Genomic DNA, 72,089 nt, shown 5'->3' on the forward strand with positions numbered 1-72,089 from the left:
CCAAGTTTACCAGATCTACATTGGTCATACCAATACCAGTGTCAATGATGGTCAAGGTTCTATCCTCTTTGTTCAGGATGATTTTTATGTACAGATTTTTACAGCCGTCCAATTTGCTAAGATGTGTCACATTTTCATACCTGATTTTGCGAAGTTCCTAAATAAAAAAATTGATATCTTTAATTCAGATGCTAGTTTTTCCATCACATTATATTTATTTATATCTTCCAATGAATTAATTTTAAACTATAAACTTAACATATTATAATTAATACTGCAATTTGCCACTAAATAACTTACCATGGTCAGGTCGAAAAATGAGAGATGCACCAGCTGATGATTCCCAAGTTATCATCCTCGTTATATTCTGATGTTACAGTCACTTTGTCTGCAACTAAGCAGAGTAGAAACCTATGCCAAACTGTCCAATCATAGAGATATCAGCACCAGCCTGCAGTGCTTCCATAAATGCTTTGGTACCAAATTTGACAGTCCTCCCTAAGTTGTTTACAGTTGTCTTTGGTCATACTAATACCGGTGTCAGTGATGGTCAATGTTCTATCCTCCTTGTTTGGAATGAGACTTCCACACCTGATTTTGTCAAGTGCCTAAATAAAAAATTGATATCTTTAATTCAGATGCTAGTTTTTACATCACATTATATTTACTTATGTCCTAGAAATGAACTAATTTTAAACTAGAAACTTAGTAGTTAAGATGTACTATATTACTGTACCAGCAGTCATGCTAACAAAATTATTGAGGCCCTTGATAAAACTGAAACAATCAATGACCAATCAACATGAACTAATTTTAAGCCATCAACTTCATAGTTAAGATGTATTATATTACTGTAGCAGCAGTCATGCTAACAAAATTATTGAGGCCCTTGGTAAAACTGAAACAATCAATGACCAATAAACATGAACTAATTTTAAGCCATCAACTTCGTAGTTAAGATGTATTATATTACTGTAGCAGCAGCCATGCTAACAAAATTATTGAGGCCCTCGGTAAAACTGAAACAATCTATGATCAATAAACATTTTTGCAATGAAATCAAATGATCATCACAAGGCCCCCACCATTATTTCTTGACTTCGTATAGTACCTCATTTAGTTTGCAATCTTATTATGTTACAACACATCAAATATACTTTGTTCTTTTCTTGGCATCTAAAATAAAAATTCAAAATTTTAGCCATTTTGCCTCGTGCAATTTTCTGACCGTGTTTCAGTTATCCAGATATTAAATACTGATCAACACTCATCCACTAATTTATAAACTTTGTTGTACTTCTGTACATTTATCAGTGTACAGAAATAATTTTCTCAATGTAATTGTTTTCACATTTATCTAAAAGCATTAGTTTGCTGATCATTAAAAATAAGCGAGCAGCAAAAATGAACATGACATGAATGAATTATTTTCATCTACTTCACTTATTGTGTTAAACAGAAAATAAAGCCAACACTTTAAACTATGACGAATTTGGAATTATTGTAAAAAATATTGCAAATTCACGTTAAAGACTTCAAACAGCCTCTGTTAGTGTTGAAACTCTCACCGACAACCACGTGATTTGCGCATGCGAGCAGCAAAAACTAAATCAGAACTTTTTAGTTGAACTTTGAGAACTCGTGATGGATGTTTGAGTGAAACATGTAATCCTTATTTTTGTGTTATATATATATATTTTATTCTGTTATTGTAAATTAAATATCTTATTATCTTAGAAGCCTCTCTTTCTGTGAGTAGTGTGCAGATGTACTTACGAAAAATACTCCCGGATATGCCTTTGGAGAAGAAAGAAGATCGATTAAAAGGTAAGTCTTTTACCTTTTATTTTCTAAGAATTATACATTTTTTGGCATCCCTGCCAGGATGAAAGTGAATTGTTGATACTTGTTGAATTATTGAATATATATTAAACAATGACGAAATTCATCGATACACTGAAAAGGAAATGCGGCCACATAAGAGCTGCCGTTACAAAATTAATTGGCCGAATCGAAACTGAATTATCAAAAACAGAAGTGAATGCAGAGGAACTAGAAATTTCCTTAGAATTCTTAAATGAAAAATTGAATGAGTTAAAACAAATAGATGCCGCTATAGAAAAATTAATAGACATAAAGGATCTAGACCAGGAATTAAATGGTGTTGACGAATATCGTGAAAGAATAACTACATTTAAATACAAAGCTAACAAAAAATTGAAAGAAATTAATATAGAACAACAAAAATTTAGTGTGTTAAGAAGCACTGAACAGTTAAGTGAAAGTATAGAAAACGTTAAAATCGAAAATCATAATGTGAAGCTTCCTAAACTTACGATTCCAAAGTTTTATGACGAGAGCTGCGAATGGCTGACATTTTGGAACACTTTTTCATCAGCCATACACTAAAATAAAATGCTTGACGCTATAAGCAAATTTAATTATTTGAAATCCTTTTTGGGAGGTACTGCTTATAACACCATTGATGGTTTCGATTTAACTGAAGAAAATTACGAAACTTCAGTTAAACTCCTCACAGAAAGATTTGGAAATAAAGATGTACTGATAAACTCCCATATAGATAAATTACTGAAAATAAGACCTCTAAATGATTCTAATGACATTTAAAATTTCCGTAAGTTATTCAATTACATACAAAAACATATTCGATGTCTTAAATCATTAAATATGACCTCAGAAACATATGGAGCTTTATTAACACCTATTTTGCTTAAAACATTGCCTGCAGATTTGGTCGCTTCTGGAAGACCAAAGTTAAATGTTCCATATGTGGTAAAGCTCATTTGTCAATAATGTGTAACTCTCACATGAATAATTCTACAGACATTATCAGGGATGAAAATAAAAAAAAAGACTGTGTTCTGACAAATAAATCTTGCATGCAGTTAGTAAATTTGCAAACTTTAGTAGTAAAACTTCATGGGGATGGAATCGAAAAATATGTGAGAATTTTAATAGATAGTGGTTCCAGGCAATCCTACATTTCGCAGTATGCAGTTAGTATAATGAATTATAAAACCAGTGGTAAAGAACAACTAATCCATGGTTTGTTCGGAGTTATTGAAAAGAAAGAAACTCATAGTAAATATTTAATTAGATTGAGTAGTCTTAAAGGTGATTATCACTGTAATTTTCATGTTTTGGATCAGGATAAAATATGTACTGACATTCCTCAAATTCGTAGAGATACATATCTTACTGAACTGCGAAAACATGGAATTTATTTAACTGACATGCAGAATAAATCTGTGGATTTGATGTATGAAAAATCACCTTTAGAAATTCATGTTCTTTTAGGTGCAGATGTGGCAGCTTCTAACAGGGCTGCCACATCTGCAGAAAAGCTTCTAACAAGAGAAAGCTTCTAACAGGAGAGAAAGCTTCTAACAGGGAAGGTTAGACAACTAAAATGTGGGTTATCATGTGTACACACTAGATTAGGATGGACAATGATGGGGAAAACTGAAAAGCATGAGTTCTCTGACAGAACGAAAACTGTATTGCCACTTCATGTTAATGATGCTAAAATTTCGGATTTATGGTGTCTTGACTCATTAGGAATAACAGATCCTGCTACAACCCACACAAGAAAGAAAATTAATGAAATCGCTAAAACATATTTTCGTCAGTCATTAAAGAGAGATAGTGACGGTAGATATCAGGTCTCTCTTCCTTGGATAAAATGGGGTTTTACCTGACAACAGATTATTACCAGAGAAAAGGTTAAAATCCTGCGTCAAAACTCTTCAGTCAAAAAACTGTCTGAAAGAGTATGAAAATATTTTTTACGAATGGGCTGAAGAAGGTTTTATAGAATCTGTTGAAGATAAGAAAACCGAAAATTGTCATTACCTACCACATAGGGCTGTAATTAAGGAAAGTTTAACCACAAAGATTAGACCTGTGTTCGATGCCTCAGCGAAGGAAAGGAATGGTATGTCCTTAAATGATTGTTTAGAAAAGGGCCCAAATTATTTCAAATTAATACCAAGTATTTTAAACAGATTTCGCCTAGGTAAATACAGGGTTATCTCAGATATACGTAAGGCCTTTTTGCAAATAGGTGTCTGTCCTCGAGATAGAGACTTTCTTAGATTTCTCTGGTGGGAAGAATGAGATTCTGAAAAATTGAAAATATATCGACATAAGCGCGTTGTGTTTGGCGTTAATGCCAGTCCTTTTTTCTCAGCGCCACATTGAATTATCATTTCCAGAATGTTCCTGAACATCAACAAGAGGTAGCTAAGAAATTAAGTGAATCAATGTACGTCGACAATTGTGTGGCCAGCATTGATACTATTGAAGAACTAAACACTTTCATTAATGTGTCGAAGGAAATTATGTCGACTGCTAAATTTGATTTAAGGGGATGGTGTTACAATGAACCTAGCGGTGAAACTTTAAAAGGAAATCCTTGCAATGAAGACTCCGATAAAACCGTATCAGTTCTGGGGTTGAAATAGAATTTATCAAATGACACTTTGTCCTGTGACTTTAAAGATAGTTCTGCGAAACAGCCTGTCAGCAAAAGGAATATATTGTCAATTGTACACAGGATTTTTGACCCAATTGAGTTTACAGCTCCTGTTACTCTGTTTCCTAAGCTAATGCTTCAAGAATGCTGGAAACAGAAGATTTCATGGGGTAACAATTTACCTAAAAGCATTTCTGACAAATTCGAAAGTTGGAAAAATAAATTGCACAATTTGGAAAAAATAGCTGTACCCAGAAGAATTTTTGCTGACTTTGAAAGAATTTCTGGTTTATCTTTACACATGTTTTGTGACGCGAGTAGTAAATCTGCTTATGCCACATGCATATTTATGCGAAGCTGTAATGAAAATTCCATTACATGTCAGCTCATCTCAGCTCGATCCAGAGTGGCACCTATCAAGCCGATTTCCATACCTCGACTAGAGCTCTTAGCTTGTACGATTGGTGCTAGACTGGCACTTCATGTTAAGGAAGATTTGAGACTAGAAAGCTTGCCTATTTATTATTGGAGTGATTCTATGGATGCATTATTTTGGATAAAAAAAGAATGAAAACTGGGCCGTTTTCATTCACAATAGAGTGAAAGAAATCCGTACTCTAAGTAATCCAAACGACTGGAATTATATTCCTGGAACTCTAAATCCAGTGGACCTCCCTTCCCAAGGATGCAGTCCGGAAACCTTAGTCAAATCAAAATGGTGGGAGGGTCACGATTGGTTGAGAAATGATCCACAAGAATGGCCTACCTCTGAAATTGTACCGAATTTTGACATTATAAATGCTGAAAGAAAGAAGACAATAATTTCTGCAGTTAATTCGAATGCTATGACTGAAGTTAATTTTGATAAGATTTCTTCGTACAACACCATTCTAAAGATAATATCTTGGATCTTCCATTTTGTTAAAAATGTCAGACTAAGTCCTAATGAAAGAACTTTTGTAACAATTATAGCAGGAGAAATTAAAGGAGCCGAATTAACTCTTTTGAGATTAGTGCAGAGTGAATCATTTTCTGGATCAGATGACAAAAGATTACATGTGCTTCAACCAATGATTGATTCTAACGGAATCCTTAGGGTTAAAACCAGAATTCTGAGAAGAGATAATACAGAAAATTTTCAATTTCCTATTATTCTTCCTTCAGATCATCCTATTGTAGTAAAATTAATTAGAGCTAAACATGAAATGAACAATCTTGCAGGAGTACAGTTTTTAATATCCACTTTACGAGAACAATACTGGATTTTGAAAGCACAAAAGACTGTCAAGAAAGTCATAAGAAGCTGTGTTGTATGTCAGAGGTTCGATACTAGTTCTTCGAAAACACCCAGTGCTCCTCTCCCTGAAGACCGAGTAAGAGAAGCAGTAGTCTTTGAGATTGTAGGTGTTGACTTGGCTGGACCTTTGATATTGAAGGGAAATCAAAAATCATGGATAGTGATTTTTACCTGTGCTGTTTTTCGCGCAGTACATTTGGAATTGATTTTCTTGCTATCAACTGAAAGTTTTCTGCAAGCGCTGAGACGTTTCATTGCTAGACATGGAAGACCCCACACCATCTATTCCAACAATGGAATGAATTTCAAAGAAAGTGATACATTATTCAAAAGCTTAAATTGGGAAAAAATCTTAGAACAAGCTAGTATCCACAGGATCACATGGAAATTTCTTCCGCCATCAGCTCCCTGGTGGGGAGGATGGTGGGAGTGATTAATAGGAGTCCTGAAAAGAATCCTTTGCAAAGTTTTAGGACGATCATCTCTGAATTATGAAGAAATGATAACAATTTTGTGTGATGGTGAAGCAATAATGAATAATCGTCCATTGACGTATGTCTCAGAAGATCAGTATTGGCTCGTAATGAGCACTGTGGAACTGCAGCACCCCTTATTTCCACTTATTATAATTTTTAATATTCAATATAGTGGGCCCTTTAGTCTTTACTTCTTTCTTTATACTTTTACAATACATAATCCTTAAGCTTAATGTCAGTAGCCATCTCCCAGTTTGTGAAAAAGTACAAAAGTCTTTGTTTGGAACTGCGCGCTTCACAGTTCCAGTGACATGGTATTTGGCAGTTCTGCGCATGCGCACTCAGAAAGCAGCACGCCGAACCAGAGAGAGAGAAAGCACTGTCACTCTTGCAGCACCAAAATTCTTGCTTGTTGTTGAGAACGTGATTTCTTTTTACTCCGCATGTGTCGTATTCCTCCATAAAGTGGAACTTCATCATACAGACCATAGACAGAGTTCATGAAAATTTGCAGCCTTTAAAAAATTGCCTTACTGGATTTCAATCAACATCAAATGCAGATCAAACTATTGCAAAAGCGACAGGAATTTTAAAATATCTAAATGATGATAAGTTCTAGTTTTGATTAGAGATTTTTTATCAGATTATGCCTCATGTTGAAATAATATACAACTAAATGCAATGCGGAGAAATTAGTGTGTTTAAATATGTGACGTTATACTATGTATTGATATAATGCACAGACATTCTTCCACTAAACACTTAGCAGCTGCTAAATTGTTTAACAAGAAATGCTTAGTTTTAGGAATGACCATTCTACAGAAGAAATAGTACTGACCACTGCAGCATATCCAATGATTGACAAAGAAAAGCTTGAAACTGAACTAAAAGTATTCTGTTGCAGGTCTGATATCCATGGATATTGTAAATTAATTGAGCTACTGAAATTTATTTTCGAAAATAATTCTAGATGATGTTCTTAGTAAAATTACGAAACTGATAAAAATTCTCTTGAGAGTTCCCATGACTACATCAGAGCCAGAACGCTGCTTTTCAACATTGAAAAGAATGAAAACTTTTCTAAGAACCACTAGGAATTCGGAAAGACTAAACGCGCTTGCATTGCTTTCAATAAAGAAAAATTTCCTCCGTTGTCATCCAGAGATCAAGGAGAAAATTATTGATCTTTTCGCGCAAATTAAAACAAGAAGAATGGATTTTATTTTTAAATAAATAAATATAGATTGAACTGCAATAGTTAGGTTAAAGTAATTAAGAAATGTTTAATTATTTTCTCGTAAGCTTTCAGGATGTTTCAAAATAAATTTTCTTTTTATACATGTTTGTTTCCTTTTACACAATTTTAAAACAAAGGTTAAACTTTTTAAAAACAGCACCCTCACTAATTTTAGCTACGAGCCGCCACTGCGGAAGATGTTGAAGATTTATCTCCGATCACACCTTCCATGTTTCTTCAGGAGATTCGACAAATTGGAGTTCCTGATCTGGATAATATAGATGGGAAATATTTTAACAAAAGGCTTATTCATCGACAAAAACTTTTACAAGATCTACGTAAAAGATTTTGAATCGAATATCTCAGACAGTTAAAAATTATGAACATATAAAAGCTTCACAACCTCTGAAAATAGGAGATCTTGTTTTAGTGTTCGATGATAATAAGAAGCGAACAGACTGGTTATTGGCGAAAGTAACCGAGATGGACATGTGCGTTTAGTTAAGGTCAAGACTAAGCTTGGAGAAGTTTTGCGACCAACCAAGCGTTGTATCCTTTGGAGATAACATCATCACATGAAAAGTCTAGATTTAGAAATGTGGCAAGCAGCTCTTCTGATGAACCAGAGACTTACTGCGAACCCGATATTCGTAATGACTTGCCTCAAGATCTGAAGCGCGAAAAGATTCCATCGATGACTACAAGAAGTGGTCGAATGATAAAGCCTGTTCAAAGGTTACAGTTTTAAATTTGATTTTTCAGCAAATTTAAAGGTGGAAGTATGTTGAAACTCTCACCGACAATCACGTGATTTGCGCATGCGCGCAGCAAAAACTAAATCAGAACTTTTTAGTTGAACTTGATGATGAACATTTGAGTGAACTCGTGATGGACATTTGAGTGAAACATGTAATCCTTATCTTTGTGTTATACATATTTTTTAGTTTAGTGCTGTTATTGTAAATTAAATATCTTATTATCTTAGAAGCCTCTCTCTTTCTGTGAGTAGTGTAGAGATGTACTTAGGAAAAATACTCCCGGATATACCTTTGGAGAAGAAAGAAGATCGATTAAAAGGTAAGTCTTTTTACCTTTTATTTTCTAAGAGTTAGTAACATTAAGAGTAATATCGAACATCCTACCAAACAACTGTATTCCTCAGTATCATGAGATTTTGTCCCTGTGAGTGTCACAGTGCTCAGAAGAATGGAACTCGACACCGTGCTTGTAACAGCAACGTAAATACTGAAGGACGTATTTTCTTTTAACATCCTGCAGTGCTGCACAAGAAGTGCAGTATATCAGTTCCATTGCACTGAGATTTTATTGAACCCACTGCAAGACTGCATGCTAAAGCAGTTTGTCCAGTATTTATTCTTATGGATAGCTATGAATGTCCGCATAAACCAAAATTACTGAATGAGTACCTCAAACATAAAAACACTGCTTACAGGAAGTGGTCATTCAATTCACCTAATTTGAATCCATGTTAAAAATCTTTACAATGTGTTAGATGCACTGCTTTTATTAACAGTTTCCTCTAACTATGCTCAAAAGGCTTAAAAGTTGAACCATTAGAAAAAAATGGCAGTTATTGCCTTATGACAGCTCCATATAGAATACCATTTCAAAACTTAAATGAAGGTCATAAGTGACATCCTTCATTACGATTAGTTTTACTTCTTTACATTCTTTATAGTTTTTTTTACCTACATAACATGATATACAAATAGAAATAAATAGTCACAAATATACCTAATTATTCACTGTTTATTACCATTTAGCAATAATGAAAAAATTGCATAAAATAAAATGCATAAATTAAATGAAGCTTACATGAGAATGAGGTTCTTTTAAAACCTAGTCCCAGGGCCCTGACATTTTGCTTGGGACCTTGTCACCGGACCCTGGGACTTGGACATCGACCTCGTCCAGGGTCGGCGCTGTAATAAAATTTTTAAATTAGAAATAAAATCTTTTAACATGAAGTTCAAGCAAAAAGTTGCATTCAGGAACATTAAAAAATTTAACACTAGCACACTAAAAACATATATATAAGCATAAAGAACAATGTAACAATGTATGAATTGATTTAATGCCACAAAAATTTGGCAATATGCAATACATAAGACTCGGGAAGGTTTTTTTAAATGCAGGACAGCTCTCCAATTATCCAGAGTGCCAATCCTTTCCATGGCATGGAAAATTAAAATTAGATGGCAATTCATTGACAAGCTGCAATTTTTCCACTATTTAATGACACTTTATTTTAACATGCAAATTATTATTGCCTTATAATGTAACAGCTTAGCCTAACGTAATCATATATTATCCCTTCAAACATAACACTGTTGCCAAGCAGCATAATTTAACACCAAGTACAGATAAGAATGACGTTATAATATCTGTGCTTTCATTTGATGTAAGCATAATTTTCGATGAGCCCCCTTTTGTTTTACAAAATTAGCTCTAGAAATCCATTAGTGACTGCATTCTATTTCTTAAACAGACGGTTGACAAAATGTTATTAGATTGGGACAGTTGCTTGCAGGAATACTAAACAAAGCTTTCAGTAAAATCAGAAGGCCCGACAAAATAGTAGAAATTGATGAAAGCCTTTTTACAAAATAGGTCAAATACTATCGCAGCAGTGATTATTTGGAGAATTATGCAATGGAACTTACATATGTTTTATTATAAGAGTTGCCAGGGCTATTCTCAGGTGTCATGGGGCCCTAGGCAAAACATGGAAAAGCTCCCCTTCCTGAGACTGTGAAAATTGACTGAAAGGCATGCTTTCCAGAAGAGCAAAATTGATTGGCATGCGTAACGTATGCAGTTCGTCGGAAAATTAGTCTGGACATTTCCTGACCTTTCATGGATGCCGCGGGAAGACATAAATGGGGATTTTATCTGTATATATGTCATACATAATATTATATGAATATGCCAGAAGAATCTACTCTATTGTGTACTGATGACGCAAGTAACTGAGTATTACCTAATATAGCACTATAGGCTAGTATGCAATTAATTCAAACCTTAATGTAAAAACACTTTGTATCAGGGCTTAATTTCTAAAATTAGGTGTGCCGGAGCCCTATGCAAGGCCATCAGGAAAGAGGAACAAAAGTAAATAAATAAATATAAAGGCCCTTAAAAATCATTAATAATTAAAAAATTAAAGTTAATTATTACCAGATTAATTAGTTATTAAATAAGTATTAATAATTTTTAATTAATATTAACAATAATTATTCCTATTGTTATTTAATTAATAATTATTGTTCAATTAATTAATGATTAATTATTATTATTCATTAAAATAATAAAAGAGCAAAGTAATTAAATGATTAGAATTAAATAAAATGTACAGAGCTAAATTAAAATTAATAAGCGATTTTTAATATTCTTTTGCTAAAAATAAAATTTTCGAGATCAGATTTCTACTGAAATTGTTCTTTATCTGCATACAAAAAGGGCCGGACCCTTATTATTTAGGGTTCCAGTGCACTCCGTCTAGAATTATGATTTATCCCCAAAACTAAGAAGTACAGGAGGCAGGCTCTGGCACAATTCAAGTGCTGCCTTGTATATGTGCATGTAAATGTATAATAATTATTTTATTCGTATACCTACATCATGTTACAGGACTCAGGAAACTGAGTATCACCTAATTTATTATGTACATGTAAGCATTGGAGCCCGATATGCAATTCAAACCTTAATGGGAAAACACCCTGTGTAATTTTATTCTTGCAAAATCTTTTATTAAGTCTGTATAATCAAGATTGTCGATGATTTTGTGCTCGATTGATATTAACGCTCTTGCGTCATGCTTGTTTGCTGGTCACTTCATAGTCAGCTTGAGCTTTGAAAAGCTGCGTTCAGCAGACGTGACAGTTACTGGAAATGTCAAAGTGACAAGCAATGCAACAGAGACGTTTGGGAAAGAATCTAGCAAAATGTTCTCGTATATGAACTGCAGACTTTTAAAAGCACCAGTACTTTGTTGCACTAAACCTGCTAAGTTGCCCAATTCAGCACATATATCATGAGCATCAACATTCGACCCAGTAATTTCATCTGTTAAGATATCGCTGAAAACATCACAACACTTCATCAGGTCAGTTTCGCTCATTCGCTGAATTATGGTGGGCATGTTTAGCATATTTAGCCGATATTTTGGGAAAGTTAAATGAATAAAATTTAGGATAGCAAGGACAATGTGTTAATTTATTTACCAATAAATGTACTGATAAAAAACTCGAGCTAATAATTTAAGAAATATATAATAATATTTTAAACATTTTACCATATTTTAGAAAATTTTCTAATCGAAAATAATTTGAAATAAAAGAATTAATGTCTGACATTAAAAGTAATTGTTTTTCATTGATAAATAATCTCAACATGTATTTTCCCAAGGATTATGAAAAAGAAAATTTTGCTCAAATGTACCTGAAATTTTATCTCGTTTGGAAAAAGAACAATTGAGAGAAATTTTCTGTGGTCAAACTCTAACTGAAGATTTCAAAAATAGCACATTTGTTAACTTTTGGCTGAACTGAAAAAAAGAATTTAAAGGCATTTTCAAATAAAGCTATTAAATTTATACCGCCTATTTATTATGCACAACCTATTTGTGTGAACAAAGATTTTCTTCCATGTTAAATTTGAAAAATAGATACAGAATAAAATCATAAGTGGATCCTAATTTACGGTTAAAAACTAAGTAAAATAAGACCAGGCATAAAGAGATTCAAATATTTTAAGCACAGCCAAATTTCAGACTAAATTTTAAAATTAAAGCTATTAGAGGAAATTTTGATAATTAAAATCGTAACCAATTTTTAATCTAATATTTCTTATGTGTGCATATGAAATACATACAGCCAATAGGTTGTGAAAATGGCAAAATATATTTTTTAATATTTCTATTGAGAAACTGAAAAATTTTCATTGTAAAATGTAGTGGTGGTACATAAGTTTTTCAGTTTTTGCTTAGATGGTACACGTTAGTGAAAAGGTTGAGAACCACTGAATAAACACAAACAGATGATTGATTTTAAATAATCAACTTTCAATCACAACAATTACTCATCATAACTACTCCTTAAATCAACACCAAAGATATATGAGTCGGAGAATAAATCAGACCAAGCGCGGCAGCGATTGAGCATTAAGTGTTTCTCACGCATCTTGAAAATATCCGTTAAAGCTAGAAATTTGGGCATGCAGTTGGCGAGTAACAAAAACAAGTTCCTTCAGTATCTCCACACTTCAAACAAACGACACTTAACTAACTTTTGGAAAATTACAGCTAGGTACTGATGTCTACTAAAACCACTGAAACTAAATAACTACGTATGATAAATCAATAAAACTTACAGGCGGTTTGCGCCGAGGCGGAAGACGCCGACGCCAACTGGAACTCACAGACTCCTGCAAAAGAAACAAACATATTTAGAAGCTTTTAATACGAGGGCTATCCAGAAAGTAGATTACGTTTTGGAATAAAAAAATAAACAAAGTATAGGAAACAAATTTTATTATATACAGATGAAAGCCACACTCAAATACTACTTTTCTACATAGTCACCATACAAATTAAGGCATTTATCGTAGCGATGTACGAGCTTGGAAATTCCTTCGTCGAAAAATTCGGCCGCCTGCGCCTTCAACCACTTCGTTACCTCTTCTTGCAGCTGTGCGTCGTCATCAAAACGCTGCATAGCCAGCCACTTCTTCATTGCTGGGAATAGGTGGAAGTCACTCAGTGCCAGGTCGGGACTGTACGGCGGATGAGGAAACAACTCCCACTTAAAAGATTCAAGAACTTTACGAGTGACATTTGCCGTGTGGGGCCGGGCGTTGTCGTGAATCAACAAGATCTTAGAGCTCAACATTCCTCTGCGCTTGTTTTGAATTGCTCTTCTGAGTTTTTGGAGAGTTTGGCAATACCTTTGAGAGTTTATTGTAGTGCCTCTTTCCTGGAAGTCCACCAAAATTACACCTTTTCTGTCCCAAAAAACAGTCGCCATCATCTTCCTTGCCGACATTGTTTGCATGCATTTCTTGGGTTTTTGGGGAGAACTTGTGTGCCCCCACTGCATAGATTGCAATTTCGTTTCACAGTTCACATGTTTCACCCATGTTTTGTCACCAGTAACGATGCGATCGAGTAAAGAGTCACCATCCTTATGGTAAGCGTCCAAAAAGTTCAACGCTGCAGCCATTCGCTGATTTTTGTGGTCCTCTGTCAAGATTTTTGGAATCCATCTTGCACAAAACTTGTGGTAACCAAGCTTTTCGCTGATGATTTCGTGCAACAAACTTCGCGAAATTTGTGGAAAACTCAAAGAAAGTTCCGTTATTGTGAAATTTCGATTTTCACGGACTTTAGCATCAACTTTTTCGAGAAGTTCGGCGGTCACTATGCTGGGTCTCCCACTTCGATCTTCGTCGTGAACATTGGTTCGGCCATTTTGAAATCTTATGACCCACTGACGCACTCCACCTTCAGTGATAATGTTGTCCCCATACACTTCACGAAGCTGCCGATAGATTTCTATCGGTTTACAGTTTTTTGCAGTCAGAAACCTTATTACTGAGCGCACCTCGCAGCTCGCGGGATTTTCAATTAACGCAGACATTTCAAACCGTCACAGTATCTGAACAGAGCACAGCACGAACCTCTCACTAGCACGGCTAGATGCAGACTGAGCTGCGCAACGCTCTGACCCCAAGATGGCCGCGCTAGCCCCGCCCCTAGCGGACACAGACGGAAACGTAATCTACTTCCTGGATGGCCCTCGTAGTTTAGTGCACATATTCTAAATATTTCTTACATTCGAATCAGGTAGGGAAAATCTTGAGATAACTGTACACCAGTTTTTAGGAGGTATGGACATTAAGTAGAATTAATCTAAATTATAAAAAACTATGAGTTGTTGGATGTGAATTTCTAAGCTTCTTCAAACAAATCTGTGTATGTTGGATTTTGAAAGGGGAATGAAAACTGGAGTCTGATGAATGGGACATTACTTTGATACTGTTTTCGATACTCATTCTGTATTACTACACCACTCAAATTAAGCATGAAGCATTCAAATAGGAAACACACCTGAAATTCTGCATGCTTTAAATTGAAATATATTGTGTTAAAGAGGTACCAGATATATATCCATGAGATCAGTGCAGAAAAAAGACCTATAGATTTTTTTATAAGCAGTAAATAATCAAGAAAAATATCCTTCGTGTCTTTCATGTTTAATTTTTCTACTCTTTAAATATTACAGCTGTAGAGGATGAGAAAGGCAGTTCCGCGAACAACTCATTATGTCAGTCATCACTTAAAGTCTGAGATGGGGCTAAACTCTGTTAGAACATGGAATCATTTTCCAAGCTGCTGACAGCTAGCTTCACAACAGCGTAAGATATTTTCTTGACCTGAGATATTTTCTTGACTTGATGTAAGTCCTATGGACTGACATTTTTATGCATCTTTAGAAGAAATTATGAGGCTATTATTTTATGTTTCTTTACTGCTACATTTTGCTATAGTATGAAGAACTTACCCATAAACGTCTCAAAATTATCTTCTATAAAAAGAAATGATTCATTGCAATAACCATAAAAGGTGTTACTTTATTTTTACATTATTTAAACATTTACACATATAATGCTCCCCGAAAGGGCATTAACTTCAACTGGTAAATTAAAACTAAAAACAGATGTCTAATAAAAGCTCCTACACTAAGCTGACGACTGATAAAAAAAAAAGTTAATAACCAAGTTAAATAAAATTTTAAGAAAAACTTCAGTTGAATTATGAATTTGAATGACAGATACTTAATCATTCTCTTTATAATATGTATGAAGATTCACAAAACTTACTTTAGGTGCGCAAGGTGGCGCAGGAGGAGATGGTGCAGGAAGAGGTGATGATGATGGAGGAGGAGGTGGAGGTGGGACAGTTGATGCCACATTCTGTAAAAGCAAAACAAACATACTTAGAAACGTTCAATACTTAGTACACATATTCCAAGTATTTCTTAAAATTTACAATCGGATGTCAAACATCTTGAAAAAGCAATATGAGAGTTTTTATGAAATACTGAAATCAAGTGAAAACTAATATAAATTATCAAACAGTTCTGTTTTGCCAGATGTGAATTTTCGAGCTTTCACAGACCTTCTTTTTTTTTTTTTTTTTTTTTTTTTTTTTTTTTAACAACTGCAGCTACATCTTGCTGGTGCTGTTTTCCATTCCACACAGGAGGTCAAAATGAAGTTGATATGTTTTTGGACTCGCAGTCATCAAGTTTCTGGGCCAAACGTTTTGAAAAACTACCAAAACAATGGCATAAAATAATGGTGGTGGTTACTACCTGCACTAAAGACACCGCTTTCATGTTTTTTTAATGCAATTAAGAACGTTTTTTTGATGGAAAACTTTCTTTAAGATCAGGCACATTTCAACAATACAATTCCATGACAATACTATAAGAAATGAAATTCTGAAATACTGTACGAAACATAGATTATATGACATTTGAAACATTTACTAGATAATTGAGAAAATATAATTGCTATTGCAACACTGAAATAAGAGCAAGAAAACAATACTTAAAAGAACAGCAGCAATTATTTAACAAAGTACCAGACATTTCCAAATATAAGCCGACCTGCATACAATCCAGACTTTGCTGCAAAAATTCAGTCAAAATTGAAGACACATATGTGCAAATTTTAAATCTTTCAGATGCATTCCTTATTAAAAATAATATGATGTGAACACGACTCTCTAGTATGGAGTATTTATACACACTTTAATGCATTTCAATTTATACTTAATTCCTCAAATTTGAGATATATTTTCATTCATTTAATTCAGTTCTCACTCCGTGACAAGAGAAAAATATGTAAAAACTCAAAATTCCTTCATTAAAAATTGAAAAATATGAAAAAACATAAATTTCATTTGTCTTACCCGAAATGGCATCCCTGTCCCACAAGCTCTCGTCATCGACCTCGTGACTGGGCGGTGCTGAAACAAAAATTTTTAATTAGAAATATAATCTTTGGAAATTCAAGCAAAAAGTTTCATTCATAAACAATAAAAAATTTGGCAGCATACAATAAATAAAACTGGGCATAGTTTGTCAGCTCTTTGGTTACCCAGGTAACCAACCCTTTCCATGGCATTGAGAATTAAAATTAGACGGCAATTCATTCACAAGCTGGCAATAGTTTTCACTATTTACTAATATTTTATTAACTTTTTCTATTATTAGCAAGCAGATTATTATATCTTAACTAAGTAAGCTTTTGTTTGTGGGAAAGAAGCATAAAAACATAAAGGGGGGGGGAAACTTGATCAAAGCCACAGATTTCATAACCCTCCAATGTCACAGTATTTGCTTATAAAGGATAATTTTAAGGTTTAATGTTTTGGCAACAATGATATTTTTTCTTAGATTGTAAAAGATTGAGTTAAAAAATGTGTCTGGCATCTAGAGAGATTATTATGATTCTGATAAACGGTGTAAGGCTTGTTGTGATTAATCTCATAAAGTGTTTGTTCTCTTTATGTATTAGTATAATGTGTTTTTTTATGAGAAGTACATAATTCTTAGAAAATATAATCTACATGCCAACTTCACACCAACATGACAACAATAGAAAACGTAACTATTTTATGACAGTTATACGTAGCGTATTCGGAAACTAAGTACCGTTTCATTCTAGCGCCGTCGCCGCGCCGTGGTAGGCGTCCCGCGCATGCGCACTAGTCTTTCTTGTTCACTGACTTTCAATTGTCGCCATTTTGGTTGCTCTATGTTGTGTTTTCAGTTTGCTGTGCACATTCAAAATGTTTAAGACAATTAGTTCTCCCGCTGACTGTGAGATTCGTGCCGTGATTAAATTTTTGAACGCGAGGAATGTTAAACCGGCCGAAATTTATCGTCAAGTGACACAGGTTTACGGTGAATACGCGATAAGTGATGAAATGGTGAGAAAGTGGGTAAGAATGTTTAATGCAGGTCGAACAAATGTCCACGCCGAGGCTCAGAGTGGTCGGCCTTCTGTTGTCACCGATGATTTGGTAAGGAAAGTTGATGAAGCAATTCATGAGAACAGACGCTTCACAATGACAACTCTTTCAGAGGCATTTCCACAAATTTCACGTACTGTTTTGTTCGAAATTGTGTCTGACCGCTCGAATTATCGCAAACTGTGTTTCCGATGGGTTCCAAAAATGCTCACTGATGTTCACAAAACAAAGCGACTTGGTAGTGCCCTGACATTTCTCACGCGGTACAGTGATGAGGGAGAAAACTTTTTAAACTAAATTGTGACAGGTGATGAAACTGGGGTGTGTCATTTCACACCAGAATCGAAACAACAATCGATGGAGTGGAGACACACTCATTCACCGAAAAGTGTGGAGTCGTGGTTATCGAAACTGGCGGGAAGTTTCTTTGACGATGGTATACAAAAACTGGTCACCCGCTATGACAAGTGTTTGATCATTGGCGGAAACTATGTTGAAAAATAGTTTAAGACATGTATTTTCATGTAAAAATAAAATTGGATTCGAAAAAATTGTTTTACTATTTTTTTTTTCAAAACGGTACTTAGTTTCCGAATACGCCTCGTAGCATACATATAGAATTATAAATATCAGGTTTTTAAGAAAAGTTTCCCGCCATTGCAAATATCATCTGTACCATCAGTTTGCATTGGCATATTTAATCATATTTTGTCGTACAATTTTTCGCATTTGAATGAAAGAGACTTGCTTTAGTATACTGTGTTGTGAAATACGTAAAAAAATATCGTTATCATTAAATACAAGGAGCCTAAAATGCTACCGGATTAGAACCATCATTTACGTTCAATTCTGTTGAAAAAATAACTTACTTGAGGCACTGGGGTCAAAGACTCCACCCTCTTCCTCTTCTTCCTGTTGCCCTATAAAAGTAACAAATATATTTAGACACAACTATAAGAATACTTAATGCACATATTACAAATATTTCTTACATTTATAATTACATATCAAAATCTTGAGATTACAGCATGTCATTTATGTTTATGCTGCTATATTAAGATTCTATTTGAAAGTAAATGAAATTTCAAAATTTTATTAAATTTACTCTCTCAATTTTCGAAAAGCATTTTGATGTCATAATGGTAACTGCCTACAAATCATAAAATCACACATTTGTACTGCCATTTCAAAACTGAGTTTCTTTTACTAAGAGAATGGCATGCAAAATACATACCTGAATCACAAAACTAAATAAAACAAATGAATTCATAATTTTAAATAAATAATGTTAAACTATTAGAATCTATAAAAGCAACATTTTGAAAATGCCCACCACATAGAATTCTGCAGTTTTTAATTGCAGTTAAAAACATGATTGCATAATCTTCGAAATAAGTATGTTCAAGGTATGATGGAAATTCTAAAGATTTAGTTTTGTATAGTCAACATTATTTTTCAAAATATGCTCTGTCCAATATATAGAAACATTTACAATGCAAAAAATATCAGCAGAATAAATATTGTGGAAAAATAATTACTTCTTAAGGATCTGCATATATTTGCAGAACCTTACTACATATTAACATACTGTAGAAATGCACTTATTTTGGATAAAATGAGATGCTGCAGGGATTCTATAGAAAAAATTTATCATTTAGCATTTTAGACTCAAATGCACAGATTTGTAGAAATCCCTATTAATGATGCTTCAGGTTTATAAACAACATTTACAGTTACAACTCTACTTTTGTGGTCACCCAGAGAGATATTTATATAAAAAATGGAATAGTATTGAAGATTAATGCAGTTTTAGTATTAAAAATTCCAATTCACATTGGTGTGTTTAATATATTTTGTCAAACAATTTTAGGCATTAAGAGTGTGTTGTGAAACATGTAAAAAAATGTCATTATCATTAAATGCAAGGAGTCTAAAATGCTACCAGATTTGAACCACCATTTACTTCCAATTCTGCTGCAAAAAATAACTTACTTGGGGCATTGGGACAGGAGATTCTGCCCTCTTCCTCTTCTTCCTATTGCCCTATAAAAGTAACAAATATATTTAGAAACAACTAACAGAATAGTTACTGCACATATTACAAACATTTCTAACATTTGCAATCACATATCAAATCCTAGAGATATTTAATCATTCTTTTTTAAATATATATAAAGATACACAAAACTTACTTCAGGCAGGCAAGGAGGTGAAGGAGGTGGTGCAAAAGTTGAGGATGCCACACTCTATTAAAGTAAAAAATATATACAACATAATTCAATCATTTTTAAAGCAAAAAATGTACAATTTACAAACATATAAGAGTAAAGAAATTGAGATCACTGAGCCGGGTAACAGAGTGGATATATAAATAAATATATTTATATACGTTTGGTGCGGCCAATTGCAACCATAATAAGAGGTGCACATCTACATGTTATAGCAGTCCTATATACAAAATTTCAACGTTCTGAGGCTACTCGTTTTTGAGTTATGCAAAATACATACGTTCGTACAGACGCCACAAAAAATTCTCTTCAGAATTCATTTTAAAGCAGTTTTATAATTTTTCTTTTTGAGGAAAAGAGTGTTTTATTCTGTCCTTACATACAGATATCACGGAAATACATTGTTAAATTGCATTTGAAAGAGGTCAAAATGGGATATTTTTGTTGAAATATGCTGCCTAAAACTTTTCGCGATTACAATACTTCCTTTTTCTTCGTACAGAGAAGTAAAAACCTTGAGATAACTGTATGACAGCCACAGGCAACTGGGTGCCTGCGAATCATTTAACATGTGCCACCACTTTGCGATCACAATTTAACATCATCACCGCTGTGCGATCATAATAAAAATGTTTTAGTTTCAATAAAATTCTACATGAAAGTTTTCTCATTTTTAATGAAATAGAAATTGCACAGATACCGGAACAAAGTGAAATGTGACCGATCTCTTTTTCTATGTGCATGTATCCAATTCCTTCTAAACATTTTAAGTTGCAATGTCTAAAATCCTAAAGAAATATTACCCTTGCCAATTCTGTAACAGCAAAAAGGCAGAAAAATTTTGAAAAAAAAATCAGAGGGAAAAAGTATAAAATAAATTTTATAGAGAAAACTGGACTACATGGGAAAAACTCTCACCTTAAAAAAAAATAAATGTAGGCCTTCTTAATTAATTACATGTCTATTTGGGTTTTGCTAATAATTGTTTCATAAATTGTTCTAAAGCAGAAAGCATTTATTGTCTTGTTCTTTTTTCAGATTCAAAATATTGCATAATAAGTTGCCAAAATCAAAAGTATTGTCACTTTATATGATAGCAAAAAATACAAATGTTTCATTTTAATGTTATTTCTTGAATACGATTTCAATAAATTAGCATTATTTCAATGAAATTCATCAATGTTATATTTAAAAAAAATATCGTCGAAAAATTACCAAATTTCCGAATTAAAAGTTTTCTACAGAAAATAATCTTAAATTCGACAAAATATTCATACGTCGGCAAATTTGGAACCGTTCAATTAAGAATTCACATTCCCAAACATAAAAAGTTGTTTAAGAGCTCTTCATTAGAAAAAATGAAATAATTTCGAAAAGTATGCGTTTCACTTCTTGCTTAGAAACTTGAGTATCCCACCGTTTATATTAGAAATAGGAACAAATTACCCATTCAAAAGGTAAAACTATGTATCTCAGTGAAAGGCCAAAAATATTTGTTCAAAGTACTATTTCACATTCAAAATGGCAGTCCTGAAAACCGACAAATTTCAGATGATTAAAATTAAAGACCTCTTCCCAAATTTGTTTGAAATTAAGAACTTTTAAGGACTCTTAAGGACCGTACAAACCCCGGAGAAACATTCATGTGCACATATGCAAAATAATATATTTCCTTCCTAACTTTATTAAGAACACTTTTTTAATGGAAAACTCATTACAACCAGACACAATTCAGCAATTCCATGACAATACTAGAAGAAATGAAATTATGAAATATTGTACGAAATACAGATTATATGATATATGAAATAGTTACTAGGCAAAAATAAATGACAACAGAAAATAGAATTGCTATTGCAACAGTGAAATGAGAGCAAGAAAACAATACATAAAGCAACAGCAGCAACCATTTAACAGACTACCAAATACACTGGTTATCATAAATAAGGAAAAATTTAAAAAATCACGATTACTGAAAAAGTTACATGTAGAATTTAATGAAACTTACTCACAATATACAACACATAGTAAGGTATCAAATAACATAAAAAGAAATTATCAGACAAATATGGTAGTATAGAAATTAGTATATGTATAAAATGAACAAATCGAAGATATCAGTTTGCTATACCTTCAATATGGAATATGATCGCCTCTAGAAGCAATACAGTGATGTGTGAGGCTTTCAATTACGTGGTCTATCATTTCCATAGGAAGCGAGAGCCATTGCTCTTGCAAAACAGTTGCAAGCGCGACAAGGGTCTGAGGGGGCGGATTGATAGCAGCTACATCTCTCCCTAAAGCATCACAAATGTGCTCGATAGGATTCAAGCTCGGGGATTGAGCTCGCCACTCCATGCGCATAATTGTTTCCTGTTGAAGATAATCATCTATGATGTGAGCCCTGTATGGTCTTGCATTGTCGTCCTGCAACAGGAAAGCATCACCTATTGCCTCAGAATATGGGGGCACATAATCATCAAGGATGTCATCTGTATAAATCTGAGCATTCACGGTTCCCCTTGTAAAGACATGGAAGTCTGTGTGTCCACCCAAAAAGATGCCATCCCAAACATAGACACTGTCTCTTCCGCATGCATCTCTTTCACTGATGTTTGACAGATAATGGGTTCTAGGTTCTCTCCATATCAAATAACACCTACTATCCCTTTCTAGACTAAACCTAGACTCATCCGTAAAGACAACCGCCCTCCATTGATCAAGTTTCCAGTGGACATGTTGTAGTGACCACTGAAAACGGTCCCTCCTATGGCAAGACGTGAGCGGCACGCAAATGGTTGTTCGCCTCGCATACAGACTTTCGTGAAGCCTTCTACGCACAGTTGACGTTGACGCCAACCTTCCGGTGTCTGCAGCAAGGGAGGATCTAAGAAGAGTCGGAGTAGCGGTTCTATTCCTGCTTGCACATAATGTCAAATATCGGTCATCGGCGCTCGTCGTAGCAGTTGGCCGTCCTTGGCTGAACCTCCTAGATGCCGAATCTGTGGTTTGAAATTGCCTCCAATGTCTTGCCGAATCTGTGGTTTGAAATTGCCTCCAAAGTCTACGAACCACAGAAGGACTCACATTTAACCATCTGGCCACTTTTGTTTGACTTTGTCCTGCCTCTAGTCTCCCAATGGCTCTCCATCGCAGTTCTCCAGGCAGACGATGCCTGGAGGTCATTGTTATGAATTGGCTATCTCAGATTTCTGATGTCACTGTCACAGTGAAATACGTGGGCTTGCTCTCAAACATGGACTTTTATGCTCCTCGCAGATGAGGTATTCCGAAAGCAGCGCCACTAATTTGCATATTGCAATTTTACTCAGCTACTCTTACTTGGCAACACATTCAAATTTTACATGGTTTGGCTTATTTTTGCAAATTTTATACGGTTTGGCTTATTTTTGAGGGAGTTATCGCTATTTTTGTGATTTTTCCTTAATTTATGATAACCAGTGTATAAGCCAAGATTTTTTGTAAAAACACAATCAAAACTGAAGACACATATGTGCAAATTGCATCATAAATCAAGTTACATGACAAAAACAGCAAAATTCCTTCCCTGGCCTTTACCTGCACAACTGTTTGTTTACCACAGATATACATACTTCCAGTTACAAAAATATTTTGACCCAAATATTCATGTTTTGGCCTTTTTAAATATAAAACATTATAACTTACAAAATATAACATTCTATACATTTCTCTGCCTTTTCTATTTAAGGAAAATCCTCATAAGAAATTCTGATGTGGACACCAAATGACTTTCTCGTATAGCATATTACAATATACACATTTTTTGCTACATTTCATTTAAACTGAATTCCTTCAATTTGAGATACATTTCTCATTTAATTCAATTCTCACTTCGCGGCAATGCAAAAGTACATAAAAACTCGAAATATTTCCATTAAAAATTGAAAAATATGAAGCAAATTAAATTACATAAAATTAAATTTAAATAAATTTGTCTTAAAATTAATGATGCCCTCATCCCAGGGACCTGACTTTGTGCCCTGGTCACTGGGACCTCATCACTGCCCTGATGACTCGCTGTAACAAAGCTTTTAAATAAGAAATAAAATCTTTTATATAAGTTATCTGAAATGGAACTATCATGTTACCAGACTAAAACAATTATTTAATTCTAGTTCTGTTGTAAACAATATATATGAAGATGTACAAAACTTACTTGGGACGGGAATGATGGCAGTGGTGTAGCGAGCGGGGGGCAAGGGGGTGTATGCTGCCTCGGGCGCTCCTCACACAGGGATGCCAAATGATCCCCAAACAAAAACCTCATAACATCACTTTGTTCGGATGCCAAAAAGGCATTTCGCTTGCTTCTCCACCGAATGATGGACCCGGATATGAGGAGGTGGATGGTGAGGAAAAAATCCTGCTTTTCTTTTTGTTGCCCTATAAAAGTAACAAATGTATTTAGAAACAACCATTAGAATAGTTAGTGCACATATTACAAATATTTCTCACATTTACAATCACATACCAAAACCTTGAGATTACAGCATGTCATTTATATTTATGCTGCTATGTTGAGATTCTATTCGAAAGTAAATGAAATTTAAAAATTTTATTAAATTTAATTTCTCTCAAAGCTTAGAAAAGCATTTTGATGTCATAATGGTAACTGCCCACAAATCATAAAATCACACATTTGTATTGCCATTTCAAAAACTGAGTTTCTTTTACTAAAAGAATGGTATGCAAAACACGTCTGAATCACAAAACTAAACAGAAATGAATTCAAAATTTTAAATAAATATCGGTAAACTATTAGAATCTATAAAAGCAACATTTTGAAATCTCCCACCACATAGAATTCTGCAGTTTTTAATTGCAGTTAAAAACATGATTGCATAAACTTCGAGATAAGCATGTTCAAGGTATGATGGAAATTCTTAAGATTTAGTTTTGTATAGTCAACAATATTTTTCAAAATATGCTGTGTCCAATATATAGAAACATTTACAATGTAAAAAATATAAGCAGAATAAATATTGTGGAAAAATAATTACTTCTTAAGGATCTGCCTTACTACATATTAACATACTGTAGAAATGCACTTATTTTGGATAAAATGAGATGCTGTATGGATTCTAAAGAAAAAAATTTAGCATCTAGCAGTTTAGACTCAAACGCACAGATTTGTAGAAATCCCTATTAATGATGCTTCAGGTTTATAAACAACATTTACAGTTAAACTCTACTTTTGTGGTCACCCAGAGAGATATTTATATAAAAAATGGAATAGTATTGAAGATTAATGCAGTTTTAGTGTCAAAAATTCAAATTCACATTGGTGTGTTTAATATATTTTGTCAAACAATTTTTGGCATTAAGAGTGTGTTGTGAAATATGTAAAAAAATATCGTTCTCATTAAATACAAGGTGTCTAAAATGCTACCAGATTAGAACCATCATTTACTTCCAATTCTGCTGCAAAAAATAACTTACTTGAGGCATTGGGACAGGAGACTCTGCCCTCTTCCGCTTCTTCCTATTTTCCTATAAAAGTAACAAATATACTTAGAAACAACTAACAGAATAAATAGTGCACATATTAAAAACTTTTATTACATTTACAATCACATATCAAAATCTAGAGATTGCTGCATGCAAGCTTTATGAGTATATTGACCTGACGTAAAACTAACATAAAGTATGAAAAAATTAGTAGTTGCTGGAAGTGAATTTTTCGAGTTCAAAAGTTTCGTGTGCATTCACGTTGAGCCATGCATGTCAAATTTTGTTATACTATCCTATATTATGCAGAACTTAAGACCCCAAAATAATGAATTAAATAGAATTGACTAAAGATTTATTACTTTTGAAATTTATCTGCTAAAATTTCAGATTCCACACAAAAATGATACTCTATGTGTCATTTACATCAATGTTGTTATATTGAGATTCTATTCAAAAGTAAATTAAATTAATTTCAAAATTTTTAGCAAATATATTTTCTCTCAATTTCTAAACAAAGTATTTTGATACTTTTTTAATTCAATTTTGTGCTTAATCTTTCTCGTCTTTAGTTATTAAAGCTGTAGAGGATGAGAAAGTCAGTTCCACGGATGACTCATTATGTCCATAAAAGGAATGATTCCTTGAAAAACCATAAAAAGAGTTACTGTACTTTACATTATTTAAACATTAACCTAACAAAATAATACTCCCAATAAACAAGACTTAATTTCAGATGGGAAATTAAAACTAAGCACAGATGTCTACTAAAAGCTCGTACGCTAAGCTCAGTGCAGCAGTAATAAGTGTCAATAAGGTATTACAATAAAAGACCTACAAAGATATTTTTATTAACACTAAGTAATCTGGAAAGATACCCTTCACGTCTTTCATGAAGACTTCCTTTCTGTCTTTTGAGAAAGACAGTTCCACGAACGACTCATTGTGTCAGTCAGTGTTAAGTCGCAGATGTGGCATAGACTCCATTAGAATTTACTTATTTACACATCTTCAGGGAAAAGTTCTCAGGCAACTACATTATGTTCCCTTACCACTACATTGTTCTATTGTGCTACATTATGAAGAACTTATCCACACAAAAGACCTCAGAATTATGAATTAAATAGAATTGAATTGATACATTTATTGCTTCTGAAATTTATCCCCTTAAATGCTTAGCTTCCATACAAAATAAAAAACTATATGTTATTTATATGTCTGTTCGTATACTGAGATCCTATTAAAAAATAAACAAAATATCTTTCAAAATTTTTATTATTAAATTCATTTTCTTTTAATTTTAAAAAAACATTTTGATGTCAGGATGGTGACTGTCTACAGATCATAAAAACCACACATGTGTACTCTCATTTCTCAAAAAAGATTTTCTTTTTCTGAAAGAATTGAATGAAAAACAGGCATCTAAATCACAAAACTAAATAAAACAAATGAATTCATAATTTTAAATAAATATCGGTAAACTATTAGAATCTATAAAAGTAACATTTTGAAAACTCCCACCCGTAGAACTCTCCAGTTTTAAATTCATTTTTTTTTTCATAAATGTTAGTTAAACTATCAGATATTTCAAGCGGAAGGTTTTGAAATCTCTTACACTGAACATACAATAAAGAAAATCTAACTGCAATCCAAACATCACTGCAAAATCTTAAAAATAACTGCATAATGGACATTCTGAAGAACTATTTTTCTGCAGTCAACATTATTTTGCAAAATGTGTTAAGTATCTTATGTGAAATATAGCTAAATATATAGAAATTTTTACAATCTAAGAAACAGGTATGCACATGTGCAAAGTAAATGCGGAAAAATACTTTAAAGTAGGGATGCAAAACGTTTTTTAGCAGAAGTTGCCACTAACAGAAACAACTTGGTTGCCGAGGGCCAAAGCGTATGCAAAACATTTTTAGGAAGGGGGGTGGTTCAATGCAATAAGTCATTTAATTTGCAATTCAGACATGTAATCAGATTAAAATTGATTTGGAGACCATTATGTGTGTATGTAAGCTAAAAGGGATGGGGTTTCCCTTGCATGTACTACTGGTCCCAAAACACCCAGTTCAGCTTTTGTGCATGAGAATTTAATACTTGTATACAAATATTTTAAGAAAAATGTGTACAAGTTAGCATATATATTACATAGTTAAATACATTAGTGTGATGGTTGAGACTGAATTTTATGAAAAATTTTTGATATATTTGGTTAAAGTTAGTTGTTGATATTCATAACACACATTGCAAGTGTTGATCTGCCACTTTATTTCTTAATTTTGACTTTTTTTAGATTCATAAGAGAAAATGTTTGTTCACAAATATATGTGCTACCAAACATGGAAGCAAACCTGCTTGCATTATTTTTAAGTGCAAAAATTCGGCAGGTGGAGTTCTATAAAAGTCCAGAATATCTAAATCATGGAATCTGGATATGCATAAGTCAGAAGTTTGTAAATCGATAAGTTCTCATTGAACATCTTCTGGACCTTCTTCAACTACAAAATCGATAAGTTCTCATTGAACATCTTCTGGACCTTCTTCGACTACAATGGATCCCTGACCAGTTTAAATTTAACCTCATGCAACTCAAAGTCTGTAAATCGCTTTTCAAAAGAAATAAGCAGCCTCTCTATTTGATCTGAATAAGCCAGTTGTTTATCTAGAAAATTTTCTGAGTTTCTTCAAGTAAAAAAAAATTGACAAAATTTTTACAGCCAAGCGTTGCTTTGAGAACAGATGGAGTTTTAGTTTGAAAGCAGATACTGCATTGGCCAGGTGATTGATGAATTGGTTTTTTTTTCCCATCATTTTTTTTTTTTTTTTTTTTTTTTTTTTTTTTTAGGTCATTCAGAATAGCTCTCACATCAACTAAAAATGCTAAGTCACACTTAAAAGATGGTTCCTTTAGCATCCTAATTTGCTTGCCATTTTCATCAAGGAATGGTAAAGTCAAAAGTCGTTAATTCGGACACCCATAATCCGGAATGATCTATAGTCCGGACCTCAATGCTACAAACTTTCTGCGCATGCGTCGCGTTGACCCTTATGGCTGCGAATATGCGTGTGTGCATGCGCATAATACATTTACGCATGCGCGTTTAATGTATAATGAATGGTATAAGCTAAGCTAAAATTATCTAATGCAGTTAATGCTGCAGATTGCGTTGTTCTTTAATCTTCGAATTCGATCCGGCTTATTATTTGCAGACTGTTAGAGCAATTTTATAAAAGTAAGCTTGAACTTTCGATTATATCAAATAGAATTTCCGATATATATTTACTAATATGTAAATGATCTACAAAGCGAAAGTATGTTTCGAAGTCCATTAAACAAAAAGTGGAATTGCTGCACAAAATGGATAAAGGCATAGTCTTTGTTTCTCTAACCATTCCGAAATCTGTTTATCAATTTCACGCTGCTCTGGGCGGGGGACACCGCGGCGCGCAATGATTTGGAAGTTGATCTGTCAGCAGTATCCTTATCTTCAGGGCAGATGTTTTTATTTTATTTGGCTTATAATTCCTTACTAAATGTAGTATTTAATCTCGATGTACTCCGTCTTTGATATGATTTAAATCCAATTCCTCGTCATTGTAATTCGCTTCCTATAGTGAAGACAGTGACACAGAGGTTATTGAAAATGAAAAAATTTTGATTGACAAATTAGTCGGTATTCTCGACACAGCAATTATAGGACTTGAACAGCAGAACTTTGTAACTGAACAAGAAATTATGTCTGTTTACAGAATTAAAGAGAAAGTATTATCACATAAAACGAAGCAACTTAAACAACTTACATTGAAAGAAATGTTTAATAAAGTAAACAAATAAATATTAAGCTTTTTTTTTTGTAAATTTTGATACCTTTTAGATCATAATTGTTCTTTATTTCATAAATTACAGTTTCATATTTTTAATTTTATAATTTCTGCATGCCATCTTACCAGATTTAAACTGATGATCTATAATCCGGAAAAATTGATAATCCGGAATGGCCGAAGTCCCGATGAGTCCGGATTAACGACTTTTGACTGTATTATTTCATCAATCAAATCAGCAAGCCTTTTCAAAGCTTCTCTACGGCTCAACCATCGTACTTCAGAGCAATAAATGAGATCACTATGTGATGCATCAGTGTGTTCTAGGATTTCCTTAAATTGACTGTGGTTTAAAAAGCATGTGAGGGAATAAAATTGATTACATCGCTCACTACTTTCATTAGGCGGTCAAATCCTAGTTCTTTTGCATATAGCTGTTCTTGGTGTATGATACAATGATACCCAAGCAAATGTTTTCCTCTATCATTCTCTCACAGTAGACTCCCCTAAGTTTATTCACTAAGATTTCAGATTCCAAACAAAAATAGTACCCTATGTGTCATTTATGTGCATATTGTTATATTGTGCTTCTATTCAAAAGTAAACAAAATTTATTTCAAAATTTTTATTATTTTTTCTCAAATTTTAAAAAAGCATTTTCATGTCATAATGGTAACTAGCCATCGATCATAAAACCACACATCTGTATTGTCATTTCCCAAAACTGAGCTTCTTTTTCTAAAAGAATGGCATGGAAAAAATGTTTCTAAATGACAAAAGAAAATAAAACAAGAATAAAATTCAATATTTTACCTATATTTATTTAAACTCATAATTTTTAATAAATATCGGTAAAATATTAAAGTCCACAATAACACAAGAAATGAAATTATGAAATATAGAGTATTCGATGTATGAAATATTTACTAAACGAAAATACAGGACAACAGAAAATAGAATTGTTATTATTGCAACACTGGAAAAAGTGCAAGAAAACAATACTTAAAGGAACAGCAGCAATCATTTAACAGAGTACCAAAATTTCCAAATATTAAGCCAACCTGCACATAAGATTCTGTTGTAAAAATTCAATCAAAAAATCTAGCAAAACTTCTTCCCTGGTCTTTGCTTGCACAACTGCTTGTCTGTTTATCACAGATATATATACTTCCACTTAAAAAAATGTTGTAAATAACCCAAATATTCCTGTTGTGTCATTTTTAAATGTAAAAGACTATATATTTAAAAATGTAAAATTTTTTTCACATATTTCTATTTAGGAAAATTATGCATTCCTTATAAAAAAGAAATAAGAGGAAATTTCTAGGCTATTATTTTATATTTTTTACTGCTACATTTTGCTAAACTATGCAACACTATAAAGAACTCATCCACACACACCTCAAAATTACCTTCTATTAAAAAGAAATGATTCCTTGCAATAACCATAAAGAATGTTACATTATTTAAACATTAACATAACAAAATAATGCTTCCAATAAAACGAGACTTATCTTCAGCTTGGAAATTATGACTAAGCACTGATGTCTACTAAAAGCTCTTACACTAAGCTGACTACTGATAAAAAAGCTAAGTCAAATCTTGAGGAAAACATTAGTTAAATTATGAATTAAAAACATCAATCAGATTCTGAATTGATGAATATTTAATTGTTCTTCTTATAATATATATATCTGACAATGCAGAAAACTTACTTCGGACGATAGAGCAGGAGGTAGAAGATTCAGAGGCCATGCTATAACCTGCAAAAGTAACAAATATATTTAGAAATTTTCAACAGTTATTGCACATATTAAAAATGTTTTTTACATTTACAATCGGATGTCAAAAATCTTGAGAAAGCAGTATGCCAATTTTTATGAGATACTGACATTAAGTTAAAAACTAATATAAATTATGAAAAGTTCTGCATTGCTGGATGTGAATTTTTGAGTTTTTTTAAACAGCTTTGTGTGCATTTGTCCTGAGTTATGTCCATCGGACTTTGAAAGGAGAATGAAAACAGGAGTCTGATGAATGGGGCGTACTTTTGATACAGTTTTTTTGTTCTATATTTCCTGACCTCACAATAGCTTCATTAAGCATTCAAACAGCATTACACATTTGGAATTCTGTGTGCTTAAAATCGAAAAACATTGTGCAGAATCAAATTAAAAGGCATCAGATATGTATCTATGAGATCAGTGCAGCAATAACAAATGTCAAATAAGATATTACAACAGAATACCTACAAACATCTTTTTATTAACACTAAATAATAAAAAAATACCCTTCATATCTTTCATGAAGTCTTTTGAGAAAGGCAGTTCCACATACGACTCATTGTGTCAGTCATTACAAACTAATAATTAAAGTATTCAGGTGTGGCATAGACTCCATTAGGATTGACTTATTTACACATCTTTAGGGCTAAGTTCTTAGACTACATAAACCACTGCATTATGTTATACTATGCTACATTATGAAGAACTTATCCACATGAAAGACCTCAGAATTTTAATTAAATGGAACTGACAATGATACATTTCATTCTGAAATATATTCCCTAAAAGTTCAGATACACAAATAACTGATTTCTTCAAAAAGATGTAGTTTTACAGTTATGCTTTTGTAAATACATAATACATTACAGTATTAGAACAGTACATATGTACTAATTTTTCTGTGTATCCTTGACGCCTCTCGTAAGTATACAAAGCACTTTTCTGTTTTCATTAACAAAATGCATTTTAGGTTAGTTTTGAGTGATATACTAAAATATTAAGTGTTAGTTAAACATTTACTGCTGTTTATTTTACATTTTATTGTACATAAAACGATTTTTCAAAGTTGGAATGACTGTTTTCTCTTTTGCTATTCCCGTTTTCAGCTTTTTTCGGATTATCCATGGCGGCCACGCCACCCAATTTTGCAGATAATCGGGAGTGTACTGTATATTGTACAGCATTATTACCATACCACTGAAAAGCACTATTTTCGATAAAACAAGACGTTCTATGGAGTCTATAAAACAAAGGTACCATGTAGTATTTTAGCCTCAAACTACCTGCAGCTAGGTAGAAATCCCCATTAAGGATGCTTCAGGTTTCTAAACAACATTTACAGTTACGACACTAGTTTTCTGTTCACCGAGAGAGAGATTTTTACAAAAATGAAATAGTGTTGAAGATTAATGTACTTGCCAGTACTCAAAATTTCAATTGTGCATACAACCAGCATATACAACTGTGCGTACAACCAACATCTGACCACAAGTGCATGAGAATTGACATTAAAGCAAAATATATGCTGCTAAAGCCTTAAAATCATGAGAAATGTAAGCTAAATTTTCTTTAAAATTTGAAAAGAGAAACTGCTTAGGTAAGATTATGGTATTTAAGAACTACTAATATTCCCGTTTTATAAAAATAGAATTTTTTTTAGTTTAAGTCTTCATAGTAAAATGAATAATAAATCTACTAAGGATTTCCTAAATACAATACTTGTAAAAAGTACCAAGTTTTTCTTTGCTAAAAATACAGCTGCAGCAATTAAAATATACTTCGAATGTTTAAAATAAGTCAAAACTCATGCATTTTTTAGATATATATGCTTTAGAAAAATATTAATTGAAAAATTACCTCATTCTCCTCTTTTGGCTCTCTTTCCTGATGATAAGGTCCCTTTCCTTTAAATAAAAAAAAAATCAATCTTTCCTGTATGTATGACGCACGTTTAACAAAAATGCATATTCAACAAAAAATTAACATTAACATGGAATCTAACAAAGAAATAGATTCTTGGGAAAGGCACTTCATTTAAAAAATTAATTAATTAATTAAAACCAAAATTATAAACAATTCAAAACAGAAATTTATTTTAAATTGTCAATACTTTATCTGTACCATCAGCTTTTCTGTATGATTAACAAAATATGATCAACAAAAACACATATTAAAATGCATTCAAGATGCCAGATAGAAAACAATACACTAAATATTGAGTTAAAAAAGAAGAAAATGACACTATATTAAACATTAAATTACCACATATGCCAAAAAAAATTACTATTAATTACCTGCATCCAGCAGGGCATCTGCTTCCCTCATCAGGAAATCATCGAAATCTTTTTTAAATCCAAGTACCTTTTTCAACACCTGAAAAGGATAAAATTCCAATTAGAATGCTGTATAAATTACTCTTACATTCAACAAAAAACTTCAGTAACTTTGAAAGCATTTTATTGCACTTCATATAATCTCTAACACAGATGCACAGCATTACTCAATGCAAATAGAGCTTATAGGTAAGAAAAATTGGAAACTCATACAGTACATATGCTGGCCAACAGAAAAAAAGGTTTCAAAATATATTTTATTTCAAACCAATTCAGTAAAGTGTTGTTTACTGAACTGCTTTGAAATGAAATTCATTACTCTGGATAATGAAAAAGCAGGCAGTGAAAGCTGTTTAAAATGCAAACACAATGTTTACAATTAAGACACTTTTTTAATGTGATATGAAAGTCTCTTAAAAGGAATGTTTCTTTTAAACCTATATACATGTACCATTTATTGTATAGACAGCAGATTTTTCCATCCACTTGAGATCAGAGTCCCGAGTCAAAAGGATTTCACATTAAAGCATCCTATGATGAGCCACAGCAAGATGGAAAGCCAGACATCAACAGATATTAGCATCCAACATTCAAGTGAGCTAAGAAACAGCCACCTAATTTGGTACCAAGAGATTTTGGTCAATGTCTTTCACAAGTTACTACTTCAAAGAATGACCTTATTTGCTAATAATGGTCCCACTGAAGAGGTGACAAAATGTCACGCAACTGCAAAAAAAGCTTGCTATTACAAGTGGCTGTTAAAAGAAGCTTACACAAATAATTTACAAATGTATTTTCAGGTGCCTTGAAGTAAAGTTTGAAGAAACTGAACTTAATCACATAAGGTGGTACTATGAGCGATGAATTGAGCTGAGTGCTCTGGGTAGAGCTGGAGCACAAACTGAGAGGTGAAATTTCTAACATTTCAAAATTTTGAAATTCATATAGCACATATATATACAAAAAAACTAAACTCTGAAACTGGATGAAATGCCCAACCAAGCTTTTTACTCCAAGTAATCCAGATTTGGTTAGAGACAGCTAAATCATGATTTCTGATCTGGACAAAATGCGACACTCAATACAATTTAGTGCAACACAATCTAAAAAAAGCTCGTTTTGCTGAAAATAACGGGTTTGTTTCAGCGTATATGGATGTACTGACTTCTACATCATTCAGAATGGATCTCCTGATGGCTCAAATGCAGAGAGAAGAAATTCTTAAAATCTTGGTAATGCCTTGTACTACTGCCACTGGCGATTCCATCTTTTTTATACATCAAAATGGCCAAGTTCATTAACTTGAACGCATGAGGAAATAACAGAGCTTATGGAATGGTGCTCAGAACTGAATCCACTGTTGATTGACTTTTAACTTTATCTATTGTACACTCAGTAGGGAAACCTGGGGAAAATCTCCCATAACCTCATCTATCATGTAACAAATTTAGTTTCCCACAGACTCAAGATATCTACAATCTTTATTAAAAATTCTGACAAAATTCCTTAGTGTGTATCTCTTTTTTCTCTGAAAGACACGTATAATAATGAATTTTTTATAATAGTTGGGTTTCCTGTAAATTTATACTTTCTCACATTTTTATTAAGTTCCCACATTCATAAATATATTTAATAGTGTACCACATATTTATCAGCAGCTGTCTGTTTATTTAAATTACCTATCCCCTTATCAATTGAGCAGAGTACATACTCAATTTACAAAGTGTTTTCTTTATATTGATACCAGTTTTATTAAATAAAGAAACATTGAACAAGAAAGATAAGAATTGAAAAGGTTCAGATTTTAACAACTGCTCAAAAGGGATCATTTTAAATTTATTACAGTTTATCAGTTGAGATTTTCACCAGACAGTGCCCAGGTGAAATAACAAAACATTTCATGGGAAATTAGATGAATATTCATTTAGACTAACATGAGAAATTTTATGCAGTTTTCAAAAGTGGAAAAAAAAATAAGTTATATAATTCTATAAAAATATTTAACATTTTAATCCGATTCATTTATACGAAAATTCATTATTTAAATGTATTTTTATTTAAATCATTTACATCAAAAATTAAAGAAACAATATTCTTAATAATCGCATCAGCTGCTTTATAGTTTAGTTCATTAATTCATAACAATATAATAATGTGGCCTGACCTGAGCTTTTAGAGTGGAAGTCAAGTGTTGAATCTTAAATACAATACAATGTCTCATTTTGATAATCTTTTAAAACAAAGCATATTAACAAAAAGAAAAGTTTTCCAAGGCAGCTGTCTCAAACTGGTGGCCTGCTGGCTAGCAGTTTCACATGGCTTGGGAATATATTCTCAGCAATGTAATAAACATTATTATGACAAGACTTTAAAGATGAAGTTCAAGGTTTCAATGATTCATAGTCCACTTTTACATTATTTTGCTTACCCTTCAAAACAAATATGGGAATCACTCAAAAATACTCATAAATGGAAGTGAGACTTTTTCAAAGATTTCAAGCTACAGATCTGACAAAATTTTATTCATTCTTATCAAAAATATAAAATACCCTCAGTTGTGAATTATTGAAAATAAGAATAATAATTTTATTTGAGTGTACATTTACGTGTGAACATTTTTTCTGAGCTGTTGAAATTTAATAAGAAAAGAATGAGACTGACTGATGGTCATATATCAGGTGTTGCAGCTCAAATCAGTAGCCAAAAATAAAGAAATTCACTTATTGATGTATAGATATATGTTTTTCAGTATAGGCTGAAGCAAAGCTTAATAAATAAAAGAAAGAGGAATAAGTTGTCATTATTTCTACTCAAGTTTTGGCCACTTGGAAATATTTTCTAAGCTGTTTATTTTTACCGTAAGTAAGTTAACCATTAATTCAACATCATTAGAATTGTTGAAAATCAAGCATTTAATTGGTATTATGTGCAGTTTAAGTGGCATCATTGTTTTGTTGTATTATTATGTTTTATGCATCTGGCATCACTATTATTTTCTTCATTCTAAAAGCTGTCATGTAAACAATAAGATGTATGTAAGTTCTCTTTACCTTTTTTGTTAATAAAGTCCAAAAATTAGCCATTACTCTGTTTGTTAATTTTATAACAAGAATTATTTTGAATAAGCCGGTTTTATGCATCAGGCCCACATTCAACTTATATTTGAGACAACTCCTCTCAGATGATAATGCTCACAGAAAATAAAATGGATAATATCATAGAAAAGTTTATCATAATTATACACACCTTCATCAGGTACTCCATTTCTGCCTGAAGCTCTGAAAAAAAAAATTAAGCTATTATCTGAAAGTTAAAGACAGATATGTACTGATTTCAAGTAAAAAATAGGCTTGTTTTCTTACTGAAAAATATCTGTATACAAATATAGTGGCCATGGTTTTAAATATCAATGGCAAAAGTGACATAATTGGCTACATATAAAATTCGAAATTGCAGAAACAATTCTTAAAAAAGTTACAAGTTACTTGTTTACACACAAGTTAAACACTGTTTTAAAATGCTAACGGTTTTTGTTTAAAGGAATGACATCTGCTGCTTTAGAGAATTAGTTATCAATATGATTTATATAAATGAAATTTATACAGTAATCCGAACGTCGATAATCCAGAATGATCTATAATCCGGACCTCAAAGCTACAAACTTTCTGCGCATGCGTAATACCTTTATGCATGTGAAAGATACGCTTATGTGTGCAAGTTTAATGCATAACGGGCGGTATAAGCTAGGCTAAAATTATCAAATTATCTATTTCAGTTAATGTTGCAGATTCTGTTGTTCCTTAATCTTCTAATTGGATCCGGCTTATTATTTTTTGCAGCCAAATAATAGCAGTCAAAATGTTGAATCTTAAATGCAATAAGTCATCTCATTTTGATTATCTTTGAAAAGGAAGTACAGTCAAAAGTCTTTAATCCGGATGCCCTTAATCCGGAATGATCTATAATTCGGACCTCAAAGCTATAAAGTTTCTGTGCATGCGTATCTGCATAATGCGTTAAAGCATGCGCATAATGCCTTTACGCTTGCACATAATACATTTGCGCATGCGCGTTTAATGTATAATGGACGGTATAAGCTAAGCTAAAATTATCTAATTATTTATTTCAGTTAATGTTGCAGATAGCGTTGTTCCTTAATCTTCTAATTGGATCCGGCCTATTATTTTTTGCAGACTGTTAGAGCAATTTTATAAAAAGTAAGATTGAACTTTTGATTTTGTCAAAAAGAGTTTCCGATTCTGGAGCCATAAAAGGATCTACAAAGCGAAAGCACGTTTCGATGTCCATCAAACAAAAAGTGGAATTGCTGCAAAAAATGGATAAAGGCATATCCTTTGTTTCTACAACCATTTCGAAATCTGTTTATCAATTTCACACTGCTCTGGGGGGGGGGCAATGAACTGGAACTTTATCTGTCAGCACTTTTCTTATCTTCAGGGCAGAAGCTTTTATTTTATTCAGGTTATAATTCCTTACTAAATGTAGTATTTCATCTCGATGTAGTATAAGCTAAGCTAAAATTATCTAATTATTTATTTCAGTTAATGTTGCAGATAGCGTTGTTCCTTAATCTTCTAATTGGATCCGGCCTATTATTTTTTGCAGACTGTTAGAGCAATTTTATAAAAAGTAAGATTGAACTTTTGATTTTGTCAAAAAGAGTTTCCGATTCTGGAGCCATAAAAGGATCTACAAAGCGAAAGCACGTTTCGATGTCCATCAAACAAAAAGTGGAATTGCTGCAAAAAATGGATAAAGGCATATCCTTTGTTTCTACAACCATTTCGAAATCTGTTTATCAATTTCACACTGCTCTGGGGGGGGGCAATGAACTGGAACTTTATCTGTCAGCACTTTTCTTATCTTCAGGGCAGAAGCTTTTATTTTATTCAGGTTATATTTCCTTACTAAATGTAGTATTTCATCTCGATGTATTCTGCCTTTCATATGATTTAAATCAAATTCCTTGTCATTACAAATATCACGAATACACATCAAATAGTTTCCTGGTTGCAATTTTCTGATTTCGACTATGCGTAATGTATGCTTTACGCATGCGCGCATTGAAAGAAATGCTTAATAAAGTAAATAATAAGCTTTTTTTTGCAAATTTTTATACTCTTTAGATCATAATTGCTCTTTATTTCATAAATTACGGTTTCATATTTTTAATTTTATAATTTCTGCATGCCATCTTAAGATAATAGATTTAGATTTAAACTGTTAATAGATCATAGATTTAAACTGATGACCTACACTGGTGTGCAAAAATTAAGGACGAGACGGTTTTTTTCAATATAACTTTGTACAAAAGCTTTCCAAATCAACACATTTAATACCGTAAGATCCCCAATACGTAAGGACATGAGTAATGTAAGCAACACTTACTAAAAGAGAAATCAGAGGGATTAAAAAGGAGCTTTATTGAAAAAGTAGCATGGAGCGCAATGTGACTGAAGGCCGAAACATCCCTGTGATGGGTGTCCAGCAAGAAACATCCGGTCTTTAATAGGGGATATGATCTCCCCTGACTGCTAGGCAGGTTTCACAGAGTCTGCCCATGCTGAGAATGAGGGTGTCAATGAGTTGTTGAGACATTGCTGCCCATTCGTCTTGCAGCGCCAATCGAAGCTCTGGAATCATTACTGGTGGTAAGGTACGAGCTGCCAAGCGTCTGCCTAGAAAATCCCATACATGCTCGATGGGATTGAGATCTGGAGATCGTGCCGGCCAATCCATACGTTCAATATCCTCACTCTCTAAGTGCTGTTCGGCAGCTACTGTGCGATGACATGGTGCATTGTCGTCCATGAAAATGAACTGCGGATCCATAGCTCCTCTAAAAAGACGCACATATGGAAGAAGAATCTCATTACAATAACGGGTCCCGTTGACTGAACCTGCGTCGAAGATGTGAAGGTCTGTATGACTACCAAGCATGATGCCTCCCCAAACGAGAACACCGCCACCTACATACCTGTCCCTTTCAATGATGTTCGAGGGATGATTGCCACTTCCCCGCTCTCTCCAGATGAGTATGCAATGAGAATCGCTGCTCAGACTGAATCTGCTCTCATCTGTAAAGAGTACTCTTCCCCATTCATTGTCTCTCCAATTCCGGTGTTCCCGGCACCACAGAGAACGCCTTCTCCGATGGACAGGCGTTAGAGGTACACACCGTACAGGGCGTCGTGCAAACAGACCACCACCGTGCAGTCTTCTGGCCACGGTAAAATGCGTTATTGGTCGTCCAGTCGCCTGTGTCGTGTGTCTAGCAATTTCTCCCGCCTGTTTCTTCTGGCCTGTAAGGCAATATACCGGTCATGTACGGGTGTGGTTCCTCGTGGACGACCACTACTAAACCCCCGGATAGCTGTTCCTGTAGTTTGAAATTGTCTCCAAAGTCGTTAAATGATGCTGTGAGCAATTCTGAATCTGCATCCACACTTGTCACACTGCGGCCTTCCTTCAACTTCCCAATGATTCGACGTCGGGTAAAAGCATCCAGATGTCATCTAACAGATTGATTATTCGCCATTTCTCGCTGAGGCAGTAACTCGGTGTGATTTTAACTGCTATAGGGCATGCAATCTCTTTGCCAGAAATACTGATCTTACACCGACAACATGCTTTATACTACTCAGACACTCCCCCATTACGTCTACCTACATATCTGTGCATGTGCTACCGTACATCACCTTACTTAATATCCTGATTGTTCTTTCTGTCCGCTCTGCCTCTTCGTTCAGCTGATATGCTAATTTTTCGACTTCGTCCTTAATTTTTGCACACCAGTGTATAATTCGGAAAAAACCCTAATCTGGAACAGCCGAAGTCCCATTACACGATTTACCATTACATGATTAACAAAACCCAATTGGGAAATAATATACTAACCATCGAGTTAAAAAAGAATAAAATGACAATAAATATATATAAAAGATTCAGTTCCAGCATAAGCCAAAAAAAAAAATCTCTTAATTACCTCCATTTACTACTCTTTCGAGAAGTAACTGGCATGTCTTGCAGAGTTTGAGGATCTGAAAAAGAGAAAATTAGAATTGAAGTGCTGTATATTTTTTTTTTTTTTAAGATTTAAATAAAAACTTCAGTAACTTTGAAAGCATTGCATATATTTCATATATATTATTATACTATATATGTGCAATATATTGCACTTCATATAATCTCTTATACACATATTCTTTGCTTTCAAATAGTTGACACCAGTTTGCTTGTACAAAAACTTCACTTGTATTTGTGTTTGCTTACTAGAAGAAATGTATATATATATTAAAAAAAAGAGAGAGAGAGAGTGAGTTTTGATTACACCAGGGCTTCTGCACAGTATCACATGATGCCAAAAAAAAAAGTTATATAATTCTATTATAGAATTTATTTAACATTTTAATTAATATAGAATTTATTTAACATTTTAATCCAATTCATTTAAATGAAAATTCATTAATTAAATATATTTTTATTTAAATCATTTACATTAAAAAATTAAAGAAACAATATTCTTAATAATTGCATCAACTGCTTTATACTTTAGTCATTAAATCATAACAATAGAATAAATAATGTGGCCTGTCCTGAATTTTTAGTGGGACAGTAAGTGTTGAATCTTAAACACAATAAAACGTCTCATTTTGATAATCTCTTTTAAAACAAAGTATATTAACAGAAAGAAAGGTTTTCCAAGGCAGTTGTCTCAAACTGGTGGTCTTCCGGCTGCACATGCTCCCTTGAACCAATTTCACATGGCTCAGGAATATATTCTCAGCAATTTAATAAGCATTATTATGACAAGACTTTGAATAGAAAGTTCAAAATTTTAATGATTCATAGTCCACTTTTACTTTATTTTCCTTATTAAAAATACACACGAGAACTGCCCAAAAAATTTCAGAAACAGAATTAATTCATTTAATATAATTCATGTAAATATATATATTTTATTTGTATACATTTTTTCAAACATTTCAAGCTACAGATATGACTAAATTTTATTCATACTTATCAAAAAAAATATCCTCAGTTGTGAATTTTTGCAATAAGGAAAATTACTTTGTTTGAGTGTAGATTTATAAATGAACATTTTTTCCGCACAGCTGAAAATCAATACAAAAAGAATTAGATTGACTGATGGTTATTAGGCATTGCAGCTCAAATCTGTAGCCAGAAATACTTTGAAATAAATTGAAAACTGTTTATTTTTAACTTAAGTAAGTAAGTTAGTCATTAATTCAACATGCTAGAATTATTTGCAACAAGACGCTTTTAAATCTTGCATTTGGCCAAATTCAATTTATGTTTGAGGCTACTCCTCTTCAATAACAACATTTACAGAAAATCAAATGGATAATGTCTTCAAAAAGTTGCATTATATTTATACAAACCTTCTGAAAGACATGCCTTCTAGTCTCTGCATCCTCTGTAAAAAAAAAGAAAAAAAAGAATCAAGGTATCTGAAATTTAAAGAAACATATGTACTGATTATGAAAAAAATAATGCTTAAATTATCTCTATACAAATATAGCGGAAATGGTTTTAAATATCAATGACAAGCGCAATTGGTGACATACAAAATTCAAAACTGCAGAAACAACAGTAAACACTGAAAATGCGAAGGGTTTTTGTTTAAAGGTGCTGCTGCTTTAGAGAAATAGTTACAAATAGAATTTGTTAATTTATATAAAAGAGGAAATGAAAGTTTTTTGGAGACTAACTGAAGAATAAATTATTAATATTACTGTGACTTAAAAACCAATTACAAACATGTTACATTTTTTGGGGGGGCCAGAGTCAGAGAAACAAAGATGGCCTCGTATTGTGAAAAGGCAGACAATAGTCATTCTCTATGTTAGACACCATACAGTATGTAAAATTCCAACAAACAGAAACATAATTTAGATATAAAATTCTAACTTCTAAATCAGCAGTTCCCAATCTATGTACTTCCCAGTGACTCTTCAAGACTAACAATTTTTGCATGTACAAATACTGCAGGAACGCATAAGTTTAAACTTTTCGATTAAAATTTCTGAAATCTGCTTGAAGCTTCTCAAAACTCGCATAAATACAGTTTTGCTGTGTGTTTTACTGCTTCCTAGGGTCAAACTAATACTGTGTGTTCTTGTGAATGGTATAAATTTAGTGTATTCACCACTATTTGTTAAAAAAATTATTTACTTTTCTTTTTTGTAGCTGACGGAGTACAGCACAAAGTCCGAAATCCGGACGTCCATTATCCGGAATGATCTAAAATCTGGTCTTCAAAGCCACAAACAATTTTCTTTCTTTCTTTCTTTTTTTTTTTTTGGTACGCTTTACACATGCGCATTTGATTTTTCCTTCCATAATAAAACATGTGGAGATTTTTCACTTAAAAATTTCAATTCTTAATATCACTTAGGCACTAAATAAAAATCTCGTTATGGAAAAACAATCATGTAAGCATAAATTTGTGAGATTAATAACTTGGCTCCATAGCTGAGTATCTGCTTGGCATACATCTCAAACCGAAACATTCACCTATTTTATATCCCTGACGCTGGCCTGGCGAGTCATTATTTATTATATTTTGCTTTCATCACCACATGTTTATCAATACATGACAGCTTCAATAATAACTCATGCTGTGATGTCTAAACTTAGTAATTGAATATTAAGAGTATGGCAACCCTTTATGCTAACATTAGGCTTGGCGATGATTATAAATTTTTAAATGTTCTAAGAAATTTTGATGAGGAAAAATTCAACAAAAATTTCTTTTCATATGCTAAAAATAGATTTTGTTAATGAAACTCACAGGCCAAAAGATTACTATGTTGGCATCGGACAGCAAAATTTAAGGAAGACGAAATTTTTGGAATTCGGGGAAGCACCGAGTGGCAAAATTAAGGGATGAGAAGTATTTGTGATTTAGAAAAAGCACTGGGATCCAAAGTTTAGGCATGCTGGAAATTTAGAACTTGGGAAGATGCTTTGTAGCAGAATTTAGGACCCCAAGAGACTGCACCGGGTGGTATCGAGCGCCGGCCCTAGGTAAAGCCTTAAGTATATGTGGGAGTTTATTTATTCAGGACTTGGATTAGTTTGAAGCATGTACAAGAAATAAACATAGGTATAGTAAATAACTAATAAAATTCAGGTTTAATTCAGTACGGAGTAGGAGGAAGACAAATTTAGCGAAACAACTTGGCTTTCATTGCCAATCTTGTAATACACAGCCAATAATGTATAACAGATGCTATTAAGCTAAACTAAAATTATCTTTACTGATTCCAAAGCATTTCAGTTAATGTAATAGACTGTGTTGCTCTCTAATCTTCTAATTTGTTGCAGCTTATTATTTTTTGCAGACTGTTATTTAAATTTTAGAAAAATAAGCTTGAACTTTCGATTATGTCGAAAAGAGTTTCCAATTCTGGGGCTGCCTATGGATCTACAAAGCGAAACCATCTTTCGATGCCCATTAAACAAAACAAAAAGTGGAATTGCTGCAAAAAATGGATAAAGACATATCTGTCTCAAAATTATGTATGGCATTAGAAAGTCGACTGTATATGACATAAGAAAAAAGAAAAAGGAACTTTTTGAATTTTTTGTGGAAGCAACTTAAATAACTGACACTGAAAGAAACGTTTAATAAAGTAAAAAAATAAATATTAAGCTTTTTTTTGTAAATTTTGATACCCTTTAGATCATAATTGTTCTTTATTTCATAAATTACGATTTCATATTTTTAATTGTATAATTTCTGCATGCCATCTTACCAGATTCAAATTGATGATCAAATATCTGGAAAAATCCTAAATCCGGAATCGTCGAAGTCTCGACAAGTCCAGAATTCGGACTTTGTAGTGTATAAAATCAGATGGCGTACAAGATAATAAGAATGTCTGGGAAGAACAACTCTTATATGAGAACATCTTTATTAATATTAGTTTGGATAATTCCTTTTTAACACACTGTACACAATATAGAGTGGAAGCATTTGATGGAAATCAAGGCTTCTGTAAAGCAGTATCTAGTTTCGAAAGCGGAATTGAAGGCAAATTTCAAGTGAAAAGTTTGAACATCAAATAGCCTCACAAATGTTTAATTGTTCATGCCAATAATAGTTTAATTGCTCATGCCATGGGATGAAGAAAGCCTGATACAATGTTCTGTTTTGTAACCATAAAGGACCTTCAATGGACTTCTTGGAAAAAACAAACCTAAAAGTAGGGAGAGCCATTTTGAAAGGCCATCGTTCTCCAAGGAATAAAGCTTAGAGGAAAGCATGGACGTCAACCGTCTGGATATTTTGAATGTCCCATATAAAATAACAACTCAGCAAGACTGTAGTGGAGATACTGAACATCATACATAAAAGGCCATCGCTTTCATAATTTATAGTCAGCAAAACTTACAGACATGATTCTCTGGGCATTCTCAAAACATAAAGACATGATTGGTAAATGGAATGGAAAACAGAAGATTTGGTAGGTAAGGAAGCTGTAGAATTTTTCTATTCAATTCTTCAACATAGTCATCATGTCCTGATTTCTCCTTCTAAAGCATGTCCAACAGCAATCTTATCTCTGGTGGAGTGCAGAGAACCTCTCTTACCATCTGTTTTGTATGTTCAGTGTTCATTGCTTAGATTAGTCATTCTAAACACTATGTACATATATACAATTTGGTGTTTAATAATTCTTTACTCACTGCTTAATAATTCTTTGCAAATTGGTGTTTAATAATCAACAGAAACCAAGCTGTTAATTTGAAATCCCCCAAACAGTTGATAGTTCATGCTGCGTCAGATGGCAAGATATCCAGAGATATTGTCCAAAATTAGTTTTACCAACTTTACATATAGTTAGCTATTTACCTAAAAATATGATTCTCTCTTTTAAGATGTTTTAAAACAGCTTTTGGATACAAATACTTGTGGTATTACACACTTAATAAAACTAGATGCCCAGTGCCTCACAAACTGGCTGCTCCAAAAGCAGATTTTGCTTATTTAGTATGAAAAGGAATTTGTAGTCCTTCTAAAAGCTGATGGAGTAGCCCTCTGCACATGGTAAAAAAATCAGATGGGTCTTTACGACCTCGCTGCAACTACTGTAAATGAAATTCAATCACCATTCCAGATAATTGCCCAATGAGGCATCAATATGATTTTACATCTACTTTAAACAATAACGCTATTTTTTTCTACATTATACCTCAAAAAAGTGTATCACCAAGTACCAATGAATAAAGAGGACATACCAAAAATGGCAATAGTTACTCCTTGTGGATTATTTCAGTTTAACTACATAACATTTGCCTTACATAAGGCTACACAAACTACACAAAAGATTACTAGATCAAATTTTGTCACATTTAAATTACTGTTTACTATATAGAGAAACAATATTTTGATTCCTTCATCATCTCTCAAAGAATATATCCGTTATATCAAAGAAGTTTTTATAAGGGGAAAAAAAAAAGTATAATTTGACTGTCAACCTTCCTAAATGCAGGATGCATAAAATTCTTAGGTTACATAATTGATGAAAGTACCTGTAGAATCATTCCTTTTGAAGTTATCCAAGATTTTCTGAAGACAAAAACTATTTTTGAACTCTGACATTTTTTGAAAATTCTTTGGTCAAAAGACACTGAAACACTTTTGAGTCTTGTAAACAGCTTATGGCACAAGTTACAAATTCTGTCCACCCAGACAAAAAAAAAAAATATATATATATATATATACATGGGAGCCACTAGGATACTTTTCCAGAAAATTGAGTCATAATGAAAAGAAATATAATATATTGGACAGAGAGGTTTTTACAATATTTGACACTATTAAATCCTTCAGATATCTGTTTGAAGGAAAGCGCTTTACAGTGTTTACAGAACATAAGGCACTCACAAAAGTCTAACAATTTTCCCCCTTGCCAAATTAATAACACTTATTTCATAGGTCAATTCACTACTGATATGCATCACATGTGAATGGTGCAAAAAAATTGTCCAGTCTCTTTCTCACATCAAATGGTTACTGATGTCATTCCTGTCAACTATGAACCTATTTTGCAAGCATTGGTTCAATGCAAGCATCAATTTTGCAAGCATCCAACCAGTATTGAATGAATTTAAATTCAAATGTAAACTTTCTGCTAACTGACTGCAAAGAAGCCACAGAGTTTTAAAACATGAACAGAATCATGCTTTTTGTTCACCTAAAGCTTTATCAATAAAACAGTTTGCTTAATTCTTCTTGGAACTAAGTTCTTATTCTATGTCTCTAGCACAAATACTTCTTTAGAAGAAGGATGATGTAATGTAAAATTCTATGAGTTCAAATCTAAGAAGGTTCAATGCATCTGAAGCAGCTTGATTTTACTGAAACTTTTATTACCATTACAAGATTAACTAAAGCCAATTGGAAAATAATGCACTAACCATCGAGTTAAAAAGAAGAAAATAACAATAAATATACATGAAAGATTCCAGCATATGCTAAAAAGATTTTTACTCTAAATTACCTGCTTCGATGAGGGCCTCTAATTGCTCCTCCCATTCGTCAATCATGTTCAATTTCAAGTGCAGTTCTTTGTACTGAAAAGAATAAAATCAAAATTAAAGTGTTGTATAAATTATGTTTACATTTAAATGAAAACTTCAGTAAATTTTATATAAGCCCTAAATACATACAAGGTGTGGCTATTAATTTTCAGGACTGCTCTAATAAAACCAGAACAAATGATGTGAAAAACGTAACCTTTTAATATGTTTCGAAGTAATCCCCATCTGCCGTAACACACTTTTGTGCTTGGCTGTATAAATTGTGGAAACAACTTTTAAAGTCCACTTTCGGAAGCCTCTTCAATGTCGACATCAGGTTCTTCTTGATGTCTTCAACATCCACAAACCGTGTTCTTTTGATCACAGCTTTGAATTTGGGAAACAAAAAGAAGTCTGTGGGGACCAAGTCAAAAGAATATGATCGAACAATTCCCAAACTCCAAACTGTGACGAAAGAAACATGCTTTGTGGAAATTGAAGACATCAAGAACAACGTGACGACGACATTGAAGAGGCTTCCGAAAGAGGACCTTAAAAGTTGTTTCCACAACTTATACAGCCGAGCACAGAAGTGTGTTACGGCAAATGGAAATTATTTCAAAACATATTAAAAGGTTACATTTTTTCACATCATCTGTTCTGGTGTTATTAAAGCAGTCCTGGAAATTAATAGCCACACCTTGTATATTCTTTGTTTTCTAAGCTTACACTACTCTACTGTTACAAGAGACCTGCACTTGTATTTGCGTTTGCTTACCGAAAGAAATACTAAAAAGGACCTATACTCTATATATGTAGGTATGCTCTATATTAAAAAAGGTATATTATATATAAAAGAGGGTATACACTATAAAAAGGGGGTACATTCTATATAAAGGAATACCCTTTTTTATATAGACTATAGCTATATATATACCAGGTTGTTCAATAAGTTCGCGGAACGGAAATGAAGAAACCAATTTTTATTTGTAAAAATGACTTTTTCAACGTAGTTTCCCTCAACTTCAATACACTTATTCTATCGGTCTTCTAATTTATGGATCCCTTGACTGTATTGGTTTTTCGGCAGCTCTGCAAAATATCCCTCCACGACAGCTATTATCTCTTCGTTTGAAGGAAATTGTTTTCTACGGAGATATTGTTTGAGGTGTGGAAAGAGCCAGAAGTCGGAGGGAGCTAAATCTGGTGAATAGGCTGGATGTTGCAACAATTCGTACTTCAATTCAGTTATTTTAGCAATGGTTTTTTGAGCTGTGTGTGCAGGTACGTTATCTTGGTGGAAAATGATTTTCTTCTTTTGTAATCCTGGTCTTCTTTCACGAATTTTTTCGTCTAATTGATTCAAAAGGTTACAATAATAATCCAAATTAATTGTTTTGCCAGTTTGAAGGTAATCTATGAACAAAATTCCTTTCACATCCCAAAAAACTGATGCTAAGACCTTCTTGGCTGATTTTTGCACACAAACTCGCTTCGGCGCCGAAGAGCCGGATTCACACCACTCCTTAGCCTCCTGTTTTGATTCAGGATTACGATGGTAGATCCAGGTCTCATCCATTGTGATAAATTGATGGATAAAGTTGCTTTTATTCTTCTTAAAACACTCCAAATGTCGCAAAAGTCGCATCCAAATGTGTTTTTGCTCCATCATTAGAGAATGCGGCACCCATTTTGCACAGAGTTTTTTGAAATCCAAATTAACACTCAAAATATTGCTCACTGTGCCCAATGAAATGCCTAAAGCCTCTGTTAAATCTCTTTCAGTCAATCGACGGTCTTCCAATACCATATCTTGTATTTTTCCGATGATTTCCGGTGTTGATGCAGTTTTTGGATGTCTCTCTAACGAATCGCCTTCAAGGCTGGTACGACCACTTTTGAATAAATTAATCTATCTTTATTATTTTATGAGTTATTAAACATCAAAATGGGTCAACCGGGACTTTATAAACACCTTGTATATTACTCTGTAGGGGCTGTATATATATATATATATATATATATATATATATACTCTTACACAGGGGCTTCATGTACAGTTTTACACAATGCAAGTAGAGCCTATGGGCCACAAAAACTGGAAACTTATATACTGGAGGTGCTGGTCAACAGAAGAAAATTTTTCAAAATATATTTTATTTCAAACTAGTTCACTAAAACGTTGTTTACTGAACTGCTTTGAAATAAAATTCATTACTTGCATACTGGAAAGAGAGGCCTAGAAAGCATATTAAAATGCAAATTAACAATGAAGATACTTTTTTAATGACCTGAATGTCTAAAAGGAGTGTGTGTTTTAAATCTGTATCTGTGTCTTTTAAATCTTGTATCTTTATTGTAGTAACAGCAGATTTTTGCATCCACTTCAGATCAGAATCCTGAGTCAAAATGATTTTGTGTTAAAACAACATGTGATGAGCCACAGCAAGATGGAAAGTCAGTCGCCAACAGATCCTAGCATCCAACATTTCAGTGAGCTAAGAGGTAATTACCTAACCTGGTTCCAAGAGGTAGGAAGCATTTATAGGCATATTGGTCAATGTCTTTCACAAGTTTCCACTTCAAAGAATGACCCTCATTTTCTAAAAATAATGGTGCCTCTGAACAGAAGACAAAATGCCACCCAGCTGCAAAGCAAGCTTCCACTGGCTATTACAAGAAGCTTACACAAAGAATTTACAAAGGTCTTTCCATGTGTGGGCTAGTCGTATGCATTTCTGTCTTCAGAGCAGTTTAAAGCTTGAAGAAACTGCTCTTAAAAAGTATGATATTTGACTAACGCACAGCCAAGCTTTCTTCAACAAGAAATCCAGATTTGGCCCACAGACGTCTAATCAATGACTTCTGATCTGGACAGAATGCAACACTCGAGAAATTCTTGAAATATTGGTAATTTCTTGTACTGCTGCCACTGGCAATTCCTCCCTTTTTTACACATCAAAATGGCCAAGTTCATTCAAGTTCATACATGAGGAGGAAATAACAGACCATATGGAATGGTGCTCAGAACTGAATCCACTGGAACATGACGGGGATACATTGTTGATAGACTTTTAACTTTAGCTATTGCACATTCAGTAGGGAAACCTGGGGAAAATCTCCCATAACCTCATCTATCAAGTAACAAATTTAGTTTCCCACAGACTCAAGATATCTACAGTCTTTATTAAAATTCTGACAAAATTCTTTAATGCATCTCTGTTTTTTTCTCTGAAAGACATGTGTAAAAATGAATTTTTTATAATAAATGCGTTTCCAATAAATTTAGCCTTTCTTACATTTTTATTAAGTTGTCACATTCATAAATATATTTAATAGTATACCGCATATTTAATCAGCAGCTATCTGTTTATTTAAATTGCCTATCCCCTTATCAATTGAGCGGAGTACATACTCAATATAGAGAGCATTTTCTTTATATGGACTTTAGTTTTATTAAATAACTCTGAATGAGACAGGAAAGAAAAAAAGGTGGGTCAAATGAAAGGGTTCAGATTTTAATAACTACTCAAAAGAAATATTTTTTTATTTATTACAGTTTATAGGTTAATACTGTCGACAGACACAGTCCATGTGGAAATGCAAAACATTTCACATGAAATTAGATGAATATTCATTTAGACTGGCATGAGAAATACATACATGCCAACCTTTGACACTCAAAAATCAGGAATTTTTTTAAGAAATCAGGAGATTTTTCTCAATGTTAAAAAGACTTTTTAAATGACAAAAATATAGTTTTTAATAATGAATTAACTTTAAATAGTAACTAATTCTTAAATGCAAGCAACACAAAAATACCTTACGCATAAAAAAACATTTTTATTACTTGCATCGTTTAAGGGGGGGGGGAAAGAGGGAATTTTAGTTTAAGAAAGAAACTTCCTAATTTTGTTCACTGCAATTGCCACGTAGGCCTGCTTTCACTAAGAAAAGTTTTTCTAATGTGTTATCACTAATATTAGATCTAAATTTAGTTCTCATTTACGCAACAACACTGAAAATCCTCTCACACTCTGCACTACTATGGGGAACTGTCAAGATGGCCAACACAATTCTAGACAGTTGACTATATTTTAAAATTCCATCAGCACCTTTCAGTTTTCCAATTAAACTCCACTGGGTGTCAACCTACCTGATTTTATAACTTCATCCAAGTTTTCTAATTATAAACTGCTGTTATGCTGCTTTTGGAACTACTTCAATTTTTCCTTCCTTTTAGAACTCCTTTCAAGATAATAATAAATATCAACAATGCATTCATCCACATTTATTGGTAAAGAAGCTACCCCTTTTTCAGCTGCTAAATCTAAGAGGTGACAGGTGCACCTCATAATCTGCAAATCTGAATTTTCCTTTCTTAAGATGCCTGCAACACCAGTCTTTTAAGCCTACCAATACTGGTGCATTATCAAGTTTTAATAATTAGCTGTGCTATATTAAAACTTGTCAAATGTCCTTCTAAAGTGGGGACAGAAAATAAACTGCACTCAATTTCTGAAGACTCCAGATTAAAAAAAGAAACAACAATTGGATACAGTTTTGAATCGGTATTATTGCTTCCATCCGTAGAGAGGCAGAACGGAGTTGTTTTAATGCAATCAATAACTGAAGATTTATTTTTCAAGCCCATTTCTTTAACAATTGCACCTGTTTTGGTTCTTACACTTGAGTATTTCTTAGCGATTTCACTATCGCGAAACATTTTTCTAAATAAAGCTGCAGTGTGATCCTATGCATTCAGTGGCAGGTTGTGCTCAAGTAAAAAGGCAGAGAACAGACATTCTGCATTAATAACTTTTTGGTCCTCTGTTTTCGAAGAAAAATTTAATTTTCCGTTTTTTTTTCAAAACAACTCATGTTGTCCTTGTGTTTTTGTGTACGCACATGTTTGAGAACATCCGCCCTTCCACCATGCTCGATACCCATTGGAGAACTGGAGAACGATGTTTCTGGATACGTATATTCTTTCACTCACAAAGCAGAAGTTATCTGATTCGCAAGGTTTTGTTTTTTAATAATTTAGAGAAAATTCAATTGCTTTCAGACGTCCAAAATCTTTTTTTTTTTTTTTTTTTTTTTTTTTGTTTATATAAGAAAGTATTAAGCCAAGTTCCATAAAAATCGTGAGAAATTTTAAGAATAAGAAAAAGTCGGGAGAAATATATTGTAAATCGGGTTGGCCGGAGAGCGGTTGAAAATCGGGAGTCTCCCGCCTAAATTGGGAGAGTTGGCAACTCTGGAAATATTATGCACTTTCTGACCACTTAAAAAGTGAAAAAATGTGTTATGTAATTCTATAAAAATATTTTTAATGTTTTAATATGATTGCTTTTAAAAAAATTATGACTTAAATCAATATTTAATTAAATCAATTATATTAAAAAATTAAAGAAATAATATTCTTATGAACAGCATCTATTGCTTTTATATAGTTTGTCAATTCATAACGATACAATAAATAATGTCGCCTGTCAAGTACTTTTAGTGGGATAGAAATAGCAGTCAATGTGTTGAATCTGAAGTACAATAAAATATCTCATTTGAGCATCTTTGAAAATAAAGTATATTAACAAAAAAGAAAACTTTTCTAAGGCAGTCGTCTCAACATGGTGGCCTACAAGCTGCACGTGAATACCTAAAGTAGTTTCACATAGCTTGCAAATATATTCCCAGCAGTTTAATTAGCATTATTATCACAAGACTTTAATGAAGAGAAAGTTCAAGACTTTAATGATTCAAGAGTCCAGTTTTTCACTATTGTACTTATTAAAAATAAGTATGAAAATTGCGTAAAAAAATTCACAAAATGAAAAATCACTTTGTTTGAATGTACATTTAGATGTAAACATTTTTTCTATACAGTTGATAATTAATAAAAAAAGAATGAGATCGACTGATGATTCAGCAGGTATTACAGTTCAAATCTGTAGCCAGAAGTACTTGGAAATAATTTGTAAATCATTTATTTATAGCTTAAGTAAGTCACTGACTCATTTGGAAGATTCTTTCAAATCGTGCATTTGGCCAAATTCAGTTTATGTTTGAGACCACAGCTCTTAGATGACAACATCTAATGAAATAGATAAGAATGAAATAGATGTCTTGGAAAAGATTCATTATAATTATACAAACCTCTTGCAAGGAGAGCTGATGTGGTATGCTCTCTATAAAGAAAAAGAAAAAAAAAAAGAATCAATATATTATCTGCAATTTTAAAAAGATATAGACTGATTTTGAGTTTAAAAAAAAAGAATATTTTTCCAACAGAAAATATTTTTACATAAATATAGCAGCCACGGTGGTGGCCAATTGGTGATATATAAAATTCGAAATTGCAGAAAAAACAGTAAACACGTTTTGAACATATTAGGACACTAAATACAGTCAAAAGTCGTTAATTCGGACACCCATAATCCGGAATGATCTATAATCCGGACCTGAAAGCTACAAACTGTCTGCGCATGCGTCGCGTAAGACCTTTACAGCTGCGAATTTGCGTGTGCGCATGCGCAAAATACGTTTATGAATGCACGTTTAATATATAACGGATGGGATAAGCTAAGCTAAAATTATCTAATTATCTATTTCAGTTAATGTTGCAGATTGCGTTGTTCCTTAATCTTCAAATTGGATCCGGATTATTATTTTTTGCAGACTGTTAGAGCAATTTTATAAAAGTAAGCTTGAACTTTCGATTATTTCAAATAGAATTTCCGATATATATTTACTAATATGTAAAGGATATACAAAGCGAAAGTATCTTTCGGAGTCCATTAAACAAAAAGTGGAATTGCTGCAAAAAATGGATAAAGGCATATCCTTTGTTTATCTAAACTTTAACGTTTGTTTATCTAAATTTTGTTTATCTTTAACACCAAAGAGCGCAATGAATTGGAAGTTGATCTGTCAACACTATCCTTATCTTAAGGGCAGAAGTGTTTATTTTATTTGGCTTACAATTGCTTACTAAATGTGGTATTTCCTCTCGATGTACTCCATCTTTGATATGGTTTAAATCAAACGAAGAAAGTGACAGAGGTTATTGAAAACGAAAAAATTTCGATTGACAAATTAGTCGGTATTCTCGACACAGCAATTATAGGACTTGAACAACGGAGCTTTGTAACTGAACAAGAAATTATGTCTGTTTATGGAATTAAAGAGAATGTATTATCACATAAAAAAAGAAGCAACTTAAACAACTTACACTGAAAGAAATGTTTAATAAAATAATCAAATAAATATTAAGCTTTTTTTTGTGTAAATTTTGATACCCTTTAGATCATAATTGTTCTTTATTTCATAAATTACGTTTCATATTTTTAATTTTATAATTTCTGCATGCCATTTTACCAGATTTAAACTGATGATCTATAATCCGGAAAAATCGATAATCCGGAATCACCGAAGTCCCGACAAGTCCGGATTAACGACTTTTGACTGTACATACAAAAGATTCAATTCTGGCATATGCCATTTTACTCTTAATTACCTCCTGTGAGGGCTCTTTCTAAAGTCCTCTGCACTTCACTGCAGGGATCCAGGAGCCTGCAGATGTCCTGAAAAGGATAAAATCAGGATTAGAGTCTGTATAAATAATGTTTACATTTAAATAAAAACTTCAGAAAGTTTGAAAGCAGTTTATTGCACTTCATATAATCTCTAACATAGATATTCTTTGCTTTATAATAGTTTACACCACTGCACTTTTACGAAAAAATTACACTTGTATTTATGTTTGCTTACCGAAAGAAATTCTAAAAAGAGTTTCTCTTATACCAGGGCTTCTGCACAGTATTAGACAATGCAAGTAGAGCCTACAGGCGACAAAAGCTGGAAACTTATACAGTACAGATGCTGGTCAACAGAAGAGAATATTTCAAAAAAAATTTTTATTCCAAGCCAGTTCACTCAAGTCTCATTTGCTGAACTGCTTTGAAATAAGATTCATTACTCTTAATAACGAAAAGACAGGCATAGACAACTGTTCAAAATGGAAATTGACAAAAAAGAATTTTTTAATGTGACATGAGTACACATGCACTATTTGTTGTAGGAAAAGCAGATTTTTGCATCTATCTGAATTCAGAATGCTCAGTCAAAATTATTTTGCATTAAAACATCGTATCACGAGCCGTCCCAAGATGGAAAGCCAGTCTTTAACAGCTCCTAGCAACCAACACTCAAATAAACTAAAAGGTAACTGCCGAATTTGGTTCCAAGAGATGCTGGTGAATGTCTTTCACAAATTATCATTTCAAAGAATAGCTTTATTTGCTAATAATGGTACCTCTGAACAGGTGTTAAAATGTCCCACAGTTGTAAAGAAAACTTCCAATGGATCCAAGCTTTGATTGGACAAATGCAAAGCCAAGCTTTCTTTCCCAAGGAATCCAGATTTGGCCCATCCAAGACAGCTAATCCATAACTTTTGATCTGGACAGAATGTCACACTCAATAAAATATAATGCAGCACAATCTAAAAAAGAACTCGTTTTACTGAAAGTAACATGTTTATTTCAACGTATGTGGATGTACTGACTTCTACGTCATTCAGACTGGATTTCCTTATGGTTCAAATGTAAGATTAAGATTTTAAGACATGCAAGAATCAGATTTTAAGAAGAAATTTTTAAAAATCTTCGTAATGCCTTGTATTGCTGCCACTAGTGATTCCACCTTTTGTGTACATCAAAATTTCCAGTTTGTGAACTTGAACAGTCAGGAAACCTGACAAAAATCTAACATAGCCTGACCCATCGAGTAATCAATTTAGTGTTTCACATAAGACATCTACAACCTTTATTAAAAGTGTGATAAAATTCCTTAATGTATGCCTCTTTTGTCTCCGCTAGATATGATATAAGGTGTATTATCTATAAAATCATCCTTTCTTACATTTTTACTTAGTTCTCACTCTCATAAATATACACTGCTGGCCACTGAAATTGCAGCACCAAGAAGGAAAGCAAATACAAAAAAGATAGTATACGTAAGTGGTATGGCATTGAGACAAAATCATTAAATCTGTAGACATTTTGAAGGTTTACAAGGTAAGTAGAAACAGCTGCCAGCCTTGGCAGCAAAAACGGTCCTTACCCGGTTAGGCATGGCATCAAACTGAGCCTGGGTGAGAGAAATGGCCAACTCATTAACATCAACCATATTAAGGGGGTTGGCGGCCCATTCTCTCAGCAACCCATGACCAAGTTTTCAATGGGTGACATCTGCAGACCAGGACAGCAATTGAATACCCTGTGTATCAAGGTAGGTCAGAACACTACATGTAACTTGAGATCCGGCATTATCTTATTGGAAGATGGTGTTTGTGACAGACATTAAAGATACTACACAACTACTAGACATAAGATGTCAGAAATGTATTGATCTTTGTTCAAATTATCATCAATCCAAACTAGAGATGTGCATGTTGTGTACCTAATGGCTACCCAAACTATCACAACAGGTGCAGGGCCCCTATGTGGATATTGAATGCAAGCAGGTGACGTGTGGTTGCCTCGGAACCTCCACTTATGTTTATGGCTATCAGAATACTGCACGCAGAATCTAGACTCATCAGAAAAGATGACACTGTGCCACTCCTGTATCCAGCTTCATCATTCGTCACATCAGAGTTGCCATCTCTCTCTATGCTGCATTGTCAAGAGAAGCCAAAGTAATGGTTGCCATGCTGATAGTCCATGCTGCTGCAAACGTCAGCACACCATAGCAACAGATACTACGCATGCTACAAACATGCCCACTTCTTGACTAATGGTCCGTAATATGGTTGTATGGATTCACAGGGCTGACCTCACACTATGTCTGTCCTCTCGCGCACTAGTCATGGGAGGGCGCCGAGATCATGCATGCCGTTCAATATGAACCTCGACAACTCACTGATTCTTTATTCGCATGACAGTGGTTCGATGCCAACCAGGGTGACAGACAATACCACGGAACGATAATCCACACACTAGATAGGCAACGATCCTGCCTCTACCGAATTACGACACTTGCTGGTAAGCATTTCTTATTATTATTCGAGACATAAAATGATATTCTGAGCTAACTCCGATCTTAAAAAGCACTTTCCGAATGAGAAATACACAACTTTTCTTTTATGCAGTGCTTAAGATGTATTTCTCCCTCTGTATTGTCTAAATACACTGAAATACTAATCATTCACATATCCCAACCTCTTCTTCCTTTCATATGATTTTGATGTTCGTCATATCATACCTTTCTGGCATTGCAATTTTAATGGCCAGCAGTGTATTTAATAGTGTGCAATGTATTTATCAGCGACTGTCTGTTCATTTAAATTAACTGTCGTTTTAAAAGTTGAGAAGAGTACAAACTCAATACACAGTGCATTTTCTTTATAGTACATTGGTTTTATTAAATAATGAAACATTGAGCGAGACAGAAAAGAAAAATAATATTGAAAAGGATTAAATTTAACAGTTCTTCAAAAGGGATCTTCTTAAATTTAATACAGTTTATCAGTCGAGACTGTGAACAGATATAGCCCAGGTGGAATATCAAAACATTTTATAGGAAATTAGATGAATATTCATTGAGGCATATTATGTATTTTTAGTAGATTTAAAATGTGAAAAATACTTTATATAATTCTATAAAAGTATTTAATACTTTAATCTGGTTGATTTAAATAAAAATTCATGATTAAAATGAATATTTATTTCAATCAATTATACTAAAAAAATTAAGAAATAATATTCTCACGACCTGCATCTATTGCTTTTACATAGTTAATTCATAACAATATAATAAATAATGTGTCGTGTCCAGAACTTTAAGTGTGATAGAAATAGCAGTCAAAATGTTGAATCTTAAATGCATAAATCATCTCATTTTGATTATCTTTGAAAAGGAAGTACAGTCAAAAGTCTTTAATCCGGATGCCCTTAATCCGGAATGATCTATAATTCGGACTTCCAAGCTATAAAGTTTCTGTGCATGCGTATCTTCATAATGCGTTAAAGCATGCGCATAATGCCTTTACGCTTGCACATAATACGTTTACGCATGCGCGTTTAATATATAATGGAAGGTATAAGCTAAGCTAAAATTATCTAATTATCTATTTCAGTTAATGTTGCAGATAGCGTTGTTCCTTAATCTTCTAAATGGATCCGGCTTATTATTTTTTGCAGACTGTTAGAGCAATTTTATAAAAGTAAGCATGAACTTTCGATTATGTCAAAAAAGAATTTATGATATTCCCGATTCTGGAGCTGCCAAAGGATCTACAAAGCGAAAGCATGTTCCAATGTCCATCAAACAAAAAGTGGAATTGCTGCAAAAAATGGATAAAGGCATATCCTTTGTTTCTCTAACATTCCGAAATCTGTTTATCAATTTCACGCTGCTCTGCCGGGAAGGAGGGGGACATTGCGGCGCACAATGAACTGTAAGTTGATCTATCAACACTATCCTTATCTTCAGGGCACATTTTTATTTTATTTGGCTTATAATTCCTTACTAAATGTAGTATTTCATCTCGATGTACTCCGGCTTTGATATGATTTAAATCAAATTCCTCGTCATTATAAATATCACGAATACCCATCAAATAGTTTTCTGGTTGCAATTTTCTAATTTTGACTATGCGTAATGTAAGCTTTACGCATGCCTGCATTGAAAGAAATATTTAATAAAATAAACAAATAAATATTAAGCTTTTTTTTTTTTTTTTTTTAATTTTTATTTTGATACTCTTTAGATCATACTTGCTCTTTATTTCATAAATTACTGTTTCATGTTTTTAATTTTATAATTCCTGCATGCCACCTTACCAGATTTAAACTGATGATCTATAATTCGGAAAAACCGATAAGCCGGAATCGCCGAAGTCCCGCCGAGTCCGGATTAAAGACTTTTGACTGTATACTAACAAGAAAGAAAACCTTTTCTAAGGCAGTCATCTTAAACTGGTAGCCTGCAGGCTGCAAGTAACCCCCTGAAGCAATTTCGCATAGCTTAATAATAGCTTAATAATATATACCCATCAACTGAATTAGCATTATTATGACAAGACTTTGATTCAGAGTCCTGTTTTATATCATTTTGCTTATGATTCAAAACGAGTATAAGAACTGCCCAAAAAATTCACAAACAGAACTAATTTATTTAATATAATTCATATAAATATATATTTTTAATGCATATAAATTTTTCAAACATTTCAAGCTATACATACATATGACTAAGTTTTATTCATACTTCTAAAAAAAATAAAATATCCTCATATGTGAATTTTTGCAATAAGAACAATCACTTTGAGTATATATTTAGATGTGAACATTTTTTCTGTGCAGTTGATAATAATTATGAAAAAAATGAGATTGACTGATGTTTATCAGGTGGGTGCAGCTGAAATCTGTAGTCAAAAATAAAGAAATTCACTCTTTGATGAACAAATATATGGATTTTTTTTTTACATACATCAAAGGAAAACTTAATAAGTATAGTTGTCTTTATTTGCTCTCACATTTTGTCCAGCTGGAAATATTTTTTAAAATGATTATTTTTAGCTGAAGTAAGTTAGTCATTAATTCAACTTAATTAGATGGTTTGGTTGGTTTATGTGACAATGGCAATTTGTGGAGGACTTTCTAAGGAAAACCGGTTTGTATACACATTACACCTGAGGAAAACCATGAAAATGCCCATGCAGCCAACCTGTATGTGGCTTTCGAACCTGCAACTGAACTACCAGTGTTCAGCGACTTGGCCATAGGTGTGCTGAACATATTTAGAATTATTTGGAATAAGCTTTTTTCAGATCGTGCATTAGGACCACATTCAATTTATGTTTGAGACCACTGCTCTTAGATGACAACATACACAGAAAACAAATTGATAATGCCTTAGATAAGTTTAATTATAATCATACAAACCTCATCTGTCGTCATTCTCTCCTGAATCCCTATAAAAGAAAAGAACTAATATATTATCTGAAATTAAAAAAAAAAAAAAAAAAAAAAGGATATATGTACTGAGATATATACTTGAAGGCCATAGTTTTAAATATCAATGGAAAGAGCAATTCATGACATACAAAATTCAAAGTTTATATATCAGTAAACACTTTGATTATGCTAAGGGTTTTTGTTTAAAGGAATGACAACTGCTGCTTTAAAGATTAGTTATCAATATGATTTGTTAATTTCACAGTGGGCAGATAAATGAGAAAATGACAGTTATATTCTTGGAGACTAACTGAAGTAAATATTATTAATTCTTTACTTACACATTTACTTCCAAGTGACTCTTCAAGACTAACAATTCTAGCATGCACGAATGCTGCAGGAACGCACAAGTGTAAGCTTTTCGTAATTGGGTAAAAATTTACGGCATCGAGAATTTAGATGAATAAAGATTTTCCCCACTATATATTGTGCAAATAAAAGAGCATGGATAACAGAAGCAGTAATAAATGCCTGGTTTGAAAATCATTTCACACCCAATGCTCGGCAATATTTGAATTCAGTTGGTTTACTGATGACGCAAAAATTATCCTGATTGCAGACAACAGTTTATCTCATACTTTACTTAAAGTTTAGTAAAAGATAATGTATTGTTATGAAATGTCCAGGCATGGTTAGATAGCTTCCCCACAAGGCAGGTTTAGGGTTGCCACATTTGTCAAACAAATTGGTGATATGCCACAGACGGATGGAGAACCTTCTGGAATGAATTCTTACTGGTTTAGCCCAGAATGTTCTCCAACACAAGCCAAAAGCTGTATCAGCCCTGCTGGTACGCGGAGACTCAGTTCGTCCATGCAGAGTTTGCGTCTCATCTGGCGAACTGACAGTCAGTGAGCTCGCGAATGTCTTAAAGTCTAGTGCCGAGCTGGTCATCGATAGCTTCATGAGAGTCTAGTGCATTGTCAAGTTTTATCTTAGAATATGTTAAGCTCCGGGAACAACTGGACTGAGTCGGAAGCTGTACTCTAGTGTATCATCGAGTGCACTGCAAGTTGTTGCATTGAAAGTCTCAAGAGCATGTGAAGTTCCAAGAACGACTGAACCAAGTCAAGAGCTTTACTCTGGAGCTTTGCCCTGAAGCTGTCTCCACCATTATAGCCTGAAGGCTGTGTCACTGATTGTGCCAGAGTGTTTATTGTATTCTTCGACTGTAAATGTGCTATTGGAGCTGTCTTGAATAATAATACTGGCTAATAAATTGTGTTTAGATACTTCATTAAGTGTCATCGTTATTCACTCCAAATCTTCAAACCCATATGTGAAGAGAAAAACATGTCAGAAGTGTGATTTGCAAGTGAATGCTAGTGACCCGCCTGCAGAGGAAAGCCATGGCGGAGGAAATGAAGACTTTGATGGACTTCTTAGCCGAGATAAGAGCTGAAAGCCAAGATCAAAGCCAGACAAGACAATCTGCAAGAGCAACTGCAATGGATAGTAGTGAAGCAAAAGGAGATTAGAAGCGACATCATGGAGTTTAGAAAGAAAATTGTAGTCACAAGATTTTGAAATGACAGAAGTGGCATCCAAAAAATCAAAGGATGAAGAAATGAAGGAAGCAGCTGGTGAAGTGTCCGAGAAAGTCCAAGAAAGTTAAAAGAAATAAGGGATGAAACATCTTACAAGACTGAAGAAACAGAACTAAAAGATGAAGAAAAGGAAAGACGATTCTCAACCTCAAGAGTCTGAAGTTGAACTGGAAGAAAGTGATAATACTGTTTGTAAAGATGATGAAATAAAAGAAGTAGCTTGTAAAGCTTCTGAAAGAGGTGAAAAAATAATTCATAAAAATAAAGTTTGGATTCCAAAGTGCCTGAAATAGTGATAGAAGAAAATGAAAATATGACTGTCAAGATCGTAGAAACTGATAGTGAAGTTACAAAGTCGCAGTTAGCAAGTATTGAACCATCTGAAAGTTCATGCGATGCTGATATGGAAGAAGCTGATGTACAACTTATGCAGAGGGCTCTAGTATTGCAAGAAAATTCACCCAATTCGCAATCTATGTGTGTGCCTCATAATGCAGGTTGTGCAGACAAGGACTTGATTCCAAACCAGGATACTCTTGCTTGTAAAGGATCGAATTCTATTCATGACCCTGGAGCAAACATCGCAACTGGCATTCAGGAAATAGAGGTAGCATGTAGCATCTGCTAAAAGTATTGAGGTGAACTTGTAAGGATCTTAAGTTTTACTAACGTTTATTTTATTTTAAATCTTTACTATCATTTCTTATTTTCTACTTCCGGCCAGAATTATAAGCGTGAAGGTTTTTATGCAAAGTTTGTCTGGTGAACGCCAAGTATTTAAGTGTGGCCTTTTTGCCAAGCAAGAGAGAGAGGAAGCAGTGAGTTGAAGCAGGCCGCTTACCTTAGAAGTTACGCAGTTGCTATTTGCCTTCCAGGCCAGAGGTTTTAATCCTCTTGATAAATTAAACGTATTGTAGTGTTCACAGTCTCTGTGCTACATACGCTTCCTGTTATTATAAGGCCAATCTTCCACGTGTATTATTCTAAAGTTAAATTAGAGTTTAGTTTTATTTTGATATCTTTTACGTTAGACCCCGAGTGGAGGGTCATTGTATTCCGAAGTACGGAAGTTATTGTATATAGAGAAAAATAAAGGGTTTTGTATACCCTTCGTCTGTATCCTGTCTACTTACTACAATTAGTGAACATAGCTTTAGTAAGCTCTCTGTTCCTAGTCAGGTCCTTGTATGTTCCCGAAGAAGGTTAGAAGGAACATTGAACCTGATAGTGGCGCCCAACGTAGAAGAATAAGCATGGCCGAGTTTCAAGAAGAACCTGTGCTGCCTGCAGAAACGGCTCAGAATCCAGAAATGCTAGCTGCCGCCCTGGAAGGATTTGGGTACATCGTCCAGACCATGCGCGCTTCGATGAAACCAGAAGCAACGTTTAATGGAAACTCACCGGTAACCAGTTTTTTGGAAAAATTGGATGACCACTTCATGCTCTACCCCGTGCACGAGTTTCAAAAAGTTACCTTAGCTACCAGCGCTTTGAGGGGCCAAGCGCTTAACTGGTTCAAATGTATCGGCAGAAGTCTCTTGGGTCAAGCAGGAAGTCCCACATATACTTATGAAAATTTCAAGACTGACCTACTAAAAGCCTTCCCTGTTATAAGGGATCGTGCGAAATTAGAAACGGAACTTTTTAGCATATATCAACAAAGAATCGAAAACCTCTCGAGCTTTATTTTAAGAAAAATTCACGTTTTCAAGCTCTTGTATGGAAACCGTCCGGATCCTGAAATAATTCAAGTGATTTTGCCGAGGTTACTACCCCAAGTGCAAGACTTTATTGAATTGAGAAATCCGACTACACTGGAAAAATTATTTGAGCTAGCAATCCAGTTTGAAAGTAGAAGAACGGCGGACGTTGAAAGAAGACGCCAATATCAACAGCGAAACCAATTTGGTACGCCAAGACTACAGCAAACTCAAGCACATGGCTACGGAGAAAAAGCGAATCAGTGGGCAAGGAAACCCGAGCATTCAAAAACAGCCGGCGAACGTCGACAGTTCAATAGCAACCCAGGAAAAAAGTCTCAAGGCCAGGGGAAAAAGAAGGAAAGCACGGAAAGGAAAAATAATTTAAACTAAAACGGATTTCTGCTGACGAGAGGGTGCGGAAATCCGAAGGCCACGAAAACCCCTCTTCCTACAAGTTAAATACAGTAATGGTGAAAAATTTGACTCTTCCGAAGATTGAAGTCTTGGTGAATAATATCCCGGCCACCGCACTCCTGGATACCGGCGCGCAGTGTTCCTGTGTGGCAGAAGTCTTTTTTAGAAAGTATTTTCGCAAATACCGCATATATAATGCGGATAATACGACAGTATTAGCGGCGCAAGGAAAAGAATGTAAGTGCGTAGGTAAAGTACCTTTTATATCCGTATCAAGGACGAACAAGTAAAGGTGATGTTTTTTATAGTAAAGAATCTGCAAGCACATTTGATTTTAGGAATAGATTTTCTTTCAGACGCACAAGCTACACTGGATTTTAATGAAGCGTCCCTTAAGCTGACAATGAAACCAGTGCGTGTAGAAAAGGTTGAACCACCAAGGTTAAATCTTGACCACCTGCCTAATGACGAGCAAGATAGAATCCGACAAGTGGTAAGTGAATTTGCTTCGTTATTTAGTGATATTCCAGGATTTACTCAGGTTACTAACCATAGTATTGACACCGGAGATGCATTGCCAGTTCGTCAAAAACCATACCGGTATGATAAGAATAAGGAAAAAATTATAGAATGGCATATTACCGATATGCTACGTAAAAAGATCATAACGCCCATCTCAAGTAGTTATGCTAGCCCGGTGGTTTTATGTAAGAAAAATAATGATTATCCTTTGGAGCATCCAAAAAGGTGGAGATTCGCTATTGATTACCGTAAATTAAATTCCATAACGAAATATCCGGTATATCCGTTACCGATCATAGAAGAAATTTTAAGGAACATAAAATCAACCAAATTTATGACGACTTTAGACTTAACGACTGGTTATTTTCAAATAGGGGTGAGGCCTGAGGACGTGCCTAAGACTGCTTTTATAACCAAGTCTGGCACTTATGCATTTTTGCGTATGCCGTTTGGCCTTTCAGGCGCCCCAGCAACATTTCAGCGATGCATGGACATTGTGTTAAGACCTGTTCTTGGAAAGTCCACATTTATCTATTTAGATGATATCATTATTACTAGTGATAATCTCGACCAACATGTACAGGATTTAAGACAGGTGTTTTCTTTATTAAATGAGGCCGGTCTAAAATTTAATGTCGAAAAGTGCAAATTTGCAGCCCCTGAATTAAAATATTTAGGTTACAAAATATCTCAAAAAGGGATCGATACAGATGAATCAAAAATAATCGCTGTACAAAAGTATCTGACTCCAAACACGGCAAAGAAGCTCTCTTCTTTTCTAGGACTTTGTTCATATTATAGGTCCTTTATAAAAGATTTTGCGGCTATCGCTGAGCCATTGTTAAAATTAAAAAGGAAAAAGGCAAGATTCTCGTGGACGGCCGAAGCCAATAGTGCTTTCGAAAAATTAAAACAAGCATTAACGCAAGCCCCTGTGTTGAAATTTCCTGAAAAGGATGAAAATTTAGAAATTTCAGCGGATGCTTCGGATTATGCGGTAGGAGCGGTACTTTCGCAAAATCAGCAGCCCGTGGTATTTTTTAGCCGAACTTTAAATCAAACACAAAGAAACTATTCCGCGACCGAGAGAGAGGCACTTGCAGTTCTGTTAGCAGTGCAAAAGTTCCGAGTCTATTTTGGAAAGGCGCCGATAACAGTATATTCTGATCATGCGGCGGTAACTAGATTGTACTCAGGGAAAAATTTATCCCCAAGGTTAATAAGATGGGCACTCAAGCTGCAAGAATATAATCTGGTAATCAAGCATACCCCCGGAAAGGAAAATATCGTAGCAGACGCCCTATCACGAATTAAATTAGACGAACAGGGTAATACCGTAAAAGTTGCAATGCTTACAGCGTGTACAATAAATTCCCGAGAAACTGTAATAACCGAACTGGGTAAGGATCCTGAGTTTGGAAGTATTTATGAGTATTTGAAGGATCCTGAAAATTTTAGCCACCAAGATATTGTGGAGATAAGAAATAGGGCGGCCCATTACGAACTAATAGATGGTCTATTATTTTATACAAAAACTACGAATTCCAACAACGAATTTCGACCTGTTATCCCAGCTAGTCTTAGATTAAATATCCTGCAAGAGCTCCATGACAGCCCTTTAGCTTCTCATGCTGGTATTCGAAAAACTATCCAACGCGTACGCGAGGCAGTCTACTTTCCTGAACTGCAAAAGTTAACAAGGGCGTATGTCCAGTCCTGCCCAACATGTCAAGCCGTTAATTATATTAATTTCCGCCCGGCCGGGTTTCTAAATAGTATTAAATCCGAATTTCCAAATGAAATAATTGGTATCGATTTATTGGGCCCTTTCCCAAAAAGTCAGTTAAATAAAAGTCGCTATCTCCTTGTTATGGTTGATCATTTTAGTAAATGGACCGAAATTGTTCCCTTAAAACGAGCCTCCGCGAAATTGGTTACCGATTCTATTTTAAATAAATATATTTTAAAATACGGGGCGCCCCTAAAAGTTATATCGGATAATGGTCCTCAATTTGTAAGTAATATATTTGAAGACATGTGCCAAAAACTGGGCATACGTCATTTAAAAATGGTCCCGTATCGGCCGCAATCAAATATAGCGGAACGGGTCAACAGAAATATAGTGAAAATTATCCGTAGTTATGTTAAAAATTTTCATAAAAGCTGGGATAACTATGTCAATGAATTTGCTTTCGCCCTTAGGACCGCAAAACATGATACAACGGGAAAAACTCCTGCTGAGTTATTTCTAGGCAGAAAGATTATAACACCGTTAGATAAATTATTTTATGTGCAACAAAGAGCCCCAGAATTTAAAATGGGTGATATAGAAAAACTAATAAAAGAAGCAAAAAAGAATACGGAAGTAGCACAAAGAAAACAGAAGTTATATTATGATCTGAAACGACGGGGAGTAACTTATAAAGTAGGGGATGAAGTTTTAAAAATTAAGCATTCACTTTCTTCAGCACCAGAAGATAAAACTGCCAAATTTTTTCCACGATTTGAAGGACCATATGTTATAGAAAAAATAACTCACGCTGTTGTAGTGTTAAAGGCCAGAAATGGTGAAACCTGTTCCGCAAATATTGATCAAATCAAGCCCTACTTCGATCGTAATAAAATGCAAATCTTTTCAGATCTTTTGCAGGATCCGGCACGGCAGACACCGCAGGTACAAGTTCCAGAGGTGAGAAAACGACAAGTACAAGGGCAAGCCAATGAGAGACAGAAGCGAGTGAAAAGAAAATTGCCCCGCGGAAAAATTGAAGGTAAAAAGAAAAAGAAGCCGTTCCACCGTCCAGAAAACAGAGTTCACGAACACCCCCAGAATGAAGAAGGGAGAAGGACGACGTATGTGAAGAGGACCAGGAGAAATGACGGCAACTATAACCCGGCTTTAAAACGGAAGATCGACTCATCCGACAGAACTCTCCGCAGCAAAAGTCGCCGAACTGCGGAAGGGCCATCAGTGGCGGAGGAAAAAGTACAAGAAAAATTTGAACGGCCAACAACAAGGTCCAAGCAGGATCACGACAGAAGTTTCCCGGTTCCGCCAAGACCAGCTGCCTTCAAACGGCCAAGACCACAAGCAGAGGAGAAAAGGAAGGTGTTCAAGGGTGGCCGTACTGGTGAAAAACGGAAGCTTCCAGAGGAAAGCACTGAAGGGCGAGCCCGTACAAGAAGGAGGATAAACCAGGCTACTGTCTGCAGCACCTTTAAAGACTGGGCCCAGAAAAGGATGTCCGAATATTACAAAGATAAGTAAAATTTTATGTTACTTTGCAAACTTAAGTTAATCTTTCATTCTTACTGCAAGTGGCAGATTTCAAGAAGTTTTACCTCATGCGAGGCCTACCTTTATCGCCAAAAGGGCGAGAAATGAGTTGTGACCGATTTTCTTATTATGTTTTTAAATTACTCGTGCGTAAAACTAAAGTTGATGTAGAATAGCGTTCTGTAAAGACTTAAATATTGTAAAAAGTTATTGTATAAATTTTATTTAAAACATTCTAGCAAGAAAGAAGTTTTAGTCTGAAAGACTTTTTGAAATGTAGTATTATTTCAATGTAGAAAGAATTGGCACTTGCTTTGAAAAGAATAGAAGTTAACAATGTACTACTAATGTATGTTTTCAAATGTGTAAAATTAACGGCATGTTGATATGTTCTTATATACATGTGAACTGTTATTTTAAATGTTAAGAAATACCGTGATATGGTAAAAGTGAAAGGAATGTTAAAAATTTGTTATTCGTGTGACTGTAAAGATTAAATCATGGCGAATATGTGGTAAAGGTTGAATGATGTAGTTAGGCTCTCTGACGCTACACTTTAGAGTTAGCCACTTTTAGAATAGTACCTCAGGGTTTAGAGTTGAAATTAGGGTGTGTTAAGAGGTCTCGTTATGTTGAATTTTAACACGTTAGTGTTTTGATTGTAGGAGGAAGTGTGGCACACGTAGACAGAAAACACATTCGTGTTTGGTGTTCTTTTACAACACATGTCAGAGAGCACGGGGAGAGATAATTAAAATAGTCATGAATGAAATAAGAATGTTAAGAGCAGTATATTCTATATGTTATTTGCAATGTCATTGTGTAACATTTCATTAAACTAGTTTTCCTTCCAGAGATCTGGAAGGAACCAGAATTGAATAAAAGCTCCTGGTTAGATGTAGTACAGATGAAAAAAAAGATTGTTGTATATCCTGGGAGCTGCTATTGTAACAAATTTCTTTCTTTTAAATTTTCTAGTTTCTAGAGAAGTTATGGTTGTAAAAGGTTGGACTCGCGTTAGATTCTAGAGCTAAAAGTTTTCAACAAGGTCGTTTTAGACCTCAGTTTCAAACTAATTAACTCTGGCGGGAAGTATGTAAGGATCTTAAGTTTTACTAACGTTTATTTTATTTTAAATCTTTACTATCACTTCTTATTTTCTACTTCCGGCCAGAATTATAAGCGTGAAGGTTTTTATGCAAAGTTTGTCTGGCGAACGCCAAGTATTTAAGTGTGGCCTTTTTGCCAAGCAAGAGAGAGAGGAAGCAGTGAGTTGAAGCAGGCCGCTTACCTTAGAAGTTACGCAGTTGCTATTTGCCTTCCAGGCCAGAGGTTTTAATCCTCTTGATAAATTAAACGTATTGTAGTGTTCACAGTCTCTGTGCTACATACGCTTCCTGTTATTATAAGGCCAATCTTCCACGTGTATTATTCTAAAGTTAAATTAGAGTTTAGTTTTATTTTGATATCTTTTACGTTAGACCCCGAGTGGAGGGTCATTGTATTCCGAAGTACGGAAGTTATTGTATATAGAGAAAAATAAAGGGTTTTGTATACCCTTCGTCTGTATCCTGTCTACTTACTACAATTAGTGAACATAGCTTTAGTAAGCTCTCTGTTCCTAGTCAGGTCCTTGTATGTTCCCGAAGAAGGTTAGAAGGAACATTGAACCTGATAGTGGCGCCCAACGTAGAAGAATAAGCATGGCCGAGTTTCAAGAAGAACCTGTGCTGCCTGCAGAAACGGCTCAGAATCCAGAAATGCTAGCTGCCGCCCTGGAAGGATTTGGGTACATCGTCCAGACCATGCGCGCTTCGATGAAACCAGAAGCAACGTTTAATGGAAACTCACCGGGAACCAGTTTTTTGGAAAAATTGGATGACCACTTCATGCTCTACCCCGTGCACGAGTTTCAAAAAGTTACCTTAGCTACCAGCGCTTTGAGGGGCCAAGCGCTTAACTGGTTCAAATGTATCGGCAGAAGTCTCTTGGGTCAAGCAGGAAGTCCCACATATACTTATGAAAATTTCAAGACTGACCTACTAAAAGCCTTCCCTGTTGTAAGGGATCGTGCGAAATTAGAAACGAAACTTTTTAGCATATATCAACAAAGAATCGAAAACCTCTCGAGCTTTATTTTAAGAAAAATTCACGTTTTCAAGCTCTTGTATGGAAACCGTCCGGATCCTGAAATAATTCAAGTGATTTTGCCGAGGTTACTACCCCAAGTGCAAGACTTTATTGAATTGAGAAATCCGACTACACTGGAAAAATTATTTGAGCTAGCAATCCAGTTTGAAAGTAGAAGAACGGCGGACGTTGAAAGAAGACGCCAATATCAACAGCGAAACCAATTTGGTACGCCAAGACTACAGCAAACTCAAGCACATGGCTACGGAGAAAAAGCGACTCAGTGGGCAAGGAAACCCGAGCATTCAAAAACAGCCGGCGAACGTCGACAGTTCAATAGCAACCCAGGAAAAAAGTCTCAAGGCCAGGGGAAAAAGAAGGAAAGCACGGAAAGGAAAAATAATTTAAACTAAAACGGATTTCTGCTGACGAGAGGGTGCGGAAATCCGAAGGCCACGAAAACCCCTCTTCCTACAAGTTAAATACAGTAATGGTGAAAAATTTGACTCTTCCGAAGATTGAAGTCTTGGTGAATAATATCCCGGCCACCGCACTCCTGGATACCGGCGCGCAGTGTTCCTGTGTGGCAGAAGTCTTTTTTAGAAAGTATTTTCGCAAATACCGCATATATAATGCGGATAATACGACAGTATTAGCGGCGCAAGGAAAAGAATGTAAGTGCGTAGGTAAAGTACCTTTTATATCCGTATCAAGGACGAACAAGTAAAGGTGATGTTTTTTATAGTAAAGAATCTGCAAGCACATTTGATTTTAGGAATAGATTTTCTTTCAGACGCACAAGCTACACTGGATTTTAATGAAGCGTCCCTTAAGCTGACAATGAAACCAGTGCGTGTAGAAAAGGTTGAACCACCAAGGTTAAATCTTGACCACCTGCCTAATGACGAGCAAGATAGAATCCGACAAGTGGTAAGTGAATTTGCTTCGTTATTTAGTGATATTCCAGGATTTATTTAGGTTACTAACCATAGTATTGACACCGGAGATGCATTGCCAGTTCGTCAAAAACCATACCGGTATGATAAGAATAAGGAAAAAATTATAGAATGGCATATTACCGATATGCTACGTAAAAAGATCATAACGCCCATCTCAAGTAGTTATGCTAGCCCGGTGGTTTTATGTAAGAAAAATAATGATTATCCTTTGGAGCATCCAAAAAGGTGGAGATTCGCTATTGATTACCGTAAATTAAATTCCATAACGAAATATCCGGTATATCCGTTACCGATCATAGAAGAAATTTTAAGGAACATAAAATCAACCAAATTTATGACGACTTTAGACTTAACGACTGGTTATTTTCAAATAGGGCTGAGGCCTGAGGACGTGCCTAATACTGCTTTTATAACCAAGTCTGGCACTTATGCATTTTTGCGTATGCCGTTTGGCCTTTCAGGCGCCCCAGCAACATTTCAGCGATGCATGGACATTGTGTTAAGACCTGTTCTTGGAAAGTCCACATTTATCTATTTAGATGATATCATTATTACTAGTGATAATCTCGACCAACATGTACAGGATTTAAGACAGGTGTTTTCTTTATTAAATGAGGCCGGTCTAAAAGTTAATGTCGAAAAGTGCAAATTTGCAGCCCCTGAATTAAAATATTTAGGTTACAAAATATCTCAAAAAGGGATCGAGACAGATGAATCAAAAATAATCGCTGTACAAAAGTATCCGACTCCAAACACGGCAAAGAAGCTCTCTTCTTTTCTAGGACTTTGTTCATATTATAGGTCCTTTATAAAAGATTTTGCGGCTATCGCTGAGCCATTGTTAAAATTAAAAAGGAAAAAGGCAAGATTCTCGTGGACGGCCGAAGCCAATAGTGCTTTCGAAAAATTAAAACAAGCATTAACGCAAGCCCCTGTGTTGAAATTTCCTGAAAAGGATGAAAATTTAGAAATTTCAGCGGATGCTTCGGATTATGCGGTAGGAGCGGTACTTTCGCAAAATCAGCAGCCCGTGGTATTTTTTAGCCGAACTTTAAATCAAACACAAAGAAACTATTCCGCGACCGAGAGAGAGGCACTTGCAGTTCTGTTAGCAGTGCAAAAGTTCCGAGTCTATTTTGGAAAGGCGCCGATAACAGTATATTCTGATCATGCGGCGGTAACTAGATTGTACTCAGGGAAAAATTTATCCCCAAGGTTAATAAGATGGGCACTCAAGCTGCAAGAATATAATCTGGTAATCAAGCATACCCCCGGAAAGGAAAATATCGTAGCAGACGCCCTATCACGAATTAAATTAGACGAACAGGGTAATACCGTAAAAGTTGCAATGCTTACAGCGTGTACAATAAATTCCCGAGAAACTGTAATAACCGAACTGGGTAAGGATCCTGAGTTTGGAAGTATTTATGAGTATTTGAAGGATCCTGAAAATTTTAGCCACCAAGATATTGTGGAGATAAGAAATAGGGCGGCCCATTACGAACTAATAGATGGTCTATTATTTTATACAAAAACTACGAATTCCAACAACGAATTTCGACCTGTTATCCCAGCTAGTCTTAGATTAAATATCCTGCAAGAGCTCCATGACAGCCCTTTAGCTTCTCATGCTGGTATTCGAAAAACTACGCGTACGCGAGGCAGTCTACTTTCCTGAACTGCAAAAGTTAACAAGGGCGTATGTCCAG

At 34.1% G+C, this 72,089-nt stretch overlaps 2 long non-coding RNA genes across 2 annotated transcripts; one reads left to right on the top strand and one right to left on the bottom strand.

The window, feature by feature from the left end:
* Window positions 1–30,832: 30,832 nt before the first annotated feature.
* On the bottom strand, window positions 30,833–33,277 carry LOC146997028 (uncharacterized). Its single transcript, XR_015040989.1, has 3 exons — window positions 33,196–33,277; window positions 32,759–32,805; window positions 30,833–30,880 (listed from the first exon to the last, which is right to left on the bottom strand). It is a non-coding gene; the product is annotated as an uncharacterized LOC146997028 (long non-coding RNA).
* A 491-nt stretch (window positions 33,278–33,768) lies between these two features.
* Window positions 33,769–50,094, top strand: LOC118191888 (uncharacterized). The gene is made up of 2 exons (XR_015041079.1): window positions 33,769–36,265; window positions 49,169–50,094. It is a non-coding gene; the product is annotated as an uncharacterized LOC118191888 (long non-coding RNA).
* Window positions 50,095–72,089: the final 21,995 nt, after the last annotated feature.

Source organism: Stegodyphus dumicola, chromosome 5 (assembly GCF_044657685.1).
Source record: "Stegodyphus dumicola isolate Sdum_Otavi_A_Nest chromosome 5, ASM4465768v1".
NCBI lineage: Eukaryota > Metazoa > Arthropoda > Arachnida > Araneae > Eresidae > Stegodyphus > Stegodyphus dumicola.